Genomic DNA, 72,089 nt, shown 5'->3' with positions numbered 1-72,089 from the left:
TCAAATACTGTAGGCGCGAAAGTGATCGTGATATTCTCTTCCCGTTAGATCATTCTGCTGTATATTAACATCATTATCATTAAGAAATTACTTTTAGTTTTGTGGTAAGTTTTACTTAACGGGTTATTTTATCAAGCTTCTGCTTTTTATACTACTTTCTTATATAAATTTATACGAGCACCTAAATAAGGATTATCCTGCGAATGCAAAACATGTCTTCCAAGAGATTTTAAAACCACTGCTCAATAAACGCTTTAAACAGAAATTAACTTGACATTTACGTATTATTCAAAGTGTAGTTGCTTATATAAAATAATTTGGACCATCCCGCCGATATCTCGATTCATATTACACTCATGGGACATTATTAACATTCTCTTCATTCACCAGGTTTTCCTGATTCATTGGCAAACATATGCGATGAGAGTCTAGATTTTGTAAATTAAGTTATGGATATTCTTAATTATCCAGGAAGCTCAGTTAGGCGAAATGTAACTGATGACTGACTATATTCTTTTAAGGGACAGTTAATATTTTGATTTATATGAAGCGATGCAATTAAAACAACACATTTCTAATTCTACACAAATATCAGAAACGGCGGCTCATTCGTGTCTGATATACTTATACTTGTTCATCGTTCATAATGGTAGCGAGTAAATCAGCAAAGTATGAATGGCAGTCTAGGAATGTGGTGTAATTCTTATACGAAATTACTGTTACAAAGATAATTCCTAAAACAGCTGGTTTTTGGTCCTTCAAGGTCATTTTTTCAACAAATTTAGTAATTTTAATATGCAAAGTTTCTTCTTGCTTAATCATTTAAACCGAGAATCGAGTTTGCATTATTTGTGAACTGATTTGGTTGACAGTATTCTCTTAAATCATATCTATATAATTGTATAAAGTTGTCTGTCGTTTAAGTAGAAACTCTAGATTATTTACCACCTCTGGGGCTTACATAATATATTTAAAGTTAAATTAAATATACATTAAATGAGCATGTACACAATATTTCTGTAAGTAGAAAACTAATTTGACGTCAATACATAAAAGTTAGCTATTTTATACTTGTTTCTTTGTAGTCAGATTAATTCCATTCTTCTGAGACGTTCGTTTATGGTCTGGTATTGATTGATGTATACATCTAACAGTTCTTGGACATTTTGAGATATTTTATTAATATCTGGTAACTTATTCTTGACATTTTGTTAAAACACACATCTCTGAGCAATAACATTGCATCTGACTTATTGTGAAGTTGTAAACATTCTAAATCTGTATTAAATATTGTGTTCACGCTATCATTACACAAACTTTACATTTAAAATGTTATATCAGTAATTAGTTTAATAATGACCTTTTTAAAATAATGATATTGCCATCAAAAATGTAGCGTAATTATCATATGAAGATGATTTCACATCATTATGATAGATGTTACGTTATGTAAATGATTACATTTTGAACCCTTTTGTCCTTTGATATGTACTAGTACTACACGATTTTTTTTCAAACTTCCCTACAAGTTTTCTTATTCTTGTTTTAAAAGGATAAATAACATATAGGTAGATTCTTGATAAGTTAAATTGTCTTAATGAAAAGTGAAATAAACTGTAATTTTCAGAAAAGGACCTAGGTTTTTTTCTCGCGGAGTACAAATATTTCTAATATAACATCATATAAGTCTTAGTTTGTCTCTTATGACGCGGGGGACTTAAAGTTGCATCATGGTAAGTCAATTTGTCTTTATTTTGACTCTCCTGTCAATGTCGTCTGTGTTGAAAGTACATTAAGAACAATGTATACGACACTCCAACAGTACGTTGACTCGAAATTCTTAGGAAACAGAAAACAAGCTGCGTTAGAATGTTCGTTCAGTTTTGCTTTAGAAGTTTTAGCTGCTTATGTAGTTTTAATAAACCAAAGAAAATGTATCACAAATAATGCATGATTTCAAAGTTTTAAATCAAATTTCATACATGTACTAATCACATCAATAAAAATAATTGTTTTTATAATCAGCAAACAACAGTAAAGTTGTAAAGTATTATGATTATATAATTAGTAATTGTATAATGTAATCAAGACTCTATTTATTTTAGAAATTGCAATAAAATGAAAATGTTTATACAAAGTTCGAAAATTGTAAAGTATCTAAAATTTCAGATGCGTCTAATTTGATTTAATAAACTTTCCAAACTCCGCTGCAAAGGAATCATATATATACATGTGTAGATTTCATTGCGTTTTAAAGAATTTTAATTGGTCTTGAAGGAATGAGAATCATGTTGAATCACAAATGTATTGCTAACGTAATGCTACAACATTTTGGCAGACAAACACTCATACAGTTGTTTCCGAATAGTTATTATCTGCATTACTTTAGCATGAATGCACAATACATATTATATTCTTTGCAGTACATCACGTACATGCATTTGCTTTTTCAAATTCAATGTTACAATCACTCACATTATGTTTTTGTTGTTTTGTTTTTGTTTTTAATCTTTGGAAGACTACTTGCGTGTTATAGCAGTATTTAGAAACAAACAAGAGTATATCCTAAGTAAATGCTGAAAAACAAAGTCCATGTGCTGCTGTTTGTTCATTTGTTTGTTGGTTTAAAGTAACAACAACACTGTAACGGTCATATTACACCTGCCAGCTTTACGAGTGGATAAAAACCTCTAGTGCGTTATTTTAGACAAACGAAACTCACATAGTAAAATCGCTCTTTTACCGCATGCAAGATTGATAGTTTCCTCATATGAAAATATTTCAAGTCATTGGTGGGATTCGAACCTTTAGCAGTGATAGGTAAATGATTTGAAGTCGGAGGTAATACAAATCCGCCGTGTAACATATCAAAATGACAAACATAAAGTTCTTATGTATTGATGTAAAAGAATAATATAAATTACAGGTGTTCATCGTGGCAATAAGACTTTCACACGTCAATACATACCTATGCTGGATTCAGTACTATACAGGCTTTACCAAAATGTGATCCGAATCATTTGTGATTACAATTTAATTCATTTTTCCTTATATAAGGCTCTACTTGGTTTATGAAAACGTATTTAATAGACAGTAACTTACCGACTCTGAAATGCCTCCTTGCTCCTTCAGAGAAAGGTATCTCCCAAACAGCAGTAATCAAAACGTAAAACATCAAAGAGTAATCCATATTTATCTATTTAATTTCTGATATGAATTAGTTATTAACATTTGACTTATGGCTCCAACACTAAGATTACTTAACTATCACATTGTTTTTTGTTATTCCAGAAATAATTTAGACAATGGCTCATTACAATACAATATTAGCTATACATATATTTCTTTTTCAAACACGTATAAATCATAATTATATAACAAAAGGGAAAATGTTATACACACATACGTTGATTAACACAATATAATTCAAACATTTTTAACTTTACTTTTTAAATATTAAATATCATAATCCCTCAGACGTGTGAACACTTGTGTTTTGTACAATTGTTAGCTAAGAACTGAAAACAAATGTAAGGAATGCAAGTTTCTGTTAGTGATTTTTACAGTTATTGTATATCTCTCAGTTTGTATTTATTGTACAGAGAACTACTCTCACATGCTTATTCAATGCCACTGGTGTTATGTTCAGAACCAATTAATACTCCCACGATAACAGACATATTGTGAAAATATGTTCTTTGTTTAAGAATCAATCATTTTGTGAAATACATACTCTTGTTACTTTAAGATGATTTTAAGTCTTATAAAAAATACTGCATACCGATTTATACCATGAGCATGAAATGCAACGGATAGTAATTTGTAATGGCCGTAAGACAACATGTGTCAATCGCAGTGAAACATATTGTTCGAGTAGTGTAGAAATTATTAGTGTTTTTAAATATGTTCAATATTTCATTGGACTAAATGGTCAATGAAGACAAACAAACGCATGATGTAATATTAGTTTGACTTGACAAAGTGTACAATACACACGCAATAATGATGATAATATGTTTCAAGCAAATAAGATTTACAATGACATTCAACTTCAAATAGATAAAATGCTGTGTAGCAAACCCTACGAAAATTTAATTTTTAAAAATTGTATTCAATATACAAATGATAAAGTATGTAAATTTCATTGCGTAATATAAACAGATTTTGTCTTTATTATTGGCAGTAAAAATACATGTGGCTGAAGCGTATGATTACTCTTTGTACAAACATTAGACAGAAAAAGTTATATACATGTAATGAAATAATAAAGCTTTAGATTATTACATGTTTCAAACCACTTTCTTTGTGAATTTGAATGAATACCTTAAATACATGTATATGGGATACAAAAGTTTAAAAAGTAGCTAAACAGGTAACGAATAATTGTATTAGTCTTTTAAAGTTTGCAGTAAAAACGCGTATGGCGGAAGTGTAACTATCTGATATTGTAAAATATAAACACGGACATAAAATATGTGTATGAATAATTCATCAACATTATACCTTTTTTTTTTTTCATTTATTTGATATTTGAAGTATAACAATACAAACATACACATTAACATCATACCTATACTGTATATTATTGACAAACATTTGATAATAAGAATAATGTTTGAGTATCGAGAAATATATAGCATTAGCGGAAGTGATAAACTTTTGTAACTTTGGTGGTACTCCATTTTTTGTATTCAGGTGAGGAAATTCCTAAAAACTAGAATAGAGTTAGAAATCGACTTTTCCAAACTCAAAGCTTGGTAAATCCATAACAATTAATCATCAGGTTAAACCAGAAGACAACAGACTAACCGAATTGAAAATGTCCTCAATGGTAGAGTATTGTATCGATTAGTTTGGCTCGCGTTATGTCCCGACGTTCTAGATATATTGTAGATATAGAAAATCAAATGGTCCCACAGAATAGCGATAGTTTCGTTTGTTTGTTCAAAAAGATTTATAATAATATACAACGGAATAACTAAGATGAATATACGGGACAACTTTTCACAGCTACTACATATCATTTGATACCTGCTGATGTAATCATTAAAATCTAGAGAAGGGAAATCATCGGCAGAGTGGACAATAATAGTACAATGGTACATATTGCAAAACTCGATCTAGTTGAGTCTGTCCATGAGAGATGATGAAATGTACGTGCAACAACTTCACCAGCAAATAGCACCGGCTTTATGAGCATTCAATCCTAGACACTAAAAGTATTAGAAAGAAAATCAAATAATTATGTGACGGCACAATTTGTTCAATATGTAGCAAATTATTATGATGTGTATTGACTGAGCTATAATTCGTTACAATAAAACAAAATGCTTTGATAAAGAGTATCATTAAGAGTAATGAGGGGGGCAAATTACACTTGTAAAAATGATATCTTTTTTGACCCCTGTCAAAGAATTGTTATCAAGTAATATTATTACTGTTTCCAGTAATATAATAAGCTCATACTGTTTTAGATTAGTATATGGATTCCTAAATCAAGCCGCTAACGAGTATCGCCGATCGGTCTGTGATATAAATTACACATTTGGGTAGACATAATATATACGTTTGTAAACCTTATGTCCAATTTGTGTTACAAATAGCACTTGTAATGCCTATATCTCAAAATTACTAGGACAAACTGCTTATTCGTTATTAGAAAATGTGGAAAGTTAGATTATGTCAAAGTATGTTATCCTTTGATTAGATCCTAGATATTCGGAATATAGAAACCCCACTGAATGACAAGGGGGAAAACGCTTAAGGGGCAATAGACAAAAGACATTTTCAAATTTGTGTGTGTTTTAGTGAAAATGCTATACACTGCAAAGTGCAAGAATTCCAATATTTTCACGAGCGCGTAGCATGAGTTTCAATTTGCATCTTTTCTCAATTCGATGTAAGGTAAGATTGTGAGCATTTTCACACAAAAAATCGGTTTTTAATACCAAATAAATATAGAACAGGATTTTCGAAGCGAGGTTCACAGACGCATATGAAAAAGATGACGTTTAACGGCAACGGCGAATGCTGCAAAAACAATGTGAATATATTTATCGTACATTTACCTTTTTATTTAAGTAATGATATTTGAATAGAAAAAATAATACTAAGAATAAAGCCAACAATTGTGAGTTTTGTTAATTTACAAATATGCAGAATCGTATATAACATTTATAACTACGCAAATATATAACATTTATACACTATAAGTGATAAACTATAAATGGTATGGATTTAAGTTTACGTGTTGCACTAGTAGATCACAGTAAAGTAAGCATGTTAATATCAATTTAATTAGGTAATGTTGCTATTGTCTGAAAGGGACCAGGCAAGTGTGATCGAACAGAGCTTTGCAATGACAATTACAAGATAAATACTCAGAGTAATTTCATGTAAAACAATCCTACCTTTTGTTGCTGCACTGAATAGGAAATCATCTAGTGTGTAAATGAAAACAATTTATCTACGCATGATCCAAAGCAGATTGAAAATGGACATTGGTGTTGTTATTTTAAAAACTTTAATCTCATTGGGCACGTTATTGTCTAAATTAGCGCTATTACTTTAAGTCGAGCATATTTTCTATGTATAACATTACATAATAAGCTTCTCCCTTAAAGTCATGTGTTGATTTTTTCAGTTTATAATTTGACAATTGTTAGATTTATATCGAATACATAATACATGAAAATGCATTATACCATCCATAAGGTAAATTAAATGAAAGCTAACTATTAAAAATGGAATGTTATGGTATAATTTAACGTGTTGTCTCTTATAAATTTGTTTTCAGTATCGAACATTCAATAACACAGGAAATTGCCTTACTTTACAATTACATTGTCTTGCTGCAGTAGTGCGTTCTTTCTTGTAGTACATTTTAATACCATACTGATATACAATACAAAATCCTTCTACCAACATCGAAAAATCAAAAGACATAGTTATGTTATGAAGAAGATTAGCTGTTTTGATAAGGACATTTTAAAATCCAATTACTTTCTAAATGATTCGATAAAACATGTTGCAATATTGATCTCTCGAGAATTCTGTTTTCCTCATATTCTCTATAGAATATAAATATAAAGATAGTCAATAGAGGATATAAACCCCTCTTATATCCAGTCGCATATAAATAGTACCCAGCAGGGCACCGAATATAAAACGGGACAAAAAACGAACAATAGAGTTTGGTGTGAAGCAGGCAGGGGACAGTTGAAATGATAAATGTTATTAACAAACAAATTAGGATAACCGTACAAGATTACCTGTAAATTACTAAAGGTGCAATATAGAAGTGGTAAACAACTCTTGAAACGTTTCCTCTTGCAGAGTACATTGTTTCATAAAATGCACAATTAAATTCAATGTTTTCTTAAATTATGTGATAATTTCTGAACGATAAGACAAAACAAATGTTGAAGGTGATAATTAAAGATTGAAAATGACAATAAACCCTCAGACACAGTTATTTTAAACTATTAAACAATGATAAAAGATACTTTTCAGAAGAAATGTTCTATCTCCATGAACCTTACCGTTAAATATTTTGTTAAAAAGTCAGATTAACCAATACGATTGACCGTTGACGCGAATAATCCAGACAGCACTTCTTACTCAATGATCCCAATTCATTATCAATATAAAAGCAAATAGAATCTAAATGCTACTTAATTCATGGAAAACTGTCGAAAACGTTCTCATTCTCTCTTTAAATCTAGTAATTACTTTTGTGTGTTTATAATGCTAGGCATTCCATTGATGATATCAATTAGTGTGCCTTTGAAGTGTCATTAACGAGAGTTTATGTTAAATAAATAGTTTGTATTGTAAATGAAATGATGAAAAAACTGTGTTTATATCGTCAAAACCTAAATTGTATCATAGTTTGGAGACCTTTCTGTTGAAAATGTGTCAGGGTTAAATCGTTTACATATACATGCACAGTGCGTTAACTGGAGTGCGGGTATTAGTTACCCGCACTCCAGAGCATGCCCATTGATTGGCTCATTTTTGCTTGGGTTTACATATTGTGACGGCAGTGAAAGTGAAATCGACAGAAATGTCATATTAAGATGCTCGTTCATTGGTTCATTTTTGCCGGGGTTTCATATTGTAACAACAGGGAACGTGTTTTTATGTTTGACTATGATACAAAAGAGAAAGAACACCAAAACACTCGGTAATCTGATTAATACTCGGGGGGCTACGCCCCCTCGTACAAATCAGATAACCTCGTGTTTCGGTGCTCTTTCTATTACATAACGCCCAATATGACACATTGGATTACTTTGAAGGTTTAATAGATCGAGTCAGTTAATAAACGGAAGTAGAAAATGTAGCAACCATCGCAACGCATTTTTACCCTTACCAATAATATGCAGTGCTTGTCATTATTTAGTCACTGGTGTATCGTAGAGATTGAAATGAAATAATTGTTACGATATACATTTTCAAAGTATTTGTAGACATTGAATGTGATTCATAATAACTATTCTGGTTTGAAATTGGTTAAGAAAATGCTTAAAGTTTTTTTTAAATAGAATAGCAAATGACTGGTATTCCAAACCCGTTCCTTTACAAATATTTCATTGTAAAACACTAAAATACCAATTTTCAGAATAATACAAAGATCACAAGACAGTTACAACATAATCAATTTGTGATCTAAGAACGCCTTGTTATGTTTTATATTTTCCTAAGTTAAAACCATCAAGAAAACATCTTTTTAAACACTGAACATCGTTGCAATTATAACAATATTCGTGCTTAATATTCTAACTAATCTAACTTTATCAAGATCTGAAAATTTCAAACTCGGTTTGATTGAGTCTGTTCATAAGAAATAATGTAGAAGTGCAACATCTCTTACGCCCCCTGGCACCGGTTTAAACGGTATTCAATCTTACATAATTATATGTCGGAATCAGTGGTCCTGAAAGTCAAGAAAAATATAACAACACTGAAGTGAAGTACGGGGCGAATTTTCACAGCTGCCACATGGCACATGACACCTGCCGTTTTGAAGTAAAGGCTCTGGAAATGGGGTGATCCCTCTGAAGCAATAAAAACAACAGTATAATATGAAAATTGCAGACTCGGTTTGATGAATCTTTTCATGAGAGATAATGATAATAAGACTTTATAAGACTTTTCTGGCATATTCAAAACATATTATAATATCCTCCCTTGCACCGTTATCAAATGTAACACACCATCAGAGAATATATACATGTATTACAAATGTAACACAATTACAATATACCGTTTCTTTTATAGTATATTATTGGCAACGTAATATTAGGCCACTAAAATATGTACTTTGCCCTGGCGATGTAATCAGTTTTAGAACATTTTCAATTGTGTAACTGAAATAATAATCTCAACAGTTGATGTATGATCTCCCAGAGATTATATGGAGGATGTCTGGACTTGTTTCAATACCATGTCAGTAGCACGACTGATTGATTTAGTGGAACTTGCCTTACATTCAATATGTTATTATTATCTTTCCAAACGTTTTTCTAACAGTTTTCTGATATTTTCCTGAGCTGGTGTACGCTCGGATACATTCTATACAGAAATGAGATTTTGTATCTTTTTTATTTGAAAAGATTGATTTTCGTGTTACACGCAGTGTGTCAGGATTTACGTTAAATATATCTTCAAATGTTATATATGCTCTTTTTGCATACATTTTAAGTACAGAAAATCATGCCTTCTTTACTGAAAAAAAACTTTTTTAAAATCGTTTTTCACACGATACCATTCACACATTTCACCCACTTTCTGTACATGATAACTGTGTAACATGATAACATGACGAATGATGAATGATCAGTTCTACACGTAATAAATGTATGATTTCAACTTTCTACATATGGAAAGTGATGTGAGCCAAAAATATCAATTTTAATTAAAGGCCAATTATGCTCCAGAAATTGTTTTAATTGTATTTCTCAAAGATTTTTTTTTTTTTTGGTGTTCTGTTTATTGTTTCCAAAAAGTTACACATTGGCCAATTTCTCAATCACCTTTTGCTTTTGTTACTTTTAGGCAATTAATGCATTTATAGAGATTTAGTATTTTGTATGGATGTCGAAATACAATTTTTGTAACTTTAATGATAAACAACTGTATAAACTCTTTGGGTACTGAGCATCTAGCACGAATTAAAATTCATGTTTGCCCTTTTTAATATGGAAATCTTTATTCGTTTCTGAGGCATCATATGCGGTTTTTCAACAATATTTACAGACAACGTGTATGGGGTGTTGGTCTATATCTACTTCTATTTCAACGGAAACGATTCCTATGTAACCAAAATACGCCATAAAAGCACGGGTGTTGCTTTTGATTATACATCATATTCACATGCATAACCAATTTATGTCGTTTTTAAAGACGCTACTGGATTATTTATCTATTTTTTTCAAGCTATACATCAAGCTTGAATTTCATATTATATCAAAATGTAAAATGACAATGATTCAGGATAGGGGTATTTCGTTTTGTCTCTACAAAACATATTCACTTATATTAGAATTTAATCAACATGGGAAACAATCTAAGACAATAATCATGTCTGATGCTTTCAAAAGTTGTCCATTTGACAACAAAAGAGTGCCACTATTAACAGGGCACTGTAAAATAATCTATCAACAGGACAATTTAGCATATTCTAACATTAAAATACGAGTACAAAGATCAGCAGTGGAGAGCGGCATTCACAGAAAGCAGTCAATGACAACATCCGGTTATAAAGGACCAGTAAGGTTTCAATTAGGGTATTGGCTAATGGTACATGTATTCCAACAATTAAGGTAATAGTTAATTAAGGTTACAATGGGGCGATATAACTAAACCACAGAAATGACAATATAAATACATTACATATATTAAAAAAGATATTGACCTTGGTTAAAAAGAAGGTAATGAAAAAAATACAACCTGCTGTGTATCAGACGCGTTGTCATGGAACTGTTAATACTGTTAATAAAAATATTGTTTATATGTAATTTAAAAAGATTAAAGAATAAAAGTTCCACAAGCCAACTACTTTAAAAGACATAGTGTGCAAATTAGAATTTATACAATATTATGGGTCATGCCTCTCAGTAAAGATGTTTAAACTGGAGCTATACGTACTGAACAGTAAGGGGAAGGCTATTCCAAAAAATAGAAAAAAACAGAATCCCTAAAGAAAGCCCAACACGTCAAATTGAAAATGTTGCAGGCTCGGTTTGATTGAGCCTGTTTATGGACGATACTGGAAAGTGCAAGTTACTGTCCACGCCCTCTAGCACCGGCTTACGCAGAATTCAACATTTAAACACGAAAATGGGGAAATTTTGACGAAATTTTCAAATTAGGCGTATGCTCCTAGGATAGAAAGACTTTTAATGGTATTTATTTGTGTCCTGGAATAAGGTAAGTAGTTCAGATTTCTTGTTTTAGTAAGGTGTTGATGGTCAACAAAGACAATGTTGTTCTGATCTTTTACAAGTAGGTTTCAGCACTGATATTTCGACGTTGCTCAAGGGTTTGCCAATGTCATATATCATTTGGAGACACTATATACTTGTATAGTCATAATCATTAAAAATGTATAATAATAATAATAATAATAAACTCTTTATTTAACGAAGGTAACTTATTAAGACAATACATCAAAGCATTAGATACAACACATATAATGCAAAATCTTATTTTCAACAAGGCCTTCAATAAAACATAAACATAACAACGGACATATTCAAGCAATTGTAAATATTACATCATTCAGTAAATCTTAATCAACAAAGAAGACAGACATAATATTATATTATAGTAGAGGTAAATTTTCTATAATTCATCTCTAGATAAAAATAAATGTTTGAAATGTGATTTAAATAATTTAAGGTGACAACGGAGTCAATTATCACTGAAAATACCTAAAATGAGATTTTTTGCTTAGAATATTTATCAACCTTTTCTGAACACATTCGTGATTTAATTTTGGAAGCAGTTAGTCCAAAAAATGTGTTTTTAAACGTTTTAAAACGGTACCTGTACTATTTTTATCTGCTATCGCGTAACCTGTCAATTATCGATAACGCTCCGCCCCCTGTTGAGGCATCAATGAGGGAAATCGGTAGTTCCATATATGCGTGAATTACCGGTCCATACTGGTCCATACTACTCGTAATTCATGTATCGTACAAATACCGTACATCTTTTATGAATATCGTCTACCTTTTATTTACTCTTTTTAATAAAATAAGAAATTGTCGGCCAATGTACGTAACATAATGTATGAAACATAAAATTAAATAATTAAGCATAGCGACAAATCGCACGACCACGGGGTTGATTAAAAATATAGTTGCTAAAATATCCATAATGTGTGAAAATAATTTGTCTGTCCCGTTAATCTGATAGATATTACATTGAGTTTATGGACTTTTGTACGGATTCAAGGGCTTGCTTTACATTCAACCTCGTTTTCTAACAATGTCAAGTAAAACAACAACAAAAACAGACAACATTTTTTATGTGAACGCCTATATGACTTGTGGTAAGGTCTCCCTGACAAATTTCTAAACCATTTTAGGTTGTCTAAGGATGATTATTTCTCTATGAATCAATAAAAAAGATAATAAAATAAATTATCAGTGAATGCTTTGAATAAATTGTTCGCTAGTAAATCGAACACAGTACTAATAAACCTGGGAGAAAGTTTGGAATTTATTGTATATCCCAGTAGAAACTGGATCTCTATGCCGTGCATAGATGATTTTCATGATAATAGAAGTCAAGAAGGTCAGATCATAATGATCGAGTGATACCTTTTATTTCTATTAAAATATGTGAAGCATTTATATCAATTTGGAGGAAAAAATATATAAAATCCCGTTCTTATTTGTACATCTACCATGGACTTTAAAATACTGTCAGAAGCTCAGTTTTTTTTGTTATTTTAATTTATATTTTAACGGAATTTCATACACGAGTACACAGATAGAGTGACACTGGTATAATATAATAATAATGCTGATGATAATAATAATAAACTTTAAATGTGAAACAATTAAATACCCCGCTAGCGGTGCACAAATACGTCCCATTTCCCCCCCACCGAGTGCCTCAAATTTTACCGAAAGTCACGTGACATGTGCAACCGATACCAGACTAACGGTAAATCACGTTAAGATGTGAAGAAATTTCTGTTATAAACTGATATTAATCAGCAACTTTTTAATTGGTCAGATGTCACTGGGTCATAAAATGTTGTTAGTGTATGTTACCGCAACTTGTGACCCTCTCTGGTGCGATATTTGTGTATTATGTAATTATTTAGCGTGAAACGTAGGGGTCCGAGAGAGAACAGCCAATTTATGACACTTCGTTTGATGCGGATCGGACTAACTTTGAATCGGCATAACTTTTTTAATAATCAAGCAATTAACATGCAGTTTAAAGCACATGAAAGGGAATTCATTTACGGAGGGAACCGTGTCAGGGATTTTTGTTTGCTCAATCAGCGACTTAATTATCTTTAATTACGTAATATGTATGGTGAAAAAAGTCGCATAAAATGCTTGACGTTACGTAATATTTTTTTGAGAAAAGATAGACAAAATTTGAGACACGGTTCCCCAGATATTATAAGTATGTATATTTTCCAAAAGTTTGATGACACAAAAATAAAAAATGACTGTGATATGACGATTTAAAATTTTTAGGATTTTTATTAAAAATCAATCATTTACAAAGACATTTTTTTCAAATATGTTAATTTTTATGATGATCAACGACATTTAATGCACAAAGATTAAATAAATAACAATTATTACTAGAATAAGTTGGTTTAAATGACATTTATGTGATTACCACGGAAAGTGTCTGTTGTCACCTTAAGACTTGAAAGATTTCTTATTTTTAAAGGAATAGTGTTCCATAACTCCATACTAGAATAATAAAAAGTACGTTTCAAATAATTTGTTTTAGGTCGTTTATGCATAATATCTTTTTTATGTGTTGATCTTAGTAAGTAAGTTTTATTTTGAGATAACGGAATTAGATTAGAAATATATGCTGGCGTTAATTCATTCATCGCTTTATATACCATAATTCCAGAAAAGTATTTACATCTAGATGGAAAAGATAACCATTTCATATTTTGAAACATATCAAGAGAATTTGTTTTTACGGGTTTATTTAAAATAATTCTAGCGGTTCTTTTTTGTAATTTTGTTTTTCTATTTAGATCTGATTTGTTACATTGGGACCAAATAATACATCCATAATCAAAAGTAGGGGCAATGTAAGCGTTATAAAATAATTGTTTCATTTCAGGTGTAAGAAATATTTGAATTCTTTTCAGCAGAGATATTTTAGAAGCAAGCTTAGAACATGTTTTGTCAATATGTGTTTTCCAAGATAGACAGTTATCAATATGCAATCCAAGTAACTTTTGACAATGAACATTATTTATACTCGAATTCTCAATATGCAGAGAAAGATTGCCTATGTTATTTATTTTACATTTTGATCCAATTATCATGCACGTGGTCTTTTCTGGATTTATGGCCATATTATTGAGAGTGCACCATTCCTGTATTTTTAGTAAGTCTAGTTGCAACTCAGACTGTATATTACTCAAACTTTGGTCAGCTACGTGTAATGTTGAATCGTCTGCATACATATCAATGTCTGAATTCGTAGTGACTGATATATCATTTACATATAAAAGAAACAGTATAGGACCTAAGATTGAGCCCTGTGGCACGCCTGATATAACCGGTAAGCTTTTAGATTTATCATTGTTGATTTTTACAATTTGCTCTCTGTTAGAGAGATATGACTGGAAAAATTGTACAGAGTTTTTCAGAAAAATGATAAAGTTTTAATTTATGAATCAGTATATTATGGTCAACTAAATCAAAGGCTTTTTTTAAAATCTAAAAATACAGCACCTATTATATTTCCATCATCAATATTCGTAAGCCAAGCATCTATAAGGCGGATCAAAGCCGTTTGGCAAGAATGATGTCTCCGGAAACCTGACTGGTGTTCATTAATGATATTGGTGGTATAATGAAGATAATTATTTAGCTGATTTGCAACATGCCTTTCAAGTATTTTTGAAATGGTTGGGAGAATAGATATTGGCCTATAATTATTGGGGTTTGACTTATCTCCCCCTTTGTGTAAAGGTATAACACGTGCTAGTTTCAGTTTATCTGGGAACATACCTAGTGAAATACTCTTATTAATAATTGAAGTTATTGCTCTCGTTATAGAGTCTTTACATAGTTTTAACATATTAGGACCAATTCCATCAATGCCAGAAGATTTATTTTTATCAAGGTTGTCAATATATTTGCTTACTTCAAATGTGGTTATGAAATCAATGTCAAATTGCTTATGTCTAAGTTTATGATCTAGAAAATCTTTTAAATACGAAAAATTGTTAACATTAAAATAAGATTTCTTAATTAGATTTGAAATTTCTGTAAAATGTTTGTTTAAGGCATTTGCAACATTCACATTTCCTTCAAAAAGAACATCATTAATGTTTAATGTGATTGGTAAAGACGGTTGCTGCTTATTCTCATTTGATATGTCTTTTAAATTTTGCCATAAATATTTACAATCTCTCGAATCTTCAACTGCCTTGTTATAGAACATCTTCTTACTCTTTTTAATAATAGCCTGGCATTTATTTCTCCATAACTTATAATTAATCCAGTCTTTACAACCTTTATAGTGATCTCTTTTATTGCGGGCCTCTTTAATTTCGTCAGAGTACCAATCTGGTTGTTTAATCCTTTTAATACGCTTTACTTTTACAGGCGCATGTTTGTTAAATAATGTTTCAATCATGTTGTATAGAACATCAAGTGAGTTATTTGGCTCTGCAATAGTTTCAATCATATCAAAATTATTAGCATTCAAATCATCTTTAAATACTTGTTCATTAAAATTCTTGAAAGAACGATAATTTATCGTTTTATGCGAGAAAGCATTTGCCTCCCTTCTTGTAACACAATTTATTGTAAACGACAATGGATAGTTTCTTTAATTTAAATTAGAGACACTCACGCTTAGGGGAAGGGAAATACGTACAAATGGGGCAATTATAGTAGATGTATCTTTTGTTACTCTAGTAGGAGATTGATTAATTGCTGAGGCTAAAAAACTTGAAAAAAAAATCGCCCATTTGCTATTATTAAAAAATTTTTTTTATGAATAGTTAAATGTTAATTCCCAATTACAAAAAATTAGATTTTTTAAATTTTGAGAAATTAAATTCTTTTCATAGAAATCAATCCAGGACTGGTTTTTTGTTGTGGGGTGTATAAAATTTAACAGGTTTAGTTTATTGGGAAAAAAAAACCCTTAAAAAAAGATTTCCCCATTTTTCGACCCCTATGTAAAAACGCCCTTAAAAAACTATTCTTTTTATATATATTCAAATTTCCCCCGCACCTTTAATACCCCTGTCTTCCTTTCAAAAGTATAATTATCAATTTTGAGATCTTTATCTTCTACTGAATCACATAAAAATGTTTCGCATAAACCAAAAATATCTGGGGCATTTGATAAATTAAGTATCATACGTATTTCATCAATTTTGGGCATAAGATGTTGTACATTTAGAAAGCTTATATGCAACCCTTTAGTGCTGAAAGAAAATGTTACATAATTACTAACAGGTTCATTAAAAGCAGTTTCAACCGACAACAAGTTTGTGTCACTATGTGAGGAAGTAAGGTTAAAATTATTATCAAGATCTATACCATTTGAATTATTGTTTGATATAGAATGATTTAGGTTTTCGAATTGACATTCACAAGCTAATTTATCACAAGTGTTGCAAAGTTTTGAAAAAATATTATTACATTTGTTAGTACATTCATATGAGAGATTATGTCTGTCTGCATGAACCTACCACTTCCTGCCTCGTCTGCATTCCCTTGTGGTGTGATTGTTAAAACCACAAATATTACAGTGAATAAAGTTATTTCAATCTGACCTTGAAATTTTTTCATTTGTGTTTGGTCCCAAGAAGGGTCGTCTTTGACCATGTCCATTTGAATCACGTTCCCTTATTTATCGAATTGTTTTGTTAATTACAGCTACTAAAGTACTTGCTCCTTTAGAACCTAGATGAATTCTATCCCGACTGTAGTAATATTTTGCTGTACTGCCATCCCCCATAGACGAAATTGGAAAGCAGTTGATTAATGTAGCCCTGGTATCTTCACAAACTCTCTTAATTACGCGATTAGTTGGTTTCAACATCTGTATCACGGCGTGGACAAAGAGAACACAGATAGATAGCACATTTATCACGCATTGAAGCAACGGTAACTTTGAGTTCTTCGTAAACTTTATCAACGGAACCATCGTTTGCCGCATCATTTCCACCAACGTAAATAACAATGTTTTTTTGTATTCACTCAAATCATAATTGCGCAGACGATAACACACATCACTTGTCTGCTTCCCTGGACATGTTAGCACATCAACATTGTTTTTCAGACCTCGTGTATGAATTCCTTTCAGAATAGAATCCCCGACAATAAGAGTTTTCCATCTACTGGACCTGTTGGATTTGGTTGGTGAATCTGAATCATTAATTTTGTTAATGGAAGGCTCTATATATTTCACATGTGTTTGGTTTGTGTCCTGTATCTTGTCTTCTATTGATACTGGTTGTAGAGTATCTATTGAGCAATTCATTTCTAGGGAATAATCATGAGATTGATGAGGAGATTTATTGTCCACGCTACTTTTTCTTATTATGAGCGGTTCTGTTAGAAGGAACATTAGCTTTTGACCGAAGATGATCTGAAATAGACTGTAGCCTTTGAACCAGACAGGAATTTACCGAAGAAAATTTGTTCTTTGATTACCTCCGTGTTGTTTTTTATATGTTCGACTTCACCATTCAATTCATTAGAATTTACCTGCCTCTGAGATTTCAGTCTAATCAAAGCATCTTTTTTCACCCTATCTGTTGAAGCCGTCTTTGTTATGTGAATGTTTAGCTCTCTACGCATATCTAGGATAGAGGAAGAAATGCCCTTTAACATATCTTTGATTGGACTTGAATTGTCATCGGTCAACAATTTCTCTTTCAGTAATGGTTGGTTTCTATCATTATTCACTTCAGGAGGGTGTAATGGTATATGCTGCTCGTGATCGCCGTCAGTATCAGTTGAACATTCTTCAGAAGTATTTGTTGATTTACTTGACAAAATTAACTGTTGAATGTTTTTCATTGATTTCTTTTAGGCAGATGTATTATTGTTTTTTTAAATGATCTTCAAGTATTTTTAGTATTTCTGGTAAGTCTTTTTCAGAGAAACACGTTTTGTTGTTTCCCATTTATCAAAACATGACGACTTGGAATGGTACATATTTAAAGTGTATATCCCTTGTCTTCCGGATGTTATTTTATATTTTGTTTCGACAAAGATTGCCTTTGTTTGTCATGTACAAGAATTTTCTGGCATTTGTTCAGTATTTTTTCAGAACTGTAGAATGTATCTACAGATTGTTTCAAAAGTTCGTACATACCCGTATTGAAAATTATTCTAAGACCTCCAGCAGTTTCTATTAATGTTACATCTTCTCGCTCTGTTGCATGTAGTTTCGTTTTCAATGATTTCTTTACATTAAGATCATATTCTCTCCTTTCATAGCGATCGGATCCATGTTCTTCGCTTTTTTCAGACGTCTCCGCTTCTTCTGTTATTGCGCGAAGTTCATACTCACTCATATTTTAAGATTCCGACAACAGAAAATTATCTAAATTATATCAAAATGACCAGAAATTTAATCTGATTTTGTCTATTATTTTTTTGTCTAAAACTGTTCATTTGAAAAATAATTACTTTCAATATTAATAATTTTTGACGCTCCGACGTTTTAAAACTTGTTTACATCAACCGGACATCAATCTAGCAGCTGATTTTTGGACTTGCTCTATCTTATGAATTAAAGTATTTCTGCCAAGGATAATGATGCCAAACTATATGGAACAGTATTTAACCTGAGGCATTTTCTAGTTGGGTGGTTCCAATATTCCTACTTGAATAATGTTGAATCACCCTTAGGATATGTTGCCTGCTTTTCAATTTGTCTTTTGACGTCTTATCTGTGATACGCAGGCTTCATAACCTCTGATCCCCTTTCAAAATTTCATTTTATTTAGTTCCGCCCATTGTTTTCTCGTTTAGGGCACACGCTTTTTATTACTTGGGGACCATACGCCGCTTTTCATGGAATGGCACGGAAGTGCCACATTGAAGGTTCCATGATAACCGCCGTATGAACACATCTGCGGGTGTTTCTAAAATCAAAATTTTACTATTTCGATCGTGTTAATATTTTGGCCAAAAATGAGTTTTTTAAAAAAAGAAAAAAAATACACATCGCTGATTAGCAATTAGACACTTAACTGGCCCCTTATGCAATGCGCGGTAACATACAAACATGACGCGAAGAAACAACTGGACACTGTTAATTGACCAGGTATATGTAAGGGTCCTACGAAGTCAAGACATCGACGTGGCTTCGGACAGTTCACCGTATATAATAGGAGTAATCCTGAATACACACATATATATGTTTACAATTCTTTAAATTAATTACATCTGTTCACATACAAGTATCTTAATATGAATAGTTTAAGATAGTTAAAATACCATGATGTGTGACACAATTCTATCGGAACCAAATCAACCAAAACGAACATTTGGTGAGTACATTTTTTCGTCAATGTTATATATATTATGATATAAAAAACAAAACAAAAAACAGTGCATGAGATTTGCAATATGCATTATGAATATCTTAAACTAGTATGCCTGAATTCTCCGAGAACTTGTTAACATTTTATTGATTGTACACGGCAACCGTTCAAAAGTCATATTTTTATCACAGTCATATTGATCAGTGCCGTTTTTTGCGACTCCGTGAAAATGGTATTGCACGGCCGTGCATATATTTTGACGTCATTTGCGTTATACACACTGAATGTTATCGTTTTTCTATGGGCGTCAATGAAAATGGTTCTTTTTTCACTTTAAAAGGTCCTTAATTTTGGTATGTAATAAACAGAATATTAAATTCGTGTAAGTTCATACTGAATGTATTGAACTCTTTGAATAAAATATTATACTCGCCAGAGGCTCGTGTAATATATTTTCATTCAGCTCTTGGAATTCAGTAGTAAACTCATTCAATTTACTCTATTACATAATTACAGTGCAGGACGTGTTCCGGCCTACGTACTTTGAAGCACTCGATCTTGCAATGGCCAATGTAAAAGAGAGATTTGACCAACCGGGATATCGCGTACTTCAGAACGTGGAGGATTTACTCATTAAGGCCGTACAACCTTTGAAGACCGAGTACACTAGAAAACTTGGTTTTGTTTGTGATTTCTATGGCAACGATATTAAACGAGACCTCTTAGAGGTGCAGCTTCAGCTGCTACGTTCACATTTTGACAAAAACAGGAGATAGTACTGTTACTCTACCTGACTCTTTGAAATTTGTTTCAGTACAGTCTGTGTTAGAACGAGCACTGTTTTCTAAGGTCGTTTTGTTGTTAAAGGTTTTGTTAGTAATGCCTGCTACTAATGCTACCAGTGAAAGGACATTCTCGGCGCTCAGAATAAAGAATAAAGAACATACCTGAGATCGACAATGTCTCAAGTACGCTTGAACAATCTAATGGTGTAACATATTCATAAGTACAGGACAGATTCACTCAACTTACGTGTAATTGCCGATGAGTTCATTACCACCAGAGAACGACGGCGATGTGTTTTTGGAAAATTTACATAAAATGAGACTCTGATTTTTGCAAGATTATTGTGAGCAAAATACAAGTTACTGCTAAACAAAAAGCGGTTATTGTTGACTCGTAATGTACTATTCTTCCATCATGGCATCGACTGCTATTTAAGCTTATACCATTGTGTGATTTATGTTAAACAATAATCCACGTACTGTAATATTTCTTGTATTTGTTTATTTATAATTATCAGATAAAAATGTATCTAAAGAATTATAACAACATTAGTTATTGTTTATTTTTCATTTGCCAAATATCAATTACATAAAATCTGTAAAAAATCGTTGACATATTACTATAATTTGTACTAGCGACAGGCTGTAAACTGTGCCAAATATACGGGAAAACGCCCCTGAGAGCATCCTAGAATAAAAAATTTTCTGGGGGAGCCCTGTACACCCCTAGATTCTAGCTAAAACATACCAAATTGGCCGCACCAATCACAAAATCGTGACGACGGGCCTGATATGTCTAATATGCATGCAGTTTCCTTTATCTTTTTACATGTATTTGGGTTTAAACAATTCTTCTAATAAATCTAAGGAAATTGTTTGCTTTTGATATCATTTTGTTTACATATTTGGTAAATGAAAGTTTTTACCCCTAAGTATTTAGCTTCTTTGGTTGAATATACATGTATTACATGTATGTAAGTTACATTATAATGTATATGGAGGGTATAAGGAAAATTTACAGGGTTTCTTTTTCTTGTTATTCTGAATATACTTCACAGTTATCAGGGCTCAACTCCTTTCCTCCTTCTAGTTCTTAAATTGTATCGTTTTCGTTTTTAAGCAATTGTGGAAATGTCATGGGATCCTTACGTACGAATACGGTAATAATGCCAGAATTTAGCTAGGCATACCGGTGTGTAAATACGGCTATTATCAATGTTCCAAAGTGAAATGAAATGACACTGATTTAAATAAAATTTTAAAGATTTAACACAATGCCGTTGAAAAATTTGACTGATGTTTCGGCATCTGCAAAAGAATTTGTTCAAGACCACAAGATTGCAATAGCATGTACAGTTACTACAGGTTAGAAATGTTGCATTTTTTGCTTGACTGTTATAGATTTCGGACAGGAACAGAAACCGGATAATAAAGTTACACAATTCCACTTTGAATTTCTTTGTCATCATTGATCATTCAATTTGCATAATTATCATGTTATGGCCATGAAGAATATACCAAAGGATTGTTAAATTCTTACAATTGTTGACCTATTTTTACTCATTTTCACCCTTTATCATTGACAAAACAGATATCAAATGATGGTGCATGTGTCCGATTAGTAAATTACTAATTTAAGTAATTATTATAGCAGAGTAATAAGTCAAAGATTTGAATTAGAAACATCTACACCAATCAGCCATGTTTTGGACATGAACTCGATGGTATAGCACAATGATACCGAAATGTAAAGTATGGTGTCCATTTAGGCACATAAATTCCTACAAAGTTTCACACTTTCCTGATTGGAAACAGGACGTTTCGGCCCCAAACCAAATCGGCCCCAGTCGAAAAATCGGCCCCTGGACGTTTCGGCCCTTTTCCGCGAGACGTTTCGGCCCCACTATAGTATATTGCTTGATTGATTAACAATAATAATTAAATAAGAATTAAACAATTATGACACTTTAATTCTTTAAATAATTATTTATTATTTATATTTTTTTTAAATAAAGTTTATGTTCTGTTCTGTTTGTATTAATAAAATATTATCTATATATGTTGTAAATAATTGTTTGTTTGTGTATTATATTTTTTCAAATAAAGTTTATGTTCTGTTCTGTTTGTATTGATAAAATATTATCTATATATGTTGTAAATAATTGTTTGTTTGTGTATTATATTTTTTTCAAATAAAGTTTATGTTCTGTTCTGTTTGTATTGATTACTTTTCCCCTACTACTATTATAATCTAGTTTTTATACAAAATGATTAAATATATATATTAATTGATTCATTTTATCATTTAAATGTTATTAATGTATCGGTTAAAATACAATACATATTCTGGGGCCGATTTGGTAAAGGGCCGAAACGTCCGGGGCCGAAACGTCTTGGGTAGTTTGGGGCCGATACGTCTTGGGGCCGAAACGTCTCGAAATCTTCCTGATTATGTTCTTTTTCAGGTTTTAACTTTCTGTCACACCACTCATTAACATTTACCAACATGCACAAATCTTGCGTGTAGGAGAGGTTGGCAGTATTCATATATAAATTGCCCTATTCAGCATATACATATAAATTGAACATTAGTTTTGATGTCAGATGTAATAAAAAAGGGAAACTTTTGTTCTTCTGTGTGACTATAATTTCTGATTTTTATGGGTGTAAAAGTGGCTAATAGAAAACATTAGGGTAGACATTAAAGTGTTTAAATTAGGACATCAACCCTTGGAGGATATTCATTTTAAATGGATCAAATTTAAATGTTCTATCAAATTAATGCAACTTGCTAAACCCCAGTCTCTCCAAGGTCAAGGTCATAGTCAAAATTAAGGGTATCAGCCAACAACTTTGTGTCACTCTATATCTCTTGAAGTGTTAAAAGTATATTCATTATGCCAGAGACTTTTACTACAGTAAATATAGCTCTGTGATGATGCCTGCAATTGCAATATTTTTAATTCATTATGACAACATGCTAAATACAAATTCAGGTTTGTGTAAGACAGCAATTTTGTACTTCCTCTTATACAGTCTAATAAGTCTGTATTTCTTGAACTACTGAAAGCATATGTTAGTTTGGCACAAGCACTAACAATAGGCAGATGGGCATTGGGCACCAGTACTGACATGTCTTAAACTTTTTAAAAAAGATAAAGTTGAAATCACTAAAAGCTAATTTTATGACTGTACTTTCTATTCATGTAGATTACTAACATTATATTTATATATTCTTCATTTTTCATTATGACTTATTTCAGCATGTGGATTAATTGCTTTGAAAAGATACATGGCTGGTGGTGTATGCAGGAGTAAAGCTCTCATGAATGGTAAAACAGTGCTTATAACAGGTGCTAATACAGGTATAGGCAAGGAAACTGCTAAAGATCTAGCTAGCAGAGGTACATATTTACTCACTCTTAGTGATACAGAAAACAAAATAAGACATTTAGGTCATTTTACAGTTTTATTATTTAACAGAAACAAAGATTCAGTAGCTTAAACATTACATGATGTATATGTAATGTACATACAGATTCAGTATCTATATTTATAATAAGATCTCTAAAAAAACTGTATAATAATTCTTTTCTTGTAGATTTATTAGATTATTATTTCAGTTATCAATCCAGATAAGCTTGGCTGCTCTGTTTTAATGTCTCTTATTTACAATACACCTACATGATGATACTTATTAAATACATGTAGATTACTAGAATATAACAGTGAATTTCAGACATGGTGAATCATTAAATATATTATCACAACAGCTGAACAATATTTGAATGGGAACGAGTAACGTGTATTATAAATGAATTGCAATATCAGCAGAAATGCAGTCAATCTTTATTAAAATGCACTTGTTAAATGTGCAAGCACTCAAACATTCACACTCACATGATTCTTAAAATTTCTTCTAAAGAATAATTCTGGTTAAAATGTATTTTCAGGAGCACGAGTTTTACTTGCATGTCGTGACATAACTAAAGCCGAAAGAGCAGCAGAAGATATCCGAAAATCAACAGGCAATAAAGATGTTGTTGTGTATGTTCTAGACCTTTGTTCATTAAAATCTGTCCGTCAGTGTGCCGATGATGTTATTAAAAAGGAGGCACGGCTTGATGTTCTCATTAATAATGCAGGTATGAATAATGATAGTAAAATATGCAGTGATAATTTGTGGTAAAAATGATTCTGATAATTTCTTTTGTAGGAATGAATGAGTTGACATTGATACTTGCATGTGATTACAAGTTTTCAATATTTTGATGTGCTAAAGATTAATGTATTATTGGTTAAGGGAACAATAGCTAGTACATATTGATTTTCTTACTATTTAAACAGATCTGCTTATTTTAGGACATAGAGGATATTGAATGAGTGTGGGTTCAATACAGAATTTATTGAACTTGTTGAATAAAATTATACTATGCAAGCCTCTAGTGAGCATAATATTATTTTATTAAACGTGTTCAGTAAATTAAGTAATGAATCTACACTAAAATAATATTCTATTTATATCTCATACCCAAAATAAGAACTGTTTACAGTAAAAAGAATTATTTTTTCAGTGACATGCCCATATTGCTATTATTAGTGTCCTAAAACTGAATGCTTGTATAAAGCAAACATCAAAAATTTATGCACGGTCATGTTATACCATTTATACACAGTCGCAAAAGCAGCACGTGTCTGTGATAAATGATTTCTTTGATAAAATAAATGTTACACCATCATACAAGTATGCAAAAGGTTGCTTGCTCTACTAGCAGGCATGTTTGTAGTTAAAGAAATTGAACAACAAACATTTGAGGTCTCCATGCAGTCTTCCTGTATCAACTTAGGGGCAAAATTGAAGAAAGTGATTGTCTTACAGAAACAAATAATTTTCTCCTTCTTTAGAAAGGGGAAACATTAACTTAATAACCTTGAATAATGGTTTTAGAGCATGTTAGATGCTTATTACCACTGAATGTGATATCTTTTGTCATAAAAGTATCAACATGTAAACAAAGTAGTACTTTGACTTTAACAAAATAATAAACCACTATAACTGTACTAATTTCCAAAAAGGTACAGAAGCAAAAGAAAGTTCAGGTTATTGGCCTGTCAGTAACTTTTTGGAAATTATAGCAGGATCACCAATAAAAGGTTCTTGAAAAATGAAAGAATAAAAGCATTTCTGAGGCATAATGGGCCTTTAAACAGTGATAATATATGTGACATTGATGTGACTGAAAACTCAAACAATCAACATAAACCTAATGTCTTCTCTGTGTCATGATTGGCACACACATCCATTCACTGTACAATATTGACTATATTGTATTGAAAACTCCTGAAAATTATGATTGACAGTTCCCATATAATCTTTGCTTTGTTTCTTGTATCTGTTACTTTGTGTAGACATGTATGCTGTTATTATGAACTATACTATTTTAACTACTTCAGGTGTGATGTGGACACCTTATTGGAAGACAAAAGATGGCTTTGAGATGCAATTTGGTACAAACCATCTAGGACATTTTTTATTTACAAACCTATTACTGGATTTGTTGAAGAAATCAGCACCTAGTAGAATTATAAATGTCTCTTCCCTGGCACATGAAAGTAGGTATTTATAATATTTTACATGTAAATTTAAATATTTTATTAAAAGATTGAAATTATAGATGCATGTTGACTTCATATTCCAAATCTTGTTATTAAACTTATATTTTCACAATTAAGCAAGTTTATATAAAAGAACAAAAAACTTTGACAGTTCATGTTAAAGATATTGCTGTATATAGAAATAATACTACATTAACTTTTTGATGCTACAAAAAGTTCAATAACAGACCTTTATTATCAGATTAAACATTGCTTTGACTCCATAATTTTTTTTTAAAAAAAATACTAGAATATTTAGGGAAAGTAAATATACATGTATGTATAGATGAAAGGTACATGTGTACATTGGTATATTTTTCAGGAGGAACCATTAACTTTGATGATTTAAATTCAGAGAAGTCGTATTCACCAGCTAAAGCATATTCTCAGAGTAAATTAGCCAATGTTCTCTTTACCAGGGAACTGAGTAAACGTTTACAAGGTAAGGTCATTATGTTATAGTACATGCCAATCAGGGCTTGAAAGCCTTATAGTGGCTCACATTTGATATGTTCAAGTCAATGTTTATTTGGCTTTAAAGCAGCAAGCTTCCAGATTCTTGCTTATTTTCATGGAAACTTTTAAAATGTATTTAAAAATATAATATTGTGAAGTAACCAAAAGGAAGCAAATTACGATTTATCAATGACAATTACAACCCACGTAAATCACCAAAAAGGCTTAACTGCATTAGTAATGCTGTAGAAATATATTTATAAATACTAAAAAATCAGTCATTAATCGCACATAACATGTAAATTATTAGTTGAATCTTGGATCATTTTACTTTTCCTTAAGTCTTAGTACATTTTTCTCAAGTTTGATTTTATCAAAATACTTTGGCTCATCTGAAGGCATGCTGCTTTAACATATATACAATGTCATTCCCAATACATATAGTATTATGGCAGCACAAGACAAAACAATACATATTTTAAACATGAGAAAACCATGATAATAATAATAAGGAATACAGTTACTGTTTGTGGTGTACAGATGGAAAGTCATATATGTAGCAGCATGGTAAGAATGGATAGCACATGGGACTAGTAATCTAAGTACTGCTACTGGCTTGGGTTCAAACAAGTCAGGGGCAAGCTGTTGTTTTCTTGAGCAAGAAACTTTAAATTCATTGCTTAGTTGGTTCCAGGAATGGATTTGAGAGTGTCTCATAGCTTCTAGGTTTTTACACAATCAAACTAAAGTAAACTCTGTATAAACTCAACTTTGAAAACATATATGTCATGGTTATGTTGCATTTAAAACAGAAGACACCATTGCATAGAATACTGTCTTGATAGTGTCATTTAGGCTTTATGTGCTTTCTTTTATTGTGGGCATATTACAGGAACTGAAGTGACAACATATTCCTTACACCCTGGTGCTGTGGATACAGAGCTTGTCAGATTCAAAGACCTTCAGATTTTACCCTTGAGAATATTTCTCAATGTAATTTATCATGGCCTAGTCAAACATTTCATTAAGTCAGCTGTCCAAGGGGCTCAGACCACTATATATTGTGCTGTTAGCCCTGACCTTGATAATGCATCAGGAAAATACTTCAGGTATACATAATTTGATTATTTTCGGAAGAGGCAGTAAACATTATTCTAATGCATTCTTGTATTTTTAAACCAGACATAGAAAAATGCCAGGAAAGGGTGCATTGGAAATAATGTTCATTGTTCTTATCATTATGAATATAGCATACTGTGGAAATATTTTGATTGGAAGGTATTCACTTGTAGGGGATGGGGAATCATTCTGTTAAACCAACATTGATAGATAGTAAGTAGGTTCTATGAAAAAGATAAAAAAGTTGACATAATGAGAAACAAGAATAGTCTATACTCTTCAAAAAATGTTTTCACAGTATACTAGTAGATGTGTGAGTTGCATGTTTTACATGAAAGTTGAGATGTTGTTTTCATCTTGTAGGGACGGGTGTTACTGCCAATTCTCTCCACCCAGGTGTAATCAAAACTGAACTTGGTCGCTATAGGGATACAACATTGTGGCGTAGAATTTTATTTGTCCCTGTGATTTTATTAGTCTTCAAAACTCCAATACAGGGTGCACAAACTACAATTCACTGTGCTGTTTCTAAAGATCTCACTGATGTGTCTGGAAAATATTTCAGGTAAAGATCTAGTGCACATACATGTACAGACTAATTGATGAAAGAATGAGTAGTCCTTGGGCAGATTTAATCAATGATTTACTTGCTGCATATTGGAGAGTCCTTTTTTAGCACTCGGTGCTCATGGTGAGATTTTGTGAGTGCCTAGTGTCCATTATGCATCATCAGTGTTCAATGTAAAGAACAACTCTTCATGGTTCTTCACAAGCAATGTTTAGATTATGCCCCTGGTGTTTAAATTGGTCTGGGCTGCTTCCAGAGATCATTATTTTTATAAAACTTGCACAGCTTAAAATCTTTGTTAAAATACTGTTGTCTACCAAGGGTCATAACTCTTGCATGGATTTTGACAGAATTTGACTCTTTGTGACGCCTTGAAAAGGCAACATACAGGGGTAACTTTTGCCGTTGGCATCGTTGTCCCCTTCATCTTGTCTGGAGCATAAGTCAATCACTTTAAGTTGGATTGACTCCAAACTTGGTATGCATGCTTCTTATAATGACCCGAAGTGAAGTATGCAAGAATCATTACTCTGCACTTCTTAATTTTTGAGTTATTGCCCTTTGTTAATATTGATACTTTATTGTTGTCCAGGCCATTTCTTCTAAAGTATTAAAGCTATGGACTTGAAACTTCATACGATGATAGATCTTATTTAGAAGAAGTGCAGTGCACAAGAACTGGTACTCTGTACTTTATGATTTTAGAGTAATTGCCCTTTGTTTATTATAAAACTTTATTTTTGTCCAGGCCAATTCTCCTACACTTGCTTTTGACTTAAACTTTCATAGGATAAAAGATCTCATTGAGAAGAAGTGCAGTGCACAAGAACTTGTACTTTGCACATCATAAGTTTTTAATTATTCCCTTTGTTAATTTCCTTACTTAATAGGCTTGTCCAGAGCATAACTTGGTCACTATAAGTTTCATTGACTCCAAATTAAGTATGTTAGCTTTTTCCATTGACCTGAAGTGCAGTGGTAAAGAATCCATCACAGAGTACTCCATTTGATCTGTCAATGTAACACTTTTCCATGGTATTTGTATATTTGATAATATAACAGTTTTATTAATCCTCATGTAACATTGTTACAATCAGTTCAAATGCAACTAAAGTTAAAGGTACATGTACATTGTAAGAGCAGTGTTTCAGAAGAAAATGCCTAAGTGACAGCTATATTGTTCACAAGGCGACTCCCGGAGTTGTAGTTTAAAATTTTGCTCAAATTTTGCATGCAACATCACTTCAGGATCATAGTTGGAGGTCACTATACTACAATGTACAAGGCCTGTACTTCTAGCATGAATTTTGATTGAATTCTATTCAATTTGGAAAATAATCTTGATCAATGTTTTGCATATAACATCCATCTTAAAAACTGTTAATGGTTTTCACTTGAAACTTAGCACATGATCATAACTGGAGGTAAATTTCGATGTCCCATAATTCTGACATTTTGACATAATTATGGCTTTTTTATGACCCCGAAGGGAGGCATGTTAAAATCGCACCGTCCGTCCGTCTGTGCATCCACACTTCATTTGTGTCCGGACTGTAACTTTGTCATACATCGAGGGATTTTGAAATAACTTCGCACAAATGTCTATCTCATAACAACATTCTGTCGTGTCCAGGAACCAAATCCCTTCTTCAAAGGTCAAGGTCACACTTATATTTTGAAGGTTCATGCTATCACAGTTAGATATTTTAGGTACAATAATACAAAGAACAATATTAAGCAATTACTTACTTTCATTTTCTTTTCATGAAAGAAACCTTTTTGGGGGCATTTGTCACTTGGATGACAGCTCTTGTTTGAACATTCTTAGTGCAACATCATTCTTTATAACTATTGAAAGTATTCACATAAAACTTAATACCTGTCTTTGGGATCAATTTTGTTGGTCACTATCCAAGGCTAAATTTTAACTTTAATGTGGCCCATTGTGAATTAAGAACAATACTTGGTTAAAATTTTGCACTTACAGTATCTTTCTAAGTGTAGATGATTATAATGCTGTTATATTAAAGTGGTACATAACTTTCTATTAAAGTGGTACATAAAAAAACATAACAATTTTGTATCATATTTTACAGTGATTGTGTTGTCAAGGTAGAAGCTCCACAAGCACATGATGATGAAGCTGCAGCTAAACTTTGGACAGTCTCTGAGGAAATGGTCGGACTGACTCAAAAATCATAATATGAAATTACAACAATAACACCTATATAACACTTACCTTGTTATATATGTGTAATAGATCTACCCTGCCTTGATATTTGAACTGTCCATTTGAAGTTAAAGAGATTACAAGTAAAAACTTTAGAGTCTGGTCTATCCTGGCTGTATACTGGTGACAAAAGCTTAACATTATTCAAATACCAGTAAGTTAAACAAATATAAAAAATTTAGATATTTTGAAAGAAGACTTTTGTGGTTCGATCAACATCAAGAAGAATTTGGGCAGTTTTGTTTTGAAATTATGATCACATTGTGCCTAGGTACCTGATATTTGTTATTTATATAAGATTTAGATAATCATGTTGATTTGTACTGATTAACTTTTTCCCTAATTTACTTCACAAGTCTATTGTTAAGTTTTGTTTGTAGCATTTTTTTAGATGCATATATACATATATGATATTTTGCTGTTGTTTTTGGTATATATTTATATCAGTATTTAATTTATTGTTTATTTTTTACCTGACTTGTGTAATTCATAATAAACTGATAGACTGCATAGTCTATCAAAGTACTGCATAGTCTATCAAAGTCTGCAAAGTCTTTCCTAATTGTCTGTCTATCCGGTCGGTTTGACATCTTTGAATATGGCATTTATTATGATGTGTTGAAAATGGTTTTGATCCTGAACCTACTTGTGGCAATCATGGCACCCATGTGATCAGTGCAGACCAAGGTCAGCGTGCATATATCTGCACCATCTGATCATGGTCTGCACTGTTCTCTGCACTGTTGTGGTCTGCACTGTTCACTATTCAGTCAGTAAATATTTTGGAATTTTCCCTAAAACTGTGATAAGTTTTGTCCGTAATGATAATTCCATTTAAGATATTTAGTGTGGTTAAAAAAACTATTTCTACTTGTTAAATATTGAAAGATAAGTGTCATACATAGTTCTCAAATTACAGACCGTAAGAAACTGAAATATGTAAATTTTCACCTAAAATATTGATAACTTTACTGTCACTGAAAACAGTATTTTTAGAATGGAACTCCATGTAAGTAAACTTTTGCTGCTAACGTTAACTTTACATTGGTACTTTAATGCAAGATACCTATGACTGTTTTTCAGCCTTATATTTTCCCGAGATATATTCATATGTTTAGAAAAAAAATCTTCAAAACAAGGAATATAGAAAAAAAATTGACTGTTCATAATGCCTGATCTTGTAAAATTCATGGTAAAATTAACTTCGATGCCATTTTTGCATATGGACTAGTTAAAAAAAAAACTTACAGTATACAGTACGTTTGAAGTCCGTGGTTTACAGTAACTTCGGGTAGAAATATATTTAGAAATGTTGTTCTCTTTAATAAGCATATCTATTAAGTTTGAATTTTTGAAGAAATAAAATACATGTACTTAAATTTTATATGTTAACAAGGACCTTCTTATATAACAAGTAACAGGGCAGGGTATAAGTTAAACTTTAAGAAGAGCCAGTCTTGAAATAAAGATGTCTGCATAAAGTCAATACATATAAATCAATTTTAACTATAGTTGTTAACAATTTGGACGGCAATTTACCACTTATGATAGCTATGCATGCTGCTATCCCAGCTCTGAATTGAATAATACGAAGGGACGTCCGTTGATTTCAAGCCACTTGACCCTTATGGGTTCAAAGGACTTTGCATTCTTTCATGTCAGGAAATTACATAACGTCGGTGGTTCTACTCGGGTGCCCGTTAAATTTGTGCCTAAAATAATGCACGGAAGGGACACCTGAAATATACCTCGACCAGTTAAGCTGAAAAGTCGCCATATGACCTTACTGTGTTGATGTGACGTAAACCCCAACGAAAAAAGGCAATAGCACAGCGTCTTTTGATCTACAAAGACATAGATTCATAGTATTAAATTAAAATTTATAGCATCTGATGGAAACAACTTTTGCAGATAATGTTGAAGTGTCTGTTTCCCCAGTATGTTCATCAGCATTAAAGGGACCCCACTGATGTTTAAAAGCCTAAAACATAACATTTTAATTTCTTACATAAATGAGCTTGGGCACTTTAAACAGAAATATATGCAAAGATAGTTAAGAAATATACTTTAAAATAAATGGAAAATCATATTTTTGTGCTTTTCTTAGCCCGTTTAAACGCTTTTCATTTTGGGTCATTATATTACAATTTGAATAATTATTCTGGAAAAATGAAGTGCGAGAATGATCTGAAATTTTGCACAAAGATTAGTGGTCTAAACCTACATCAAATGGTATATTTATCTGGAAAAAAATATTTGCGGTCCCATCATGTCAAAAAACCTCAGTGGAGTCCCTTTAACCTGTACGGGAACAATAAACTGATTTCGAGTAATCGCATTGAACTTGTCGTGTCTCTTAAAACCAGCAAAGGAGTCTTACATGGAAGTCATTGTCGTTTGAAACTTAAGATGTATTATCAGCTTATTCTATGTTTTATTCAAGGGCCATAACTCAGCAAAAATCATTCAACCTGAAAACCCGTAAATTATGTGAAAGTACTAAAGGTAACAATCAGTCCTGTAAAGTTTCACTCAAATTGCGTTTGTAGTACGGGAATTTGGACATAAAATCGCTAAAGGACCATAACTCTGACAAAAAACATTTAAACCGGAAAATACCGACGATTTGCACAACCAGACCTGGTACCGATCATTCCTATAAAGTTTGGATGTAATTGCACCAGTAGTTTTTTTAGTAGTTCGGACAAGTTTTGTGACGGACGGACGGACAGACGACGAAGAAAGATCCCTAGCAAGCGACATAAAAATGAATATCATCAATTGTAGCGGGCTGAGATTTTTTCAATATAATCTTTTTCTTTTTGCGTCTCTCTACCTTACTTTATTGATTTGAAGAAAATAAGTGCATATTGATCAGCAAAATAAAATGTTCTAATTAAAGTGACACAGTTATTTTTTTTTAAGTATACCATTTTATTACCTATATTTTAAAACATGTTTTAATTCGCCTTGTGAATGGATATATACGAATTCGTAATTGTTCATTCAATGCATAAATTGTGTATATTGTCATCGGGGTATGTATGTTAAAGATTGCTATCACGTAAATACTGCATGGATATCCAACCGTGTGGATAGTATTTTACATAAACTGAAGGACCTGTGAAATTATATACTATATACAGCGAGCGGGTAATTCAATATAGAAGACATGTACATGTATATCCAGTGCAGTATTTGTTAACAAGACACTATGTCGCGTCAAGAAGACGTTAAACAGTTAAATTTAAAAGGATCAGGTGCAGTTATTGACTTAACTTGTACATCATGTAAAAATGAATACGAGTCAAGCGGAGGTATTTATTATTGTACAAAGTGTCAGGAATATTCCTTCAGACCAGTTATCGAAGAAACAAAAGAAATCAACGTTTCTTCTAAACAGTTTCTACAATATCCTACGGATATGGACCTAGAATATACTTCACAAACAAAAGAGGTGACGGATTTTCTACCAGAGCGTCCGCAGCAAACAGAAGGCTCGGTGTGGTCATGCAGCGTTAATATGCCCGTGATATCAACCGGTCACCGCAACGTTATAAACAAACGTATCTCTTCAATCGGACACCGAACATCGGAAGAAAGTTTATCCTCCGGGTAAGTGACTCGATTTAAACATAAATATGTTTCATAAATGCAGATTTATAGGTCAATATGGTTAGTCATTCATTTCAAATTTATGCACAGCATTTTTATGCAGTTCTGAAGTCTTTTATACAAAATATAGTCCTTTATATATAAATATAATCTGTGCACACATACACTGCATAAACTGAATAAGGAAAAAGTAAAGAAAAGATCTCAGTTCATGACGGTTTTTTAAGATGAACCTCATATAACGAAGTTTATAAGTACGACATCATTTGGTTAATGTTTATTATTGATATTCTATAATACGAACTGTATTTCTATTTGTAGCTTATTCAAATAGTATATTCAATATATCGCTTTAATATTTTGTTGTATTCAAATTCAATGTTCTAGTTAAACATACTTTAATTAGATCGCAATGAATACTTGAAGCTCAGCTGGAGCACTATTAAATCCGCTTCTTAATACTAACCAGTACTGGGTCAGAGGTTATAAAGAAATTCTGAACCCTCAGACTCGAATCTCAGTCATTTGATTAGTCAGAGAATGTGCACTGACCAATGAAAATAATGAAATTTGAGACAGAACTAAAAAAAAACAACACGTTTTTATAATCTTGAAGTCATATGATCGTCACACGGTCGTGGCCCATGTAGCGCTCGAATCTATTATTCTTGGTTTGAATGACAGAAACCTTAACTTCAAAACAAACCATTCTATGTTATTTTAATAAATACCCGTGGTTTGTGTTACATTATCTTCTTTCGGGAACATACATGTACAAATAAAAATAAGTTCATGGCCCCAGAACTTTTGACAATCCAAGTATTTCTTCTTCTTTGATCGTGGGTTCGAACCTTAAATGGGTCACGATATATTTTCCTGATATGACACCAGAACTGGTTAGTTCTACATATCGATCTCGAATCGAAGTTTAAGTTGCACGAACTTGTTTCACAGACAGAAACTAAGCTAAACTATCTCCATTTTCCTTTGTGAATACAGCACGTATGTTTACTTATGATTCAAAGGCATTGTGTTTATTATTGTAAAACAAATAATGATTCAGCATACGTTTATTTTCTTTTCACTAGAGATAATGGTACACAGCAAGACCAAGCCAAACGTGCAGATTTTCTTATGCAAAATATGAAAGAGTTAGAAAATCGTCAACAAAAGTTGTTAAATAAACTGAAAGAAATGAAAGAAAAATGTCTGCAAGATATACACATGTTTAGGATTGAAATAAATAAATCCATAGATCGACTGGAACAGGCAACACTTACTGAACTTGAAAATACGTTCAGGGAAAAAGAAAGCGAATTGACGAATAAACTGAAAAACATGCAGGAGGTTTTAGATAGCCAACAAGTAATTAATACAAGTATTACCAATTTACAACTTGAATCATTTAACACAATAATGTCTGAAGCTTTAGAACAGTTTCTAGAAGAAGAATCAAATACAGGCAGTGGCATTGTCTTCACACAAAACTGTAAACTCCTAGAATTTCTAGAAAGCTTTCATTCTCTTGGGTTTTGTGATTATCAAGAGAAAAATGATCTATATCAAATACAAAGTTCACAAATTGTAAATATTAGTCATCCGTGTGATACAGAGGTTTGCAGTGTACATTCCTGCTGTATGATATCATCTGGTGACATCCTTATGTCCGATTACAAAAACAAGAACATTAAAGTATTAGACGGTTCCTCTTACACGGTCAAGGACGTTCTGTCGTTCCAGCTTTATCCACTCTCCGTCTGTGAGGTCAATAAAAACGAAGCAGCGGTGACTCTTGCAGAAGCAAAGTACTTTAGTGGTGATAACAGGATCCAATTTATGTCGACAGAAAATAACAAGCTGGTACCTACACGTTCAATAAAACTTGACCATTGTTGCACGGGAATCGGTTTAGTTGACGATTTGATATACGTTTCAAACGAACGTAAACGTGTTTACGTCTATGACGTAAATGGGACGCTCAAACGTACGCTTTATTTAGATCAGTATGGGAATGAACTTTTTTCTAAAAGTTACTCAATTATTCAGAGCCGTAACAAAAAGCGGGTCCACGTAACTGATTTAGACAAAGGTTTGGTAACATTAGACTCCGATGGTCGTTTGTTGTGGAAATTTTCGGGTGAAGAACTTCACATGGCGTGGGGTGTTTGCACTGATAATAAAGGGAATATATTCGTGAGTGGCGGCAACTCTGGGAATGTTTTACAGATTGCATCAGACGGCAAGTGTTTAGGAGAAATTGTCTCTGAAAGCCATAAAATAAAAGATCCCCAAGCTATTTGCTTTGACAAGAAGAAATCAAGGCTTATACTGACAAAATACAACAGTAACGACGTACACATTTTCTCTATCGTGTAAAAATAATATACTGCTGAAAAAAATGATGGAAAGCTTGAAGGGCAACAAATCACTATAAATCCACGATGATAAGTTGAAGTAAATTTAAAGATTGCAATAGATTAAAGTATATTAATTGTGTTAATTTTAAGTTTACACAGAGTCATTGTACGCAATGTCTGTGACTAAATTAGATTATAGAACTGTAGAATGCGATTAAATCTTCTCATTTAAAAAAAACAACAGTAAGACACATGTCTATATAAACCACTTCAAATACACATGTTGATCGAAGCTGCTAATGCCTCGTTATAGCCACTTGCTGCTGATAGCTGCGTCTTCTCATCTGTGGCACCCATTAATGAGTTTATATGTTAGATGAAAATGGATATTCACTTAATATATTTTTCAAGTTCTTTTTATCGGTCATTAAAACTAGTCACACAAAAACTCTGTCAAACACATGTCTTCAAATCTTGATTGAAGTATCATACTAAAATAATTATAGTCGTGACTGGAATACAGAAAAAGTCATTGACTGGCATAAATTATATTGTTATGTAAATTCACACTCTTATAATTTTACTGTTTATTTTACTGATGTTACATTTTAATTATAATTTGATAGCCATATACTTCTTGAATACTCAAACGATGTATTAAGGTTGAAAAGTGTGTGTTACTGAAAGTCTCAAATACAAGCTTCTAGCTTTAAATAACCGACTGGAGACGACACTGATTGGCCGTTTCTCACCGGTATAAGTGCAAGGTCATCTTGTAAAACCGTGCAATCTGATCAGACCATACTGTATGTTTGCTCAATTTTTATAATCCTTGTATTGCTGTAACTTTAAAGCAAAACAAATCTATTACACTAATTTAGAAATTTAAGAGTTAAAACTAAGAATAAAAAAAGTTCAAGACCAACGATTTGCGACAAAACCAACATAATGGGTTTGCGACCAGCATGGATCCAGACCAGTCTGCGCATCCGCGCAGTCTGATCAGGATCCATGCTGTTCGATTACCAACCCTATTACAAGTAGAGAAACTGATAGCGAACAGCATGGATCCTGCGCAGGCTGGTCTGGATCCATGCTGGTCGCAAATGCACTATGTTGGTTTTGTCATGACGCGGCTCATATTTTCTTGTTCTTTTTTAATTACCGGTATTTTTATCAACTTTTATTTCATTACCGGCAATAGCTTCGTATTATGTTTATTGCATGAGTGAAATGTTCTTGTATTTTACTTTAAAGTGTAAATGATGCTGTATACATGTATATGTACTATGTACAAATCAAGGAAATAAAAGATAATTTCCGTGACGTCTCGACTTAAGATAAGACACAATATGATTAAACGCGAAATATTTAAAACAATTCGGTAAAATAAAAATTAGAAAAAAATAATAAAAACAAATAGATTGAACATAAGTTACAGTAATACTTGTACTATTTAGATTAAAATTTGACAATTAATGGACGCAAATCATACATTTTTTTTCAGGTACCATAATTATGAGATAATTATGAGATATACAAAACTTTCCAACTTTGACATGCATATTTATATACATTTTATAAGTAATAGCTTTTGTTTGGATAATGTTAACGTATTGTTTTTTGTTTTGTTTTTTAAACTAAATATAACATCCTCTAAAATATCATATTGTAAGTTTGAATAACAGAAAACATATCAAAAGCTTTCAAGTTTAAACGTAGGAAATAGTGTGATGGCAAGAAAAAGGAATTTTTATGCGCACAAGGGGATAGGTGGGGACTGGGGAGGTCATGTAGTACGGGGGAAATGTTTCAATAAAGTCTTTATCATGTCCATCAATTCTTCGATCGAGAAATTAAATTGTGAAGATTATTTCTTTATTTCCTTCTTTACTGGTAGAGGACGATAGAGATAACTTTGGCTGTACTTAGAAAGAGTAATCACAGGGTTACATCCCCTGAATATTGTAACCATCATAATCTTTAATATCTAAATCTCTGATTCGCGAATTAGAATATGTTTTTTGTCACATTTGCGAGGCCGAGGAAAGGGGGTTATTTATTCAACTCAGCGGCTAAGGACGAACAACTAAGATGCACATCAAATATATTTCAGCAGTTACACTATGAACGAGGGAAGTCGTGCAAATATGGAAATATTATGTCCTAGGAGCCTGTAACTTATGTTTGTAGATTTATGACTGTACAATGAGTGATATCTTTGCTTTTTAGTTATATTTGCTTGTTGAAAAGACTCAAAAAAGATGAGTGTCTCGGTTACTGTAACATTGTATCCGCTCGAATATAAAAAAAAAAATATGTAAAATGAGTTAATTTTGATGAGATGGTATACATGATTTTTAGTAAGGAACGCGCAATATTTTATAATCTGTGTTATTATTTGAATATTATTTTACTACATATACTACATTCCCCCCGTTCACACAGAGCTGCGACTTTAGGACGATCATGCCGATCAAGCCACGATCTGAATAAGTATTGGATCGGGGCTGATCGGGCCCGATCGGCGTCGAAATCGAACAATTTGGCAAATTTTAGTCTTCATTACAACTGTACTACGATGTTCCCACGTCAAATGCGCGGCTGACACGCTTCTTCTACGATGTAACGCTGACCGATGCCAACCAGCGGCCGCGTTTACTGCGTTTATAGTACGCTGTCGCTACGACATTCAAGCTCGCACTACGACGCTACGCAGACCTAGAAGACTGTACGACGATGTCGCTACGACGGTGCCGATCATTTCACGCTTGTGGTACGCTTCTGGTACGATTTTGGCGATGATATATATAAATCTTGGGTTTCAAAAATTATTTTTCATTTACTTCCAAACTTCAAACATGAACGGACGTATTAATGCTGATCTGATTCATCTGGCTTTACTTCATCAAGAACAAATATTGGTTGAAATTGAAATTGCACAGATTGTTAACAGGCGGAGGCGCAGAAGGAGGTCAAGAAGATACTGGGTACGGCCATGGCTATCTGCAGATAGGAGGCTCTAGTTTGGACAATATAGTACACTGATGAGAGAATTCCGAATAGAAGACACCACTTCCTCAGATTATGATTGGTCAAAAAGCAGCGCTATAAAAACAAACTGCTACATGACAGTTCGTGGTATGATCGTCGTAAGGTCATGGTAGGTCTTCGTAGGATCGTCATGAACGTAGAGAGATCGTAGTGGGAACGTTGTAGAAGCGTACTCGGTATGTTCCCGACTGTACTACGCTTTTACTACGATCATGAAGAACTATCCACGATGCTTCCGTGCTGCTTGTACGATTACGGCGCTTCCACCACGCTCTTTTTACGACTTTACCCCGATTCTTGCTGGCCACGATCCCGCTACGCTTGTTTTGAGCACGTTCAAAATAAACGTGGCGAGAGCGTAGAGCTTTCCGATCATGAAGTCACTACCGCGATCATACTGCGCTTATATAGACTCCACTACGTTTCTCCTGCGATTTGCCACGATCGGCCACGTTTTCGGCCACGCTTTGATCGTAGCAGAAGCGGCGTCTATATGTGAACGGGGGATAAGCGCCACGAATAATGTATGCCATCAGAATGCAAACGATTTTTTCCATAGTATATTGATTTTTGCCCTTACATTCACATTAACAGTGTTTGAGAAGTATAAAGTGATTTGACAGAATTTGCAGGTTGTCAAAACGAAAAATATCTTTTGCTGTTGAATTTTTTTTCCCTTTTTTTTTTTTTTTTTTTTTTTTTTTAATTTTATTTCAATGTATCATATTGTCAAACCTGTACTTATTATATGGACACATTAATTTACATTTTTACCTTTGTTTTAAGGATGAGTATCAAATAAATCTATCTATTACATTGAATGTCTTAGTTCTTTTTTTTCTAAAACGCTGACAATTATAGATCGTTAGTGTATGCAGTAGATGTAACTTAACTCACACCGGTATTTAAGTTTCTTGTTTTCTAAATATCTGACTAATGTCAAGGTGCAGGACGTGAGTTGCTAACACTTAGTTCAAGCCAGCGAAATGGTTGCCAACTTGAGAAAAAAATGCCTACCGAGTCATGAATTTTTATAACGCCGCAGATATTTTCTCCAGGTAAGTGGGCTTGTATGTTATTTTGAAATTTTTCAATATGCTCATTCATTTAGGCAATGTTTATGACACGCTTGATTCTAGTTTTCAGCTTCATAGCTTATGATTTGAGCCGCGTCACGACAAAACATAGTGGGTTTGCGACCAACATGGATCCAGACCAGCCTGCGCTTCCGCGCAGTCTGATCAGGATCCGTGCTGTTTGCTTACGAACCATATAACAAAACGAGAAACTGATAGCGAACAGCATGGATCCTGGTCAGACTGCGCGGATGCGCAGGCTGGTCTGGATCCATGCTGGTCGCAAACCCATTATGTTGGTTTTGTCATGACGCGGCTCATTTGATGAAGTGAATGAAGATATAAACTGGTCATGTGCATATATTGAGATTTAACAATTAAGTAACTGTTTTGGTTTATTCATAACTCGGTAGCCATTTTGGCAGGTTTGCAATCATTTTGCTGGCTTGAACTAAATTTACAATCACTTCATGTCCTGTCCCTTGAATTTCATTTGTAATTGTTGAACCCGTGTATTGAAAATTTGTTCCCGCTTCAAATTCTTAAGTTTCCGAGCCAGCTAAAGGGAATGAACAAAAGCGAAAATCAGAAATTAAAAGTAACTTATTTATTGGCTAAATTCGAAAGATCATTATCTTTATTATCACCATTTTTATTATCATCGTCATCATTTCCGAATGTAAACACAATACCGCTATTCTGCAAAATTGTTCTGAGAAAAGATAATTAATCGAAAAGCTTTGCCGTCTTTCTTTTAATTTCCGAATATCATATACAAAACAACTATCGATCTACACATATATTATATTTCGCAGCACGCGCGTTGACGAGCATGTACAGAAATATCGTATATCGTTTGATCTGGGTTTTTTTACCATAATTATACTCTGTGACTATCCCTTGCAAAAACAAATGTACCAATAAAGATTTCTAGGGAACTAATAAACAATAAAGATCCTTACCGTGAAATATGATGATCTTCAAAACAAAGATTCCAATATTATGGAACTCAAGTTTTGCAATGGACATGATATTTTAGTTTATTTACATGGAGCTTATAACAATTGCTTCATAGTTCGTGGCTGCAATCAGTTGAGATCTTATCCCTGAACCTGCTGGAACCGAAACTGAATAGCCTTTGTCATTAGTATAGAGCCAACTGTATCAGAAACTACTTCTTATCCTTTGCGAAATAATAACAATTACATTACTTTAGTGTCGTATAGCTGGTTGCACAGGCTAATGAGTCATACACGCTATATTCAAAAAGAATGACAAGTCAACATGTATATACATATATTAGGGTTTTTATTTCTTAATGTGCACTATGGAACATGACATGATTTATGAGTATTATAGTGCAGGAGATGCATACGGACTGACCTTATGTCAGGATGATTAATATATGTCACTCTAAAACGTGTGTATTCATATACATTATAAAATGTCCTTAGGACAGGTTGATATTATATATACTATTCTCAAATGTAAAAGCAGGAGTTCGACTTTGGTATTCCACTCGTTCACTTGTGTGTTTGTATTTGTATATTAAAAGTATGTAACATCCGTGAGTTCTTCCTCCGTTATACGACAACGGTTGATTTGGCGCCTAAGACCAGCGATGTCGAAGCGACGATTTTGGACAGCGGGACACAACGAAGTACCTGAAATAGAAAATTAAAGGTGAGTGATCGTTTATATACCTGTAGTTTGCTAATTTTTGAAGATGTCAGATCAAGATATAGCTACAATTTTTGAAATGTGTCAGATAAATTGGATAATATTTCAACTGTCATAGGTACACAGGGTTTATCAGAAATAGTTACAAATTTTTGATGGAAATTCTAAATATTTTAAATGACTGGATAAAATCTATAGAAAAAATATGCTATTTTAAAAGGTTTGGATGATAATAAAATAAAATTAGTCGCATTTCAATCAAGTAAAGGGACTGTAAGCGATTTTATATGTAGATATTTGCGTGATAATCACCGTAATTCGTGGGAACAATTAAAAGAAGAAATAAGTACTAGATTTGGGGAAATTAAAGATTTACATCATGAATTTTATCTTTTGAGAAATTTAAAAACAAGATTTGGGAGAAAGTGTTCAAATTTTTTGGGGAAAAAAATTTATTAATTGTGCTGAAACCGCTTATGAAAATTATAAACTAGGAGATAAATAGTTTTTTAATTGAACTTCAGTTAGTAGAATTGTTTACGGATAATTTAGCGCATAATTATTTAAAACTTAAACTTATGAGAGAAAAGCCAAAAACTTTACAAGAAGCAATTACTTGCGCAATGAATGAACAGAATTTCAGAGCTAGATTTTCTGCCAGAGTAAAATTTTCTAATTCTCAAATCACGCAAAATACAATAATTACAGAGCAAATAAATTCTAATCATTATTATACAAGAAATTTTTGCGTGTACTGTAAGAGACCAGGTCACCATGTTCGTAGTTGTAGATTTAGGAAAAATGAAATATATTCTGTATTTTCACCGACAAAATTTTTCACGATTTAGGAAAAATAATAAGCAATAATAGTTTGAAATCAAAGATTAAGTGCTGGAAATGTAATAATTTTGGTCATATTATGCGTGAATGTCGTAAACAAAATTTTTACGACAGAAACAAGATAAATTTTCAGGAAAACTAGCAAGTTCCTGTCACAAGGGGTCATTGACAGGAACGATAAAATACCAAAATTTAGTATAGCATTAGATGGAAGCCCTAATTCGTGTTTGATTAAAATAGAAAACTATAAATACAGATCGTTAGTAGATTCAGGTGCTGAAGTTTGTCTTCTGCATCGCAGAATATATAGAAAATTGAAGAATCCCCTCAACTTATAAAACAGAAAATAAATTTATGTTCAGTTGACGGAAATTAATTTACATATAGATGGTTATATAAATCTAAATTTTCAAATAGGGAAAACAGAAACAACTCAAAAATTCTATGTTGTTTCTAAAATGAATAGAAATATTATTTTAGGCCGTGATTGGTTAACACAAAATGGCGTTAGATTATATTTTGATTTTAGGCTGCTTAAGAGTTAATAATACATATGTACCCCTCGAAGAAGATATTCATATTGCATCAATTGTTAGATTAAACAGGATGTTATTCTGAAACCTCAAACAGTTATGTGTGCACTGCTAAGTTAAAACAAAATCCAGGCTTGGAAAATGATAGATTATATGAATTAAAAAGTATAGAAACTGGAATGATTGCTTCTGAACCAGGTCTTATGATAAACAAATTCTGTTATGAAACTTTCGGCTGATAGAAGATTTCCTATTATGATTGTCAATAATACACATAAAACTATAAGATTGAAACGAGATTCAGTAGTTGCTAAAGTTTCAGAAGTTGAGAGCATTAACTCGGTCACAGAGGCTCTTCAAACAACTTCCCCTCTTAACAACGATTTCGAACATGATATTCATACACCTTCAGAGCATTTTTAATATTGTTAGAGACTTATTAAGGAAAAATAAAAATATTTTCGCAAATAAAGATTCTGAATTATCACAGACAGATACTGTAACCATGAAAATACCAACAGGTAATCATCCTCCAATCAAATTAAGCCCATATCGCACACCTTTAAACAATAGAAAAATTTATGAGTGACGCAATCGATGAGATGTTAGATGCTAATATTATAAGAAGAAGTCATAGCCCTTATTCATTTCCTGTTGTTATTGTCGGGAAACGTGACGGCAGTAAACGGTTTTGTGTTGATTTTAGACAATTGAATAAAATTACAAAGCCAACATCATATCCTCTCCCATTAATTGACGATATTTTAACTCTACTAGGGTCTTCAAAATATTTTACAACACTAGACATGCGCTCAGGGTTTTGGCAAATACCCGTGCATGAATCAGACAAGGAAAAAAACGGCTTTTACGACATTCCGAGGCTTGTTCGAGTCCAACCGAACACCTTTTGGCCTAGTTTCTGCCCCTGGAGTTTTCCAAGAACTCATGTCACATGTCTTACAAGGTTTAGAGGCATTTGCTGTCAGTTATCTTGACGACATTCTAATATTTTCGAAGTCATTAAATGAACATTTATCACATATACAGACAGTATTTTCAAAGCTTAAAGAACATAAATTAAAACTTAAAACTGAAAAAGTGCAGTTTTATTCAGCAACAAACAAAGTACCTTGGTTTTATAATTGATCATGAAGGTATAAAACCAGACCCAGAAAAAGTAAAAGCTATTAGGTCACTTCCGGTACCAAAATGTGTTAAAGATGTCAGATCTTTACTTGGTGCTGCTGGTTTTTATAGAAGATTTTGGCCCTAAATATTCCAAAATTGTTGAACCTCTAATCAATCTTACAAGAAAAACGTGTTTTGTTTAAATGGACAAAAGAATGTCAAGAAAGTTTTTGAACAATTAAAGAAAATGTTAACACGTATTCCACTTTTAGCATTCCCAGACCCAAATAAGCCTTATATTCTATACACGGACTCCTCAGATTTAGTGGTCGGAGCATGTTTAAGTCAGAAATGTGACAAATCTGGTATTGAAAAAACCTATATACTTCTTATCTCATAAATTAAGTGAATCTCAAAGAAAGTATAGTACCATAGAAAAAGAAGCATTCAGTATTCATTATGCGTTACAAAAATTAGATGTTTATTTACATAATGCAGAGTTTACTATATTTACAGACCAATAACCTTTAAAATATCTTTTAGAAGCACCTATGCAAACAAAAGAATTCAGCTTTGGGCTTTAAATATTTTCTGCCTATAACTGTAAAATTGAATATTTGCCAGGAAAATTAAATTTAATTGCCGATTTCTTTTCTAGACCTCCAGCTGATGATAAAAATGCTAACAAATCCGATATTGAACTTTATGAGCCTGATATAAATGACAATGCCTTCGAAATAACAGTCTCAAATTCAAGTAATAATTCAAATAATGAAAATGTACATGTTGTGAAAACTAATGAAAGCTATGAAGTAAATGCTTTTGATTCTACGCACTTTAATGCCAAAGAAATAGCAAACAAAGAATACCAATTTCAAGAGCCAATTGTAGAAGATATTAAACAATTCGAAAAATTAAATATGGCCTCAGAGCAAGATAAAGATCAAACTATTCTTGAACTGAAAATGTTACTACGTCACGGACAGCCAACTAAATCAGTGCAGAGCAAATATTTAGAAATTGACCAAGTTCTTTATTATCTGTCTAATGTAGATGATAATCCTAATCTTAGATTGTTTGTTCCGCAACACTTAAAACACCTTGTCATTACTCAATAATATTTAAATAATGGTCACCCAGGAACACAGAGGTTATTTTACAACAATAAAACAAAAAATATTTTTGGCCAAATATGTTCAAAGAATTGTATGAATATGTTTCTAAATGTGTTGATTGTCAGTCACGTAATCTTACAAAAATAAAAGCACCTATGGGCGAAACAAGAGTACCAATGTATTCATTCCAGACCATGAGTATCGACGTTATTGGGCCATATGAAAAAACAATGAGTGGTAACCGCTACATTATTTGTTTTATTGACCTTTACAGTGGTTATCCCGAGTGTTTTCCTACTGCTGACAAAAGTACTGATACGATTATACATTTACTATTAGAAGAAATTTACCCTAGATACGCATGTCCATTACAAATTGTCACTGACAATGGATCAGAATTTACAAGTAATGCTTTTAAAGAAACACTTAAAGAGTTAAAAATTGATCACGTGCGTACAACTACCTATCATGCTGCCGGAAACGCGAAAAATGAACGTTCTCACCAAGTCATACATGATATCTTAGCTAAAAGAATCCAGGGAAATCTCAAACAATGGGATATTCATCTTAACATGACACTAGCCGCACTTAGATTCAATGTCTCTAGGACTTCAAAGCATAGTCCATTTTATTTGTTATATAACCGTGATCCAATTCTCCCGGTGGACCTGTTGCTACAACCAAGGCAGCGCTATCATGGCGAAGAGTATCACAAAATTGCATTACAAGAACAACATAATACTTTTCTATCTGTTTATAAGAACCTTAAAAAAGCAAAACGAGAACAAGCTAGCTATGCAGATAAGACCGCAAAAGATGTCAAATTTGAAATAGGCGATCCCGTATTTTATAAGAATTTTCGTAAGAGAAGCAAACTAGATGTGAATTGGAAGCCATTTTATAGAATTATGGAGAAAAGGTCACCATTAACTTATATAATAAAAAATCAATTTGACAATTCAACAGTTAAAGTCCATGCAGAACAAATTAGGCTTGCAAATATTAATGACTGGTCAATACCAAAAGCAGATAATACAGGCAGACCAAAAAGAAATGCCACATTTGTAGTTACACCTGAAAATAGCGATACTGATGATGCTTCAGAAATACCAGAATCAGTATTACCCCAAGTTGCTAAGAATGTAAGAAAAGAAAGGTCAAACTCTGATAGTGAAGATGATATTCCATTAGCTGAATTACAGAAACATCTTCGACAACAACAACAAATTTCAAATAATGAAAATGCTCAAAGTAATGCACATTCAGACGAAATGCAATCGCAGACTGATTCAGAATTATCAGACTCAAATTCCATACAAGTAAATAGCAATCCTCCGTCACAAGCAGCATATAATGCTATTCAGTCAGATTCAATGGCTGATGATAACGATTCAGATAATGAAATGTTTATAAACTCTATTTCTACTAAAAAGAAAAGTATTGTAAAACCTCGATATAAAAGTATCTGGTAAGGTAAACACAAAGGTACATAATAATAATAAACGCTTGAAACCGAATGTTAAAATGTTTTTACAAGGATTAGCCAGTATGCTATAGAACGTTATATTCCGTGTTATATGCTATACTAATTTTCGGTAAAATTGACCTCGGGCATTGTAAATAGTTATTATAGAAAGAAAAAATATATATGTTACAAGAAAAGATAATAAAACAAAACAGAAAATTACATTATTTAATCGTATATCTTTATATTTTTGGTGGTTGTATTCATTTATATCAAGTTTCAACTTGCTTTTATTAGAAATATATATCTTTGATTTTTTTTTTATTGATTAAAATGATCGTTATTCGCTATATGTTTATTAATAGATCGGTTAATTAAAATGCATTTCAAAGTAAATGACAGCACTTAATCATGAGTTTCAAATTGATTATATACTTTATTTCATATTAGAATAACATGTGTATACATACATGTTTCAACTGTCAACGCACAATCATTAAATAAAGTTTAAATTGGGATAAGTCTTATTGTCGAAATAAAACTAAAGTTAATAGCTTAGTTTAAAAAAGTAACAAAATATGTCTAGAAAAGTAAAAAAATTTTTAAATATCAAGTATTACATAAATAAGATACTTACACTAGAGAACATCTTTCATTGGAATTCTTATCCTATGCATTTTATGACAGTTGTCTTGTTGTTCATATATCTGAAGAAAAAAAATTATGTTTATTGTATATAATATCTATTAACCGATCTGACAACGGACGAAAATGCAAAATATTGGTCTAACGATTGTCGTCCAGCCAAGACAGAGAGGTGCGAGCGAATTCGCCGGTACAGTCAAACACCGCCTGACTAGAAATATTACAGTCAGCCTCTACGATGTCAAACTATGTACAACAAAAACCATGCAGATATAACCATAAACACCTTCTTCGATGTACAACCATGCAGATATAACCATAAGCACCTTCTTCGATGTAAAACCATGCAGATATAACCATAAACACCTTCTTCGATGTAAAACCATGCAGATATAACCATTAACACCTTCTTCGATGTAAAATCATGCAGATATAACCATAAACACCTTCTTCAATGTAAAATTATATGAAATAAGCGTCTACGATGTTTAAAATACATAACTATACTGTTACAGCCGTCAACAACAACAACAACAACAAAATTGTGGAATCAAATAAACTTTTGTTCCTGTCTTCAACCAAAGAAGCCGCCGAAAACGTCAACAACAACAACAACAAAATTGTGGAATCAAATAAACTTTTGTTCCTGTCTTCAACCAGAGAAGCCGAAAACTTCCGTTTATCAATAGAATGTGTTTTTCTATGTGTTATATAAACTTAAAAACAAAAACCCAGAGAAATACTGATGACAACTTCTTATCAAAATAATTATTTGTGCGCGACAGAGATATCCAAAATAAATATCACATAAACAATTGCCAGAATCGTGCAACAGCAAACTATTAATTTAATTATCTTATTACTCAAAAACATTGCTACATAAATGAAGAATTATAGATCTATCATCACTTTGTTGTATTGTTCAATACAAGACATTCTTTCTACAACGACGAAACAAGAACAGCGTTTACAGATGTGCCAATAAATATTCGAATATAACTTTATCAACTTGTGTATAAAGTCTACGTTTACACATATCAAATACATATATATTAATTTAAAAGAATCTTCAAGAACATCAAACATTTATGAACAATTATGAGTGTCAATTTAAAATTATTCTTTAGAAAGCTACATACCAACGATTTGAAATTCCCGACACGTCACGAAGACCAAGCCATACCGATGTCAGCAAGTACCTGTTACAAAAAATATACCTGTCACAGGAAGTGTTCAATGCGCATGCACAATACACGTTTTACAGGAAATGAAACACCTGGACATTTTATCAATTATCAATTGTTTATAATATTTTTTAAACTTTTTCGTATATAAATATCTTTTCTACTCTTATCATACATATAATTCTGTTAAATTTTATACCTTAAAGTTTTTCTAATTAATATTCTTAAAATAATTTGTTCTTTGAAAATTGTTAACTTATTTTGTTTGTTTTTTTATGTTTTCTTGATCTCTAGAAATTAACTTTTTTTTTTTTTTTTTATGATGAAATAAAGGAAATTTAATATTTATTGAAAAAATTATAAAGCTATAATATTTACCTTATGTCACTTTAATATTATTTGTAGAATAACAGTTATATTAACTGATTAAAAATTTCGAAAAGATTATCTTTACATTTAACAATAATTATTTTTTTTTACTTATTAAAAACATTACAAAATTGTTGAAGTAAATTATAACTTACCCGACTGCAGTATCCGAAAACTTTTTAAAAAGTGACAAGAAAATATATTGAGCGAATATTTCCGAATATTGTTTCCTAAGGCGTTTTTCTTTTTCAAAATAAAGTAACAAAAGTCGTTAGATAACATCTCTGACCGGACATCTCTGACCGGATATTACCTTAAGGGTAAAACAGATGTCAAGTTGATTTTAGATTTTTATAATTTGTTAGAACGAGTTTGAAATGTTTGATATTAAATACTAACTTGTTCAATACTTTTTTTTTTTAATATTTTTTATTATAAGTAATGGAGGAATTGTCGTATAGCTGGTTGCACAGGCTAATGAGTCATACACGCTATATTCAAAAAGAATGACAAGTCAACATGTATATACATATATTAGGGTTTTTATTTCTTAATGTGCACTATGGAACATGACATGATTTATGAGTATTATAGTGCAGGAGATGCATACGGACTGACCTTATGTCAGGATGATTAATATATGTCACTCTAAAACGTGTGTATTCATATACATTATAAAATGTCCTTAGGACAGGTTGATATTATATATACTATTCTCAAATGTAAAAGCAGGAGTTCGACTTTGGTATTCCACTCGTTCACTTGTGTGTTTGTATTTGTATATTAAAAGTATGTAACATCCGTGAGTTCTTCCTCCGTTATACGACATTAGCTAGGCGCACTCAATTATATAATGCATCGTTTTACCATCCTCCTTAGAATTATCCACATCCGTACAGTCTGACCAAACCCTATTCTGCTGCTAGCTCAGTCTGTTATTCTGATATTTGTATCCGAAAAATCATTAATTGAATTAATTGAATCGTCAACGTTATTACTTTTTATTGTAACATATATAGACATGGATATCAAAACATGCAACATATTTCCTCATTCCCATGCCGTACATAGACCAATTAAAACGTCGATATGGCAAAACTACAAGTTTCCTGTCAATAACAACATTACACAATCAAAGCATAGAATGTCAGAAAGGTGAAGGTTGTGAGATTATAAAACTTTTTTTTTTGTATAGTGCCACCAATGCTTTCCAGCGTTTTAATTGTAGTAGATTTGCTATAAGACTATTTGCAACACTGATATTCAATCCAATGTTTATTTCATTTAAACAATTTGAAAAAATAATGAGTTGCCTTAACTAGGATTTGAACTCCAGACCTCTCGCTTCCTAAGCGAGCGCGCATACCCCTCGGCCACGGTAAATATATATTAGGGTTGTAAAGACGCTAACTGTTGTTTAACACTTGTGTAAATAATCATGGCGCTTACTATAAGCATGTATATCTATAAAGAATAAAACAATATTAGAAATCTTCGACCATTCGGGAATTATTTTGCTTGAAAATTAATGCGCCTGTCATGTGACCATATTTACGCAGTGATCTCGGCCTTTTTCGGCCTTAGTGTTACATATAAAGGGAAGTAACCGCTTCAAAAAAGCGGACTACTTTCGGCATTTGCAATTAACAGCATTAGAGTCTGAAATTTCGCTACCATTATTTGTTTGGTCTGACGACCCAAACAAATAAAAACATAAAAAAAAGAAGAAAAGAATTTTTACGGAATTTTGCTTGTTATTATCAATCTGTAATTACGGTTTGAAATTATTTCGTTCTGTTTATCTCCGTTGTTAGGTATAAAACGGACTTGTTAAACAATAATAAAAACAATCCCTAATATAAATTAGGAAGAAGTATAAGATCTTCAGATGATATATTACACTGTATTCGAGTGATTCAGCTCAATAAAGAACCAATAAGAGAGAAATAGAGCTTCTATTTTATTGGATATATTTGGTTTCTTAAATTAAAATGGCGTTTCGTGTCCCTGCAAATATTACATGAAGTCAATAATTTCAAGCAGACCATAATCATATAGAAATATACTACTAGTATGCAAGCTGTTCGGTTGAAGCGTTAATCTTGTCACCGAGTCTATTGTGCTAGCTGCTCGGTTAAAGCGTTAATCTTGTCACCGTTAAGTATTACCAGAGTCTATTGTGCTAGCTGCTCGGTTAAAGCGTTAATTTGGTCACCGTTAGGTATTACCAGAGTCTATTCTGCTACCTGCTCGGTTTTAGCGTTAATCTTGTCACCGTTAAGTATTACCAGAGTCTATTGTGCTAGCTGCTCGGTTTTAGCGTTAATTTGGTCACAGTTAAGTATTACCAGAGTCTATTCTGCTACCTGCTCGGTTTTTAGCGTTAATCTTGTCACCGTTAAGTATTACCAGAGTCTATTCTGCTACCTGCTCGGTTTTAGCGTTAATCTTGTCACCGTTAAGTATTACCAGAGTCTATTCTGCTACCTGCTCGGTTTTAGCGTTAATTTGGTCACAGTTAAGTATTACCAGAGTCTATTCTGCTACCTGCTCGGTTTTAGCGTTAATTTGGTCACCGTTAAGTATAACCAGAGTCTATTCTGCTACCTGCTCGGTTAAAGCGTTATTCTTGGTCACCGTTAAGTATTACCAGAGTCTATTCTGCTAGCTGCTCGGTTGTAAAGCATTAATTTGGTCACCGTTAAGTATTACCAGAGTCTATTCTGTTACCTGCTCGGTTTTAGCGTTAATTTGGTCACAGTTAAGTATTACCAGAGTCTATTCTGCTACCTGCTCGGTTTTAGCGTTAATTTGGTCACCGTTAAGTATAACCAGAGTCTATTCTGCTACCTGCTCGGTTAAAGCGTTAATCTTGTCACCGTTAAGTATATTACAGAGTCTATTCTGCTAGCTGCTCGGTTGTAGCATTAATTTGGTCACCGTTAAGTATTACCAGAGTCTATTCTGTTACCTGCTCGGTTTTAGCGTTAATTTGGTCACAGTTAAGTATTACCAGAGTCTATTCTGTTACCTGCTCGGTTTTAGCGTTAATTTGGTCACCGTTAAGTATTACCAGAGTCTATTCTGTTACCTGTTCGGGTTTAGCGTTAATTTTGTCACCGTTAAGTATTACCAGAGTCTATTCTGTTACCTGCTCGGTTTTAGCGTTAATTTGGTCACCGTTAAGTATTACCAGAGTCTATTCTGTTACCTGCTCGGTTTTAGCGTTAATTTGGTCACCGTTAAGTATTACCAGAGTCTATTGTGCTAGCTGCTCGGTTAAAGCGTTAATTTGGTCACCGTTAAGTATTACCAGAGTCTATTCTGGTACCTGCTCGGTTTTAGCGTTAATTTGGTCACCGTTAAGTATTACCAGAGTCTATTGTGCTAGCTGCTCGGTTAAAGCGTTAATTTGGTCACCGTTAAGTATTACCAGAGTCTATTCTGTTACCTGCTCGGGTTTAGCGTTAATTTGGTCACCGTTAAGTATTACCAGAGTCTATTCTGGTACCTGCTCGGTTTTAGCGTTAATTTGGTCACCGTTAAGTATTACCAGAGTCTATTCTGCTACCTGCTCGGTTTTAGCGTTAATTTGGTCACCGTTAAGTATAATCAGAGTCTATTCTGCTAGCTGCTCGGTTGTAGCGTTAATCTTGTCACCGTTAAGTATAATCAGAGACTATTCTGAAACCTGCTTGGTTGTAGCGTTTATCTTGACACCATGTTGTCTTAATCAAAAACAGCGGAGGGGTCCAAGAGCGGGCACAGGTACATCAAACTCATTTATGAGAGTAAGGTTGCCTGTGTAAGTTACAATACAAATCAAACCAAATCAAGTAAGAGAGGATTACAAACATGTGTGTCAGCAATTATTACACCCAATACACATGCGAAGATTCGTGCACAGATTAAGTACAAATTACATGATTCCTTTACCATCAAAACCTTCAGAACAACGATAACAATTTAGAAAATAAGTGAGACAGAAGCCTTATTGAAAGGACGGGCAAATATGTCACATTGTGATCATTTTAAAAACATAAAAGTGCATTTATTTCCCTGTTATTTACGGGGTAATCGTCTTACGTACTCTGAAAACTAATTAAGTACGATAAGAATCAATTCAGTGTTCATTTTACCTCAGATATGTCACATCTCTGGAGATATATATTTCTAATTACTTTCTTTAAATAGAGTTGCAGATTGACTTTATTTCTAGCCATAGAGGATTTGCCATTGCCGTTAAAGAACTAGACATGTCGGCTTCGATTTTTTTATTGGATCTTAGGAACATCTGAACAAACAAATATTGTGTTTTCAGGGACAAAATAAAACAGTTTAATATTCGGTGACACTATTTATATTCTTGATAAAAGGTGAAAAGCCTTCTTCAAAGAGTGTTATTTTAGTTTGTATGAACGACAATAGAAATATTTTACATAAAAGTTTCAAATACATGAACATGTTTATGACAGGTTTCGGTTGATAATGTACATGCATATGGCAAATTTTGATTATTAATGTACATGCATATGTGGATTTTCTAGGAATAAAACAAAACAAAATGATTTTTTTCTTCCGAATTTATAGATACAAAACAAATTTAATATCAAATATAGACCAAATGTCACAACAAATATCAATACATTACATAATATCTATTTATGAAATTACCACAGATACTGATCTGACCTCAGTGGCCTGGGGGTCAAAAACTTACATATACAAAGGCACATGTTAATATATCCAGTTTATACCGCAAAGTTAATTATCAGATTATCTAATGCTATACATAACATAACATATAACATAACATAATTGAGCAGTGCCATGACAAAACCAACATAATGGGTTTGCGACAAGCATGGACCCAGACCAGCCTGCGCATCCACGCAGTCTGATAAGGATCCATGCTGCTAGCTTACCAACCCTATTACAAGTAGAGCAATTGATAGCGAACAGCATGGATCCTGATCAGACTGCGCGGATGCACAGGCTGGTCTGGATTCATGCTGATCGCAAACGCACTATGTTGGTTTTGTCGTGACGCGCCTCATATATTTTATTCAACGTAAAAGTGTACAGATACTGTGTGATGTAAAGTGTTACAGTTAGCCGAGAAGTATTGTTGGCGAGTATAAACAATTGTTATGACATATCTAACAAAGTTTGAATAAAAATACTTATAAGAAACAAATGTATATTAACAAGCTATAAAAATTATTTGTTAACGTTGCCGAGAAGTATTGTTATCGAGTTTAAACAGAGGTTAAGAGTTTATGTTATACGGCATGTATGGAGGTGCCAAGATGGACAAATTACGTAGGTGATATAATCTCACAGCTCAAAAATAAATGAGCCGCGTCACGACAAAACCAACATAATGGGTTTGCGACCAGTATGAATCCAGACACGCCTGCGCATCCGCGCAGTCTGATGAGGATCCATGCTGTTCGCTATCAGTTTCTTTACTTGTTATAGGGTCTGCCAGCGAACAGCATGGATCCTGATCAGACTGCGCGGATGCGCAGGCTGGTCTGGATCCATGCTGGTCGCAAACCCATTGATTTTGTTGGTTTTGTCGTGACGCGGCTCAAATGTAACACGAACAAGAGCTGTTGATAAGACAGTGTGCACGATTTTTGTGCCGCATTGACCAAGTCGAAATAATGTGAAGCCGGATTGACCAATTTTGGGGCCGGATTGATCTATTTTTGGGACGGATTGACATGAGGCCGGGTTGGCTATAATTCAAGTAAATAATTACGTCCTTGTTACACGTATTTAGTATCATTCATTACAACAAACTTATTGATGCTGGCAAATATGAAATATTTGAATGTGGTATTTGTAACATTAAGTCAATGATCCAATATCACGTTTATATATTAAGCAGATAATAAACTTTCTAGAACAAAAAATTATTATTCACAATATCAATGTTGATGCTAAATAGCTTAGAACGATATCAACATTTTTTTTAGCAACATTTGATGATAAGTTTCTATTGTTGTTTTTTTTTTTATTTTTTATTTTTTTTAATACTTATGGAAAATTTGCCTACTGTACACCAATCCATTTTAAGCCAGAAACAGAATTCATTGAAAATATATAAATCAAGTGTTATGATATAAGTTAATATAGTTCACTTTCTGCTTTCTGTATTATGTATGACAATTTCATTTAATACGTATATAGATTGAATCTGGCAAATCGAATGAATCTGGATTATAGATTTTTATTCGGTATATAAATGTATATTGAATCTTCTATATAGATAGACTTATACGGTAAATAGTTTGAATCTGGTATATAAATTTATACGGTATATAGATTTATACGGCATATAGATTCATACTGTATATAGATTTATACGGTATGTATATAGATTGTATGTAGTAATATAGAGTCTATGCACAAACATGTATGTCGCTGGTGCAGCTATCAAATCTGTCCATCTTAAATGTAGAAATGTCGCCAGTTTTAGAAGGTGGCTTACACCAGAACATCAGTTGTTTCAGTTTATATTTTACTGTTTGGATTTTTAGAGCGTATATAAGCGGGTTGACTATGGTATCCAGAAACACCAGGGATGAACAATAGGCAAGAACTGTTCCTTTCATATCATTCGTGTAGTTTGCCGGAAATCCGTCCGATAAATGTAGTATGACACAAGCACCTTGAAAAAACAACAAATATTTGAATTGAGACCATTTTTTAACGAACATTTTAAAAGTTCGGCAATAAAATTAAAGTTTTAAAGTTTAATTGGTTATGAAAAACTGAATTTAGATAGACACATATTAAAAACCATGTGTTATAATTTACATATATTAAATAAATTGTGTAATAATGTACTTTTAAAAGCTCTGACTAAAATGTACAGAAGGTGAAAAACGCCGTGAAATGATGTACAGAAGATTGTGTGCCAGGAGGGGGGGGGGGGGGGTCCACACTTTCCTTAAGTCATAAATCGTCATGTCAACATTACTAGTGAAAAAAAGGATTATCGCTTTGTGTCCATGACACACAGTCTGGCACCCTAGACTAAACATGATGATCACGAAATGTAAACGCCAATGACTGAACTATTCAAATACTTCTATAATATTGAACAAAAAGGCCAAACTTGTTTTTATCATTTACAAAATTGAAATCACAGTTTTTTCTTAATAACACCAAGCATTGACTTTGACTTATTTTGACGGATTTAGTTTTTAAGTAAATGATTGTGTAGGCTATTCCATATTGTATGTTTTAGTAGGTAGATTTTACTCTTAACAACAACAACAACAAGGGATGTACAGGCAAAAGAATGGCAAAATCATTATATTTGCTTTATTCACTGAAATCGCGCTAACAATGAGAGTTTTTTAATTGCCAGCATATTTGACTTCATTAGTGATATATAATTCTGTTTTAAATGCAATGCAATATCCGTTTGTTTAATTAAATTTAAAAGTACGGAAGCTTATCAGGGCCTCCACTTATCTAAAAGTTTCACGTCATGTCAACTTGTTTCTTCTCGTTTTGATCAAAAACATTCCATGAAGAGGTTTTGACAAATACGTAATACGTAGAACTTTTTAATTAATGCAATAAAACTTTGTTGAATTACATGAGCTATTTGTCAATGCGAGTAACGTCTTTGCGTCTTACTAAATATTTCAGCAAAATCGTGAAATTAAGAAGTTTCGACAGTATTTTTGTCGAGGAGACGAAAGCTTCAAGCATATCGAGAAAAATTCAGTTGCGATGCCTAAATGCTTCTCATCTTTGTCAGTAAAAATTATTGAGAAATGCAAAAACATCTTATCTATGCTAATAAAAATAAGTCGACTTAGCGCAAAACATCTCACCAACTGTAGGCCCTGATACGCTTCCGTGAAAAAGCAAACATAATCACCAAATCATGAATAAGCAAATTGCCTGACAAGAACAAGCGTCGGAAGTTATACAATGATTGTTTAATTTGGTCTTTAACTTGATGAGTAATATTTCGTTCCCATAAATCACTGCGATATTTAGCGTTAAATCTAAATGTTCTAATGTTAGGAAGCTTCCAGTGTTTTCTTTCATAAGGAGACAATCTTTGCACATAGAACTGCATTGTGTATTCATTTTGAGGACATAAATAGGATATCAGATTAAACATTCAGGAAGAAGAAATAAAAATGTTGCCCACGTCTCCCTTTAATATTTTCTTGTATTTTCTCACACACCGTGCATAGACCTACTTACATGTCTGTAATGTTACATTATACAATGATTCTTCTTATTGTAGTGTACATGTAATAATTGAACGTTCATGTATATACATGTAATTACATATTTTATTTATTTATCTTAATAATCTAATCAATAGGGAACATTAATTTTATATCAGTTAACACACTATATAACATAAGTTTGATTAATTCTCTTTTACTCTATCCGACCAAATATTGATAATCAATATCATTAAAAACGAATAAATAATGAAAGACAGAGAGCGGCGAAAAGATCGTAAAACACGATATATGTTATTGCCTTAAAATGTTGCAATCATTGCACCAAGTGTTTAATATTTGAATAAAACTTCTATGTTAGAAGAAAAAAAATCAATCCTAGTAGACTACTTTCATAAATTACTCTGTGTTGCAGACACCGTTAATAATGCTTGCGTGTTTTTTTATTATTATTATTATTTTTATTATTATTATTATTATTATTATTATTATTATTATTATTATTATTATTATTATTATTATTATTATTATAAGTTTTATATCATGAAGATCAATGCAAGATCACAAAAATTATTTTTTATCTATAGATAAACTTGAAGGATTTTATACACGTCCACTGGGTTAACTCAGATTTTTTTTAAAAAATCAAATTTTATATGCAAAAAAAAATATCAAATTCATATTAAATCTAAAACCTAGGTCACACAAAATGAAGAATATTTTTCAGTTACTGTACAATATATATTTTGCCGAATATTGTTTTTAAATAGTACACATAACTTATCTTCATTTGAACCCAAATAAGCAGAATCTTTCATCTAAATAACGACAGGTTACAAATATTTGATCAATTACTGAAATATACTTTTTTTCTTTGTGTACCACGTCGACATATTCTTCATGTTTTTATAAGACATGGTTGATAAATTATTGTTACTTTTTACTTCTCAAAATTATTGAATAAGTGACCGCATTCAGACTTAAGTTCACATTTTCTTACCTCATTCACTAACGTTCCATGGCAAAGTTTAATTTATTAATGAGCTGACATTTAAAGCATTATATCTACTTTTGTTTTAGATAAACTTGGAAACTTAATGCATTTATTCGAGCATTCACGTCGTGCACACAAGGCGAGGACTTTATTTAATAAAGTCCAAGTGATTATGCAGATATTTATGCAAGAAAAGATTTGCATAAGCGTTATTCTTGCAAAACGCATACGTCTGGTGCGATAATATTTATTTTTAGGATATAAAAAATCAGTTTCGTCATGCTTTTCACGTGCGATGTCACTTTGCAACATCCGTTATTACAGTCAGTTAGTTAATACGGTGCGTGCTCGCGTTCATTTATCCGTAAATGTATAATTATCTTTTCTTCTTCATTTGTGTATGGCTGCGTGCGAAGTTTTTATGCCAAAAATAAAATTGAGTGACCAATAATTAGTCATTGTCCGGCCATTGTATTCTAAAAGTAGAACAACACATGTGTGTACTATTATAAATGCACTTTATTATGTTTTGAGACAATTCAATTTAAGAGGAAATTTTATCCGCAGAAACATATTCAATAAAAATAAACATGATATAAATTCAAAAGTGGAAAGTTACAGGACATTGAATAAAGAATAGACAATAGAAAGTTAAATAAGGAAGAACATTTTACACAGTCTCGCATATCTTACACATCATATGTAAATCAAGTAGACAAAAAGTAGAAACCATTTTAATAAGAAATTGAGTTATTTATTCTTATAGACTATAGATACTTGTATTTATCAAATAAAATCGCTTGGCTGTCCCTGCGTCTGAAGACTTAGGTTTTCCCTGACCACAAGCGGAAGTCCTTACTAAAGGATCTGCCTAGTTTGTATTTGAAATTATTAAAATGTTACTATTTTGAAGAAACTTATTGTTGTATTGTCACTATATATTATCTAGTCAAGAAACTACTTACTTAATGGTATCCAACAAGCAAAGTAAAACAGGAACAAGATCAGGACTGTTTTTGTTGGTTTCCACCATAAATGTTTCGTTGCCTGTTTATTTAAACATTTCTTTGATTGTGCAAACGACGCCGCCAATATTTTGTAGTAACACAAGACTGATATGAGCATGACCAAATAAAAACATGCAGTCGTTAGTATCAGATATTCGTCTGTCAGTACGCCGAAAAAGCTACAATATTCTATTCCATGACTCGGCGGCTGTCGCAAGCCAAAAAGAGGAAGGAGAGATAAGATGGTTGATAGAATCCAAGCGCATGCGCAGAACAACTTGGCAGTTTTGTCTTTGAACACTGATACATATTTAAACGGGTGAATTATCTTAAAATAACGCTCCAGAGTTAAGGCTAAAAGTTGTAAAGCTGAATTAAAATTAATGCCAGTTATAACACCGGTTCGAAAGGCACATTCGTAATAATTTTTGTAGTGTATAAGGTTGTAAAATACCAAATATATACACATGACGTCATTGATGATGTCACTCGCAGCTAAGTTGGATATGAATATAATAGACACGTCTAATCCAGAATCCTTCCCGCGTAATGCCCATAATGTAAATGAATTAAGTGCAATTCCAACAAATGCTACTGATGCTAAAGCAATATGTATGACAAGATAAGTCCATGAAATTCCAAATCCGTTAACACCATAATATATAACAAGCTGTTGATTATCAGAGCCAACATCATATTCCGCAGAAATATTCGTTTTATTTTCCATTAATCCTTTCTCTCCGCAGAACAAAATGCATGTGTTTGTTTCAAGTATAAAAGTCGCTTCATTTCTTCCATTGATCATATAATTATAACTTTGGAGGAAATTCCATGAAGCAGATATTTTTAATAGATCTAACTGAGTTCGTTTAAAACACGCACGCGATTATCATTTTTTAAAAATAGTTATTCGCTTCATAATAATAAAAATGCAGTAAATAAATCCCATATTCGTATAAAATAGATGGTAAATGACATTTACATAAATTATCGAAAAAATACAGATCTCATACGATCAGTATAAGATTATAAAATAGTACGTGTAGTTGCCACTAGTTTCTTATATATTCTACTCGACGTGAGCTGTAATTGTCATGCGGTGTATCAAACAAAGTGTTGTCACAAGGAGTCAAACCAATACCCGATACAATGAATTTCTTATATAATAAGAAAACAATAGAAGCTTTTGTTATTATTACATGCCGCTTTCGACAAATAAACTTGTTATTATATATTCATGTATGTATAATATGTATATATGAAAATATCAGCCGATAGAACAAATTATGCAATTATCGATAGTTTGAAAGGGTTCTTCGGAAGGTCTATAAATTGACAGTGTACTGTGTGTGAAATTTATACTTATATTTACGACATCTATTCGCGGTTTGAAACAAAGATAAACATGTTGCCTCATAAAGAATGGATCACGCCACATAATTATGAACTGAATTGCAGTATAATGTCCAAGATCAAATACTGACCCAAGCATTTTGTGTTTGTCTCGAGTCCGCCGCTTATCAAGCATAAAATGCTTGCGTGTTTTTATTATTATTATTATTATTATTATTATTATTATTATTATTATTATTATTATTAAAGTATCATTTTCAAAGGGTCGAGGGTATAGCGGTGCGATACTTTTTTAAGCGATGTGAAATGGAACGATACGGAAACATTCGAGGGACGGTCAGAAAATATCCGGACTTTTCATGCTCCTCTCTTTCCACGTGCAGCTATATACACACATTATATATTGGTGAAAACTACATTCATTCGCCAATAACGTGGTCAGTTTATTTTCAATGATAGTTGTGTATACACAGTATTTTGCCCTCTGATATATGATAGGTGTTTCGTCTGTCATGGAATCTTTGTTAGAGGAACAACGCTCTGTAATAAAGTTTCAGGTTGCAGAAGGTGAAAAGCCCTGCCACATCTTCCAGAGGCTTGAAAAAAGATGTGTATCACGTTCAACCTTCTACAACTGGGTTTCTCAGTTTCGTGAAGGCAGAACAAGTGTTTGTGACAGGCCTAGGACTGGGCGGCCAGCTGAGGCGGTGACCCCAACAATGGTAGCAAATATTAAACTTTTGTCAACAAAAATCGTCGAGTAACTTTGGAGGAGGTAGCCAACAAGTTTAGCATCGGTAAGGCATCGGCACACAAGATTTTACACGAACACCTAGGCATGAGCAAGGTTAGTGCCAGGTGGGTGCCTAGACAGCTGTCCGCAGATCAAAAGGCAACCAGAGTAAGCAATGCAAAAGAACATTTAAGTCGTTTTAATCGTGAAGGAGATAAGTTTTTGAACCGCATTATCACTAAAGATGAGATGTGGGTTCATTATTCCGAACCTGAGACAAAAGCTCAGTCAAAGCAGAGGAAACGAGCTGGTTCCCCACCTCCTTAAAAGTTTAAACTGTCTCCTTCGGCTGGCAAAGTCATGCTTGTTGCCTTTTGGGATTCACGAGGAATGATACTTACTTATTTCATGCCAAAAGGTCAAACTGTCACCGCCAAGTACTATTCTGAAGTAATTCTGAAAAATCTCAGAGAAAAGCTGAAATGTCCTCCTTCTTCACGATAACGCCCCCTCCCATACCGCCGCAGCTACAGTGGAGGTTATCAACTCTTACAAATGGCAATTGTTGTCTCACCCTCCTTATAGCCCAGACCTCGCCCCCTGTGACTTTTATTTGTTTCCAGAACTGAAAAAATTGCTTGCTGGAAAGAAATATAAGACCAGGGCGGCTTTGATATCTGCTGTTACACAGTACCTAAAACATAGGTCTACGTCATGGTTCACAGCGGGAATACAAAAGCTCCCACGAAGATGGCAAAAGTGCGTAGACGTAGGTGGAGAATATTTTGAAAAAGAGTAGAAAGATTTTTTTTAAATGTTGAATGGTTTTCGAGAACGAGTCAAAAGTCCGGATATTTTCTGACTTCCCCTCGTACTTCAGAGCAAGGGAAAGGCTTAATCTAATGTTGTAAGAACTCGTTGCCCAACCTTTTTGCATTTTCCTATATACGAGTTCATTATTTGTATGATATGTTTGTAAACATGTATTTATCCAATAAAATATGTTTAAACTAACTAAAAAGAGTAAGTATTTTATAAAACATGTAACAGTCATTGACTATTAAAAACGCAATTTTTGTGTGTATGATGTGGGGCTCTGACCTACATGTATTTTCTCGAAATCATAGAAGTTTAGGTACAATAATAAAAAAGTTATTGACTGTAAATTGGCAGTAAATGACTCTGTGTCCGTGACAAAGTCATAAATTGTGAATGTTAATTGCTATTTCTAATTACAACTTACGTAAATACCTATTATTGAGTTGCAAAGCAAACATTACTGTGCTTGTTATTTGACAATCTATATTTCACTTCAATTGTTCATGTCTGACATAAGAACTAAGATTAAGAAATAATATCGGTATATTAGCGGTGTTTATCGGCTATTTAACACCGGTTTGGAGTTTTGATGCGTAGGAATTGATCACGAAGGCCGTAGGCCTGAGTGGTTAATTTTTTCGCATCGAAACGACAAAACCGGTGTTAAATAACCGATACACACCGCTCAGACCGAAATTATTTCGATTCTAACAAGATAAAATAAGGAAGATCACTTATGTTTTTCGAGCGAAGATTACTTCCGGTGCCAATGTTCGAATAGTGCTGTTCGAGTTGTTGATTAATCATTCTTGTATGTTTGAAATGACGCCAGTCTAGCGCGTTTATGAATGAGTTGTATACTTGATGACGTCATTACGCTGCTTACGGATTGGCACCGTTTTGTCAAAATATTAATTATTATTATTATTATTATTATTTTATTGGTAGTTTAACACCGGTTTTCTTCTTCTTTGTCTATAGTGACAAAGTCACGAGGAGTGTTAGAATATATATTTACGCATTGTTGTCAAAATATTTATGTGCACGACGGGTTTCGGTGTGATAAGATAACTGTACGCCACAATAGGTCAGATAATTTGTCAGTGCTACTGAACAAATATATACCATAAATAATCTTTTTTCCGAGGGGCGGGGGGGGGGGGGTGGGTGGATGAGGAGGTTACTGATTACGGAAGGCATTTACCTTACACTTGGAAGTACTCACATAATTCCGTCACCTTTATTTTACCTTTGATCTCTGATTTTCGTGATAAATCATTTTATTCACTCAGTAGATTTTCTCTACTTTCTATTTTATTACTGAAAAATACTTCGAATTATATGCAGTTTATCGGAGTGTAAAACAGACATTTGATTGGACAATCTATATACCACCTCCATTGTTTATGTCTGACACAAAAACTTCTTCTTTGCTAAAATATTTATCATCACTAAATGTATATCCTTCTTTACTAAAATGTTTTTACTTTTATTAAGTATTCCAGAATCCATGAACCTGATGTACAACCACCTGGGAAGGGAAAATTTAAGAAGGGAATTTTGAGGCGCTTTGGAGCAAGGAAACGAAAAAGCTACTTAGTTAATCAAAATGAAAGAATTTGATAGTTTTGACAATTTACTTCCAACAAACATCTCAAACAAAAGTGAGCATGAATACAAGGGAGATAATGTGTACAATGTATATTCATTTTGGATAGTTTGCAGTTGGAATGTAAAATATCGTGATGCTACAACTCCGATTGTTCTTCGTATATATTTTAATTTTAATGCTTTATACATGTATGTTTATTCACTCACTATCTACAAGTGCTAAATATTTTTTGAAATAAATGTAAAATCTCTTGTTTGTGTTTCTGTTTTTGAAAATCTTTTTTTTATAAAATCGTCATAAAATCTTAATGATGTATATGGTTTTTCTCTCAATGTGTAACTGACTAGTGGAATTTCCGGGTGATAATGTCCTTCCTTTCTTAACATCATACTACATTTTTCACATACATTTGTCCTTAAGACTATAATCAGACAAGATCTTCCACAATCAGGGAAAATATACAGTAGGCAAATATGCACTGCCATGTGTGTCTTAGGGATCCTTCGTTAAATTTGGCATGTCACAAACATTCTACAATCTTCAGTATGACTCTGTGTCTAGAGCTAAGCTTTTTTCACACAAACGCACACACCAACCATTTTACTGAAACGAAAACACGTGTCAATTTTGATAGCCTTCTCAATTTCACTTGATCAGTACATGTACAGTCAATGATATCTATCTTGTTTGCAATGCTTTGGACGTTATAATGTAAGACAGAAAAGTACCTGTTATTAATCATCAAATCGGACAAAGAGGAAGACAGTGATGACATGTTTGAAATATTTGAAAGAGACGAGTCACTCGAGTGTAATGAGGTTAAGGGTCCTGGGTTTGGATGTACGTCGCCAGCTACCATTATAAGGAATATAGTCAATGCAGATGATACAGCATACACTAATACAAGAATAAAGAAACCTAAAACAATTATTTTCCCTTGATTGTAGACCAGGAAGGAATCGCCTGAAAGGAAATTTAATGTTTTCATAGGATGTTGACGTTATTTCCGTTTGCAAGACAAACATATAAAAAATATTTGACACTGTTGCAAAAATAATAATTGTATGCAAGAGAAGTGAGAACTTTCTGTGACAATGGTAATGTGGCATGGCTGTTGCCTTGAACTTTTGTGTTATATCATTAAGTAATTGATGTTAGAAATAGTAGGAACCGATTCGCCACAGTTATGCACACGTACAACTGAAAACTTTCCGACAGGAAGTTTATGCCATCTGAATAGAAACAAGAAGAGAAGGATTTAGTATTATAGATAAAGAGCAAGATTGTTAGAAAAAGATAAGAAGACATAACAAAGTTTTGATGATCGAATAGAAATATGATTGTAACCGACAGAACTGTCTTTATTTTAATATACGAGAAGCCCCGAGTTACATACTTGATGAATCAAAATACAAATGTATTTCAAGACAGAAATAAAAACAATGTATTTAAAAACAGAAATAGCGAACATTTCAGTGTTGTTTTCATTTGAGTGAAATGAATAAACAAATGTATTCAAAAACAGAAATAGCTTACATTTAAATTTTGTTTTAATTAGAGTAAAATGAATATACAAATGTATTATAACGACATAAATTACTTACATTTTAATATTGTTTTCATTTGAGTGAAATGAATATAAAAAGATATTTAAAGACAGGAATTACAAAAATCAATGTTGTATTTATTTGAGTGAAATGAATGAACACATGCATTTAAAGACAGAAATTACTAACAATTTAATGTCGTGTGCAGTACATAGTTAAGTGTGCTATTTCAAGTGGAGGGTAAAAAAAAATAAAGAAAAGAGACAATAATGTAAGCTGCAAGTGTTATAACTTACTGCGCAACAAGTGAAGTATTTGCTTAATGAAATTGTCATCTGCTTGTTTAAGTTGAAATTGTCAATATGTTGTTTAAGTTGCACACATTTAAGAAGTTATGGTCAATCAAAAGTGCTTCCAGTCTGATCCAATACAGAAAAATTAACAGCATGATAAAGGAATACATATTTACAATGTACAAATAGAGGTAAATAGAAATGTATTCCTATAACAATACATGTATATATGCACACATGAACCAATAAAATAAATTAAGTTTAAGTTATATATAGAATTGCGAGTATCACAACTTTAATATCATAGGTATACCCAAAGTTCGACAAAAATGTTTAGATCTGTCAAGTTCTATACGCTGTATAGCTGTGTATGATATTGCAAAGCCAATCATAAATATAGGATACTTAACTACTTATGTTAATATTCAGAGTTCAGACAAAAGTAACAACACAATAGATGCACGGAGGCTACATATACAAATGTATTGTTAAACACAAGAACAAATTATGACGTACACTTGCATGTTTAAGTCTGCGGTGTCACCTCAGTGTATACATGTAAGTCCCTTCTTTTAGAAGGTGGCTTACGCCAGAACATCAGTTGTTTTAGTTTATATTTAACTGTTTGGAATTTTAGAGCGTATATAAGCGGGTTGGCTATGGTATCCAGAAACACCAGGGATGAACAATAGGCAAGACCTGTTCCTTTCATATCATTCGTGTAGTTTGCCGGAAATCCGTCCGATAAATGTAGAATGACACAAGCACCTAGAAAAACAAATATTTAAACTGACACAATTTTTAACGTTTATTTTAAAAGTTTTGTGTCTATAACAAGACGTCAGGCACCTAGACTTAACATGATGATCACGAAATGCAAACGCCCATAACTGAACTATTACTTTTACATACATCGTATATTAAAAGGCCAAAAAAGCAGCATTTACAACATTGAAATCAGAGCTTTTTATTTATAATATCAAGCGTTGATTTTGACGGATTTAGTTTTTGAAGTAAATGATAACGTAAGCTATTCCATATTGTATGTTTTAGTAGGTAGACTTTATGCCGTGTGGAGGCTGTAAAAAGTCGCCCCGTACATTCAATCAGAGATGTTATATTTCCGATCCTTAAAGATCGTTCAGCACGACATGATTGTTGTGTTTGTGGTATTTTTAGTTTTAACTATTTGGCATTTTCTAGTTGGGTGGTTCCAATATTCCTACTTGAATGATATTGAATCACCCTTAGGATATATTGCCTGCTTTTTAACTTTGTCTTTTGACGTCTTATTTGTGATATGCAGGCTTCATAACCTCTGATCCCCTTTCAAAATTCCATTTTGTTTAGTTCCGCCCATTGTTTTCTCGTTTAGGGCACAAGCTTTTTATTACTTGGGGACCATACGCCGCTTTTCATGGAATGGCACTACTGTGTCACATTGAAGGTTCCATGATAACCGCCGTATGAACACATCTGCGGATGTTTCTAAATTCAAAATTTTACCATTTCATGTTTAAATGTTGAATTCTGCTTAAGCCGGTGCTAGGGGGCGTGGACGGTAGTTTGCACTTGACAGTACCGTCCATGAACAGGCTCAATCAAACCGAGCCTGCAACATTTTCAATTTTGACGTGTTGGGCTTTCTTTAGGGATTCTTATTTTCTCTATTTTATAGCCACATCAGCGTTGTTTGTGCCGTGTGGAGGCTGTAAAAAGTCGCCCCGTACATTCAATCAGAGATGTTATATTTCCGATCCTTAAAGATCGTTCAGCACGACATGATTGTTGTACAAGAATAATAAAACCTAAAAACATTTACTTTCCCTTGATTGAAGACCAGGAAGGAATCGCCTGAGAGGAAATTTAATGTGTTCATAGGATATTGACGTCATTTCCGTTTGCAAGACAAACATGTAAAAATATTTGACACTGTTGCAAAAATAATCATAGAATGCAAAAGAAGTGAGAATTTTCAGTGACAGTGGTAAGGTCGCATGGCTGTAGGCAGGAACTTTTGTGTTATATCATTAAGTAATTGATGTTAAAATTAGTAGGAACCGATTCGCCACAGTCATAGCCACGTACAACTGAAAACTTACCGACAGGAAGTGTAAGTCATCTGAATAAAAACAAGAAGAGAAGGATTTAGTATTATAGATAAAGAGCAAGATTGTTAGAAAAGAAAAGATAAGAAAACATAAAGTTTTGATGATCGAATATAAATATGATTTAAATCGACAGAACTGTCTTTATTTTTTTATATACACACAAAATGAGAGAAGTCCCGAGTAAGATACTTAATGAATCAAAATACAAATGTATTTCAAGACAGAAATAAAAAAAATACAATGTATTTAAAAACAGAAATAAGTAACATTTCAGTGTTGTTTTCATTTGAGTGAAATGAATAAACAAATGTATTCAAAAACAGAAATAGCTTACATTTAAATTTTGTTTTAATTAAAGTAAAATGAATATACAAATGTATTTAACGACATAAATTACTTACATTTTAATATTGTTTTCATTTGAGTGAAATGACTATAAAAAGATATTTAAAGACAGGAATAACAAAAATCAATGTTGTATTTATTTGAGTGAAATGAATGAACACATGTATTTAAAGACAGAAATTACTTACAATTTAATGTTGTGTGCAGTACATATTTAAGTGTGCTATTTCAAGTGGAGGGTAAAAAAAATTAAAGAAAAGAGACAACAATGTAAGCTGCAAGTGTTATGACTTACTACGCAACAAGTGAAGTATTGTCTTAATGAAATTGTCATCTGCTTGTTTAAGTTGAAATTGTCAATATGTTGTTTAAGTTGCAAAGATTTAAGAATTTATGGTCAATCAAAAGTGATCCAATACAGAACAATTAACAGCATGATAAAGGAATACATATTTACAATGTACAAATAGAGGTAAATAGAAATGTATTCCTATAACAATACATGTATATATGCACACATGAACCAATAAAATAAATTAAGTTTAAGTTATATATAGAATTGCGAGTATCACAACTTTAATATCATACATGTATATCGGCCAAGTTTATATCACTATTATGTTTAAGTAGGCATCAGTCATCATCATGTTTGATGCATATATATTTTCAACTAGAAAGGTGTCATCATGCCACGGATGCCCCCGCATGCAGCCAAAATTTCAGATGGTGCATTAATTATTTTTTTCATTTTAAGTTCAAAGCCCTTAAAACTTTTCAATGTTAACACAAACCATTTTCATACAATGTTCAAGGCACTGTAATTATTCAGTCTTAACCTTTTAAAAGTAGCATATTGCATATTTGTAGCCAAAATAATGGCTAAAGTATGAGTGCTGAAACTGAAAGTTCAAAATTTTTCCAACATTCAGGAAAGATAAGTTTGTCTAAAATCATTGAACCACGACCAAATTCAAACATAAACTGCTTATTCCTAAGATGTATCTATATTATTTTCAAAGTGAAAGGGACATAACTCTGCCAAAAAATCATCAAACCATGACCAAATTCCAACTTTACCTGCCCATTCCTTTGACATATCCATATGTCAAATTTAAGTTGAATATGTAACACTGTTGGGTAGATAATGTACAGAAACTGTAAATTTAATATTATTTTCAAAGTGAAAGGGGCATTACTCTGCCAAAAATCATTGAACCATGACCAAATTCGAACTTGGCCTGGGCATTCCAAAAACATATCCATATGTCAAATTTGAGTTGAATGTGTTGTACCATTGGGGAGATAATAAACAGAAACAGAAAATTTCATATTACTTTCAAAGTGAAAGGGGCATAACTCTGCCAAAAATCATTGAACCATGACCAAATTTGAACTTGACCTGCGCATTCCTTTGACGCATCCATATGTCAAGTTTGAATTGAATGTGTTGTACCGTTGGGGAGATAATGAACGGAAACTGAAAATTTCATATTGTTTCAAAGTAAAAGGGGCATAACTCTGCCAAAAATCATCAAACCATGACCAAATTCAAACTTGACCTGTATTTTCTCATGACATATCCATATGTCAAGTTTGAGTTGAATGTGTTGTACCGTCGGGGAGATAATGAACGGAAACTGAAAATTTCATATTATTTTCAAAGTAAAAGGGGCATAACTCTGCCAAAAATCATTGAACCATGACCAAATTCGAACTTGACCTGTATTTTCTCATGACATATCCATATGTCAAATTTGAGTTGAATGTATGCAACCGTTCTTAAGATAATGAACGGAAACTGATGATGACGGAATGACAGAAGGACGGAATGACGGAACAGGGTAACACTATATGCCCCGGCCATTACATGGCGGGGGCATAAAAAGACACCAAATAGCATTACGAATCAAACCTAAAAGTAATCATTATAACCAATACGCATAAGATTGACGAGATATATCGTCCTACAAGCATTGATCATCATTCACAATGTAGTAATTATTCTGTTGTAGATGATGCATTTAAAATTCTAACAACATTTTTTCTGGAAAAGATAAGTTTACATTATGTGTTACATGTATACATATAGAGCTAATTATAATTATGACCCATATTCATATATTCCATAACAATATACATGCATCTGATCAATATTAAAACTCGCTTATGAATTACATGTACAGTATAAAGTCTATAAGAATGGAGGGTATAACCAAAGTTCGACAAAAATGTTTAGATCTGTCAAGTTCTATACGCTGTATAGCTGTGTATGATATTGCAATCATAAATATAGGATACTTAACTACTTATGTTAATATTCAGAGTTCAGACAAAAGTAACAACACAATAGATGCAGGAAGGCTACATAAACAAATGTATTGTTAAACACACGTACACTTGCACGTTTAAGTCTCCTGTGTCACCTCAGTGTATACATGTACATGTAAGTCCCTTGTTTTAGAAGGTGGCTTACGCCAGAACATCAGTTGTTTAAGTTTATATTTTACTGTTTGGATTTTTAGAGCGTATATAAGCGGGTTGACTATGGTATCCAGAAACACAAGGGATGAACAATAGGCAAGAACTGTTCCTTTCATATCGTTCGTGTAGTTTGCCGGAAATCCGTCCGATAAATGTAGAATGACACAGGCAGCTTGAAAAAAAAACAAATAATTTTTTTTATTGAGACAATATTTAACGAACATTTTAACGAACATTTTAAAAGTTCGCCAACAAAAATTCAGTTCAGTTGTTTATACAAATTGAATGTCAAAAACGATGTGTAATAATGAACATATAAAAAGCATTTGGTAATAATGTACATAAAAAATCACTGTGTAACAAAGTACAGTAGATAAAGACGCTGTGTAATAAATGTACAGTAGATTAAAACGCCATAAAACAATGTACAGAAGATTTTGTGGGGCGATCCTCACTTATAATCGTCACGCCTGCAAAAAGACTAACGCTTTGTGTCTATAAGAAGACGTCAGGCACCTAGACCAAACATGATGAGCACGAAATGCAAACGCCCATAACTGAACTATTACTTCTACATACATCGTATATTAAAAGGCAAAAAAAACAGCATTTACAAAATTGAAATCAGAGCTTTTTATTTATAATATCAAGCGTTGATTTTGACGGATTTAGTTTTGAAGTAGATGATAACGTAAGCTATTCCATATTGTATGTTTTAGTAGGTAGACTTTAATTTTAATATTGTCTTCTTTTTCCTAAAATACCGTAAATAAACCTAGTTACATGTCTGTTATTTGTGTTTGTATTAGCAATGATTCTTATTCATCTAATATGTACATGTATAATATATATAGTCAAATAATTTAATCAACTGGGAACATTAACTTTATATCAGTTAACACACTATATTACATAAGTTTGATTAATTCTATTTTACTCTAT

The 72,089-nt window shown here is 32.6% G+C and overlaps 3 protein-coding genes and 1 long non-coding RNA gene across 5 annotated transcripts; 2 read left to right on the top strand and 2 right to left on the bottom strand.

The window, feature by feature from the left end:
* Nucleotides 1–21,730: 21,730 nt before the first annotated feature.
* Nucleotides 21,731–31,059, top strand: LOC132751684 (retinol dehydrogenase 13-like). 2 transcript variants are annotated; one of them, XM_060741902.1, is made up of 7 exons: nucleotides 21,731–21,900; nucleotides 23,799–23,939; nucleotides 24,489–24,680; nucleotides 25,990–26,148; nucleotides 26,513–26,632; nucleotides 28,129–28,330; nucleotides 30,430–31,059. In XM_060741902.1, the coding sequence occupies exons 1-7, from the start codon at nucleotides 21,810–21,812 to the stop codon at nucleotides 30,533–30,535; spliced, it is 1,011 nt and encodes a 336-aa protein (XP_060597885.1). In that variant the 5' UTR covers nucleotides 21,731–21,809; the 3' UTR covers nucleotides 30,536–31,059. The 2 variants fall into 2 exon arrangements, with proteins under 2 accessions (XP_060597885.1, XP_060597886.1); XM_060741903.1 differs by lacking the exon at nucleotides 30,430–31,059 and adding an exon at nucleotides 27,539–27,755 and having other exon boundaries at nucleotides 28,129–28,324.
* A 2,643-nt stretch (nucleotides 31,060–33,702) lies between these two features.
* On the top strand, nucleotides 33,703–37,462 carry LOC132751683 (uncharacterized). The gene is made up of 2 exons (XM_060741901.1): nucleotides 33,703–34,178; nucleotides 35,267–37,462. The coding sequence occupies exons 1-2, from the start codon at nucleotides 33,778–33,780 to the stop codon at nucleotides 36,552–36,554; spliced, it is 1,689 nt and encodes a 562-aa protein (XP_060597884.1). The 5' UTR covers nucleotides 33,703–33,777; the 3' UTR covers nucleotides 36,555–37,462.
* Nucleotides 37,463–41,886: 4,424 nt separating this feature from the next.
* On the bottom strand, nucleotides 41,887–50,446 carry LOC132751682 (uncharacterized). Its single transcript, XR_009628715.1, has 3 exons — nucleotides 49,211–50,446; nucleotides 48,064–48,133; nucleotides 41,887–42,329 (listed from the first exon to the last, which is right to left on the bottom strand). It is a non-coding gene; the product is annotated as an uncharacterized LOC132751682 (long non-coding RNA).
* Nucleotides 50,447–55,902: 5,456 nt separating this feature from the next.
* Nucleotides 55,903–60,892, bottom strand: LOC132751681 (adenosine receptor A3-like). Its single transcript, XM_060741899.1, has 2 exons — nucleotides 59,812–60,892; nucleotides 55,903–56,303 (listed from the first exon to the last, which is right to left on the bottom strand). Exons 1-2 carry the CDS (start codon nucleotides 60,656–60,658, stop codon nucleotides 56,035–56,037), a joined length of 1,116 nt encoding a protein of 371 aa, XP_060597882.1. The 5' UTR covers nucleotides 60,659–60,892; the 3' UTR covers nucleotides 55,903–56,034.
* Between the last annotated feature and the right edge of the window lie 11,197 nt (nucleotides 60,893–72,089).

Source organism: Ruditapes philippinarum, unplaced genomic scaffold (assembly GCF_026571515.1).
Source record: "Ruditapes philippinarum isolate M1 unplaced genomic scaffold, ASM2657151v2 ctg7380_1_1_1_1, whole genome shotgun sequence".
NCBI lineage: Eukaryota > Metazoa > Mollusca > Bivalvia > Venerida > Veneridae > Ruditapes > Ruditapes philippinarum.
This window is presented reverse-complemented; position numbering and strand designations above follow the sequence as displayed.

What these genes read in the sequence shown, in the direction of transcription:
- LOC132751684 (XM_060741902.1), top strand. Translation starts at nt 21,810, where the DNA reads ATGCCGTTGAAAAATTTGACTGATGTTTCGGCATCTGCAAAAGAATTT. An exon ending in TAAAGATCTAGCTAGCAGAG is followed by an intron (nt 23,940 to 24,488) that starts GTACATATTTAC and finishes ATGTATTTTCAG; the next exon opens with GAGCACGAGTTTTACTTGCA. An exon ending in GTGTCTGGAAAATATTTCAG is followed by an intron (nt 28,331 to 30,429) that starts GTAAAGATCTAG and finishes CATATTTTACAG; the next exon opens with TGATTGTGTTGTCAAGGTAG.
- LOC132751683 (XM_060741901.1), top strand. Translation starts at nt 33,778, where the DNA reads ATGTCGCGTCAAGAAGACGTTAAACAGTTAAATTTAAAAGGATCAGGT. An exon ending in GAAGAAAGTTTATCCTCCGG is followed by an intron (nt 34,179 to 35,266) that starts GTAAGTGACTCG and finishes TCTTTTCACTAG; the next exon opens with AGATAATGGTACACAGCAAG.
- LOC132751681 (XM_060741899.1), bottom strand. Translation starts at nt 60,658, where the DNA reads ATGATCAATGGAAGAAATGAAGCGACTTTTATACTTGAAACAAACACA. An exon ending in TGCTTGTTGGATACCATTAA is followed by an intron (nt 56,304 to 59,811) that starts GTAAGTAGTTTC and finishes TGTTTTTTCAAG; the next exon opens with GTGCTTGTGTCATACTACAT.